Consider the following 72089-nt stretch of genomic DNA (forward strand, 5'->3'; position numbering starts at 1 on the left):
CTTCTTATTCCTATTACAGAAAGCACGGTCCATATATCTTACCTGTGAGTCCCCAACCACAAGGATGCGCTGACCTCTATTTGCAGGGGAAGTAGTACCTTTACCTTCACTGGCCACTGAAGTACACTCATCCTGAAGAACAGAGAAGCGATTTCCTACCTTTAAATTTTCTCTCTTAACTTTCTTTATTTTGATGCTCTTCCCATTACTGGGAACCACTTTCCACTTGCAGCAGGTGCTGGGTTGCACCTCACTGCTGGTAGCAGTTGCCACCTCCCCACCTACAGCTTCCTCGCAGCGAGGGACAGACTGCACCTCGCTACTGGTAGCCTCATTCCCCTCCACCATTCCAGCCACCTCACACTCACTCCCAAACCGAGGTGAAGCTTCAGCCGTCTAATTTCCTCCTGGAGAAGCAAGACTTCCTACTTTAACTCTCCAACCTCAATTTTTAAAACACTGCAAAAGTAAGGCATGCTTTGTAACCGTCCATACTAATCCCTAAAGCAGCTCAGGGCCTGTGACCTCACGTGACGACTGACCACTGACCATTGGTGTCTCAGTCTTCAAGGAAGAAATTACTAGCAATTAGCTTCTTGGAAGGGACTTGCAGGAATGAAGAGCGAGATGATCACACTTCATCTGAGTTTAAGAACCGGCTTCCAATCAAAAGCCACCAGGCCCGGTGGCCTGGTGGCTAAAGCTCCTGCTTCACACACGGAGGGCCCGGGTTCGATTCCCGGCGGGTGGAAACATTTCGACACGTTTCCTTACACCTGTTGTCCTGTTCACCTAGCAGCAAATAGGTACCTGGGTGTTAGTCGACTGGTGTGGGTCGCATCCTGGGGGACAAGATTAAGGACCCCAATGGAAATAAGTTAGACAGTTCTCGATGACGCACTGACTTTCTTGGGTTATCTGGGTGGCTAATCCTCCGGGGTTAAAAATCCGAACGAAATCTTATCTTATCTTATCTTAAATAACTATCCGCATAGATGAAAAAATGGAGTTGGTTAAAATTAAGCCGATGAAAGGTGCCTCCCCCCCTCTCACCCTCTTGTAATGTGTCCGGCGGACAAAATAGATGTGGACAAATGTCCCAATGAGAACAGGGAAAATTTGTCACTGATGCTCATTGCTCATTACTCTATAATTTGTTCATGATTGTAGCCAAAGTATAAACGTAAGTAACCATTCTACAGAATTCATTACCTTTGTAACTTGTGAGCTCATTACCTTTGTACCTAGTTCAGCTATCAAAACTTTGGGGGCCCAGTCCCTGGACCCATTACGTACCTCTGTAATCTGTAAATACCTTTGTAACTTGTCATGATTGTGACCAGACTTACCTGGAGTTCATTACCTTTGTAAATTGTGAGTTCATTACCTTTGTAAATTGTGAGTTCACTACCTTTGTAAATTGTGAGTTCATTACCTCTGTAACTTGCTCAGCTATCAAAACTTTGGAGTCCAGTCCCTGGACCAATTATGTACCTCTGTAATCTTTTGACTACCGCCCACAGGATGGGTATGGGGTGCATAATAAACATATTAAACTATTAAACTAACTGATGCTCAGGCGAGACCGAGACATCCACACTCCACGAAGTTTGTTTGTAGAGTATATCAGGGCCACTGACAGCTTATACAGTGTCGAGCGCGACTTCCCGATGTATGGGAAACATTTGTTGCCCAAAGCAGTTGTTGAAGGAATTTGCTTAGCTGGAATAGGTGTGTAAACATACAACCTTTCAGAGACACCTCCATGTAAACCTTACATGACATGGCAAAACACCTCTTTGTTAAAGACAAGATATCTGAAATCTTGAGATTGTGTCCACATTTTGCATTGACTAGATGAATGAACTGGTTTTATAGATTGCAACCCGGTTATACCAAATTTTCTGAGTGGTAATAAGATATCATTTTTTAAGGCTGTATTCCTTACTGTATTGTGCATATTATCTATATGAAGGTATCGTAATATATGAAGTGACTATTATTTTTCTAGTGATATAACAATGATCAATGGCGTCTGTTAAAGATAAGATAAGATACGATTTCGTTCGGATTTTTAACCCCGGAGGGTTAGCCACCCAGGATAACCCAAGAAAGTCAGTGCGTCATCGAGGACTGTCTAACTTATTTCCATTGGGGTCCTTAATCTTGTCCCCCAGGATGCGACCCACACCAGTCGACTTCTCAGTAGTAGTAACCAGTTACCAGTAACCTGTCCGTTGACTCAACGACCAACCGTCTTGAGTCACGGTCTCCATATTGTGCTGAGCTGACACTATTTCAAAACACCCACTACGGGGTACTGGCCAGCCGCCTAGGCAGTGTTACGAGTGGAAGCAAGGAGGCAAGGTAACGGCTGCAACAGGCTTGCAGGCAATAGGTTTGAGGGGAGTAGCTGCTGCTGGCTGGTGGTGCGCGAGGGTAGAGCTGGTGGCTGGAGACTCACCTTTGACCCTGCCGGCTACTCACAACAGTCTTCAAACGCCTTGAACAGGACAACAGGTGTAAGGAAACGTGTCGAAATGTTTCCACCCGCCGGGAATCGAACCCGAGCCCTCCGTGTGTGAAGCGGGAGCTTTAGCCACCAGGCCACCGACGCCAAAGACGCTCTATAATTAGTTTATTTAAGTACAGGTACACATAAGTATAATAATAATAATAATAATAATAATAATAATAATAATAATAATAATAATAAAATAATAATAAAACAATAATAATAACAAAATAATAATAATAATTGTGGAAAATACTGTATATATTTTCCAGAAATACAGTAGTTATATGTAAACAGATGGCCATACTGTATTTAATAATATTTATGTCATAGAAAACGGAAAACCTGCGTCTGTGCAGAAGACAGTCGCCATTTTTGTTTTTGAATTGAATAACAGACATTTGTAATGGGAAGAATTTTTCGTGCTCTAGAGGTTAAATTTGGGCTGACACCTGTCAAATAGGAGCCTAAATTGTTGGATGTGCATTCCTGCATAACTTGAGTATCAGGCGACAGGACAGGACAATAATAATATCTTTATTTAGTACAAGTATATGTACATGGTATTCATATAGTTTATTTGGACATAATACATAGTTGTACATTGAATTATAGCAGTTGGGTGAACATGCCAAAAGCCCCTTGTATGCAGAGCATTATGGGCAGGCTTAAAATTAACTTAAAATTAACAAGCAATGAAAGGTTAAGTGTTAAAAATTACCGTAAACAATTTACAGGTATACATAGTGCAAATTACCTAGGATAACCCCCTACCATCAAAAAAATTGACAGACTTATTTTCATTGGGGTTCTTTTAACCTCTATTTTTTATTTTTGATGTGATTATGTTGGTAGGATTACTGACAATATTTAAAGTAAAAGGACACAAGTGCAACTAATGTGACATTTTATTGTGGCAACGTTTCACTCTCCAGGAGCTTTGTCAAGCCGATCCGTATCGGCTTGACAAAGCTTCTGGAGAGCGAAACGTTGTCACAATAAAATATCACATTAGTTGCACTTGTGTCCTTTTACTTTACATTTTTTTTTGATGTACCGGTGCCAGGCTGAGCCGAGAGTGCACAATAAAGTAGCCACTCAGGCGGCACCATTAACTGCACCTCCATTAACAACAATGTTTTAGTGGTAATATAATACCTAAATATTTTATAGATTGTAAGTCCATATTGTTGTTAATTACTTTTATATATTTATTATCTACTTCATATTTTTCCTGTTATCACCAACTTGTCACATACAATTATTAATTAGACTGAAATAATACAAGAAAATGGATATACAAAACATGTGGTAAAATAAAACACATATATAAAGTACTGAAATACAGTCAACTCAACTGACTATATAACCAATGAACCAAACACTGAAGTTTGTCAATGATTTCTTAATATAATGTATAAATTCTGCCAGTTTGTGGGGGTAGAACATTATTTGTGGACATTAAGTCGATCAGTAGTGTTGGCTTAAGTAACCTGACGACTGCAAGGATCATTAATAACTTATCTTCATTTATTACAAGTACATACACAAGGTATACAGTCCTAGCTGACATCAATGACATACTACTATATAAAAGCTTGTTATTTCGGGTAAATTAAGTTAATTTTGTCCCAGGATGCGACCCACAGCAGTCGACTAACATCCAGGTACCCATTATTACTATTGGGTGAACAGGGACAGCAGGTGTCTTATGGAAACAAGTCATTAATGTTTTCCATCCATTCCGGAAATGACTCGAACTCCGGACCTGTGTGTGTGAGGTGAGTGCGCTAGCGAGCGAGCCACGGGACACCTGCAAGCTACACTCAACAATACTGCAACATACACTCAACAATACTGCAACATACACTCAACAATACTGCAACATACACTCAACAATACTGCAACATACACTCAACAATACTACAACATACACTCAACAATACAACATACACTCAACAATACTGCAACATACACTCAACAATACTGCAACATGCACTCAACAATACTGCAACATACACTCAACAATACTGCAACATACACTCAACAATACTGCAACATGCACTCAACAATACAACATACACTCAACAATACTGTAACATACACTCAACAATACTGTAACATACACTCAACAATACTGCAACATGCACTCAACAATACTGCAACATACACTCAACAATACTGTAACATACACTCAACAATACAACATACACTCAACAATACTGCAACATACACTCAACAATACTGCAACATACACTCAACAATACTGCAACATACACTCAACAGTACTGCAACATACACTCAACAATACTGCAACATACACTCAACAATACTACAACTTACACTCAACAATACTGCAACATACACTCAACAATACTACAACTTACACTCAACAATACTGCAACATACACTCAACAATACTGCAACATGCACTCAACAATACTGCAACATACACTCAACAATACTGTAACATACACTCAACAATACTACAACATACACTCAACAATACTACAACTTACACTCAACAATACTGTAACATACACTCAACAATACTACAACATACACTCAACAATACTGTAACATACACTCAACAATACTGTAACATACACTCAACAATACTGTAACATACACTCAACAATACTGTAACATACACTCAACAATACTACAACTTACACTCAACAATACTGTAACATACACTCAACAATACTACAATGTAGTGATACTGGTCCTGTGGGGAGCAGCAGCAGGATAATACTGCACCACCTCTAGGGGCCCTTAACAACAACAACAGTTTGGTGTGTGTCATGGGCACCAACACATGGTGTGTGATTCTCTCCTACTTTATCCATTTATCAGCGATGCAGATTACATGGTGAGTTTAAATATGTGGCCTGTAGTTATAACTTTTCTCTTGACATATGCAAGACATCACCATCCCTGTAGAAGCCATTATTAGATGTACTAGTCATTATATTTTGTTGTTGCAGAAGTACTATGAAGATTCTATGTTCAATAAAGCCTAGAGATAAGGCCTGTGTTTCTATCACAACAATTTATTGAACATAGAATCCTGGGCTACCTGGTGGTGATCCTGCGCTAGACTACATCACAACATGGAGCGTTTACTGAAACCTGAGAGGCTAGACTGTGACCCCAACTTATCAACGGCTGCTCAGGAATGGAAGCACTGGTTTAAGACTTTCGAAAACTTCTTGGGAGCCCTTCCTAAAGAAGATCTAGATAAACTAAGTCTGCTCATCAATTTTGTGTCACCTAAGATATATGAGGCTATTTCTGAGTGTAATACCTACGAAGATGCTATCAAAACCCTCAAGTCTCAGTATATTAAACCTACAAATGAAATCTTTGCACGCTATCGCCTTGCAACTCGCCGCCAGCAGATTGATGAGTCCTTAGAGGAATACTTTCAAGCACTGAAAATTTTAGGTAAGGACTGTCACTTCCAAGCAGTGACAGCTGCTCAGTATTGTGAAGAGTCCATCAGGGATGCTTTTATCAGTGGCCTGCAATCACCAATAATAAGGCAGCGTTTATTGGAGAATAAAACTCTCGATTTAGCCGCTGCCTTTGACCAGGCAAGAGCTCTAGATTCAGCCCAGAAGAATTCTGAAGTATACAGTACCACTCAGCCTTCTCGAGTGGTAAGTGCTGCAATTCCTGACCAAGACTCTTGCAATGAAGTTACTGGGGAACCTGCCTCAGTGACAGCAGCAGCAGGTACGGTGTGTTTCTTTTGTGGTTTTTCAAGACATCCACGTCCAAAGTGTCCTGAAGCAATGTGCCATAAATGCCACAAGAAAGGTCACTTTGCTAAAGTATGTCGTGCTAATGCATCAACAAGAGCTAGTGCCTCCACACATTCCAGTGATCATGCGACTCTAGCAACAGTGACTTCTGCGGCTACTCCAAATTCACTGTCAAAGGCAGTTGTGAAAGTATTCATCAAAGGAACAGAAGTAGATGGTCTTATTGATAGTGGCAGCTCAGAGAGTTTCATCAACCTTGACTTAGTTAAACGGCTCTCCTTGACTCTACATCACTCATCAGGTACCGTTTCCATGGCATCAACATCTCTCTCTATTCAGACCTTAGGGTTTTGTAAGGTAAATCTCAGAGTTAATGGAAAGGATTATCAAGATGTACATTTAGCTATTCTGCCACAACTGTGCTCTGATGTTATCCTTGGTCAGGACTTTCAGAAGCTGCATGGTAGTGTCACCTTAACATATGGAGGTGAACTGCCTCCTCTTGTTGTCTGTGGACTTAGCACTTTAAGGGTAGACCCACCAAAGCTGTTTGCAAATCTTACCGCGGATTGCCATCCTATATCAGCTAAGTCACGCCGCTATTCTTATGAGGATCGGATGTTCATTGAGAAAGAAACTCAGAGGCTGCTGAAGGAGGGTATTATAGAACCGAGTGATTCCCCTTGGCGTGCACAGGTTGTTGTTGTTAAAGATGGTTATAGGAAACGGAGACTGGCTATCGATTACTCTGAGACAATCAACAAATTTACACTTCTTGATGGGTACCCTCTACCTCGAATTGACGATACAGTGAACAAAATTGCTCAGTACTACGTGTTTAGCACAATTGATCTGCAGAGTGCCTATCATCAAGTCCCTATAAGGAATGAAGATAAACCATACACAGCGTTTCAGGCTAGTGATGGCCTGTATCAGTTTACCAGAGTCCCTTTTGGAGTCACCAATGGGGTAGCCTGCTTCCAACGAATTATGGATTCACTCATTCAGGAAGAGCAACTCATGGGAACCTACGCGTATTTAGATAATGTTACCATTTGTGGCAAGACCCAGGAGGAACATGATGCAAACCTTGATAAGTTTTTGGAAGCCGCCAAGAAGAAAAATATCAGTTACAATGAGGAAAAGTGCACTTTTTCAACTAAAAGGCTTAGCATCCTTGGTTATGTAGTGGAAGGAGGTTCAATATTCCCAGACCCTGAACGACTACGACCTCTACGGGAACTTCCAATGCCTCAAGACAAAAAGTCACTCCGAAGAACTCTTGGTCTCTTTGCTTATTACTCACAATGGATCTACAATTATTCAAGTAAAGTCCGCCCATTGAGTGCTACCACATTTCCTGTGACAAAGGAAGCAGAAGCCGCTTTCCATACTCTCAAACAGGACATTGAAAACTCAGTAGTTCAAGCCATTGATGAGTCCCTACCATTCGAAGTGGAAACGGATGCATCTGACATTGCCATTGCTGCAGTCTTATCTCAGGCAGGACGACCAGTAGCCTTCTTTTCGAGAACTTTTCAAGGATCAGAGAAATGTTATGCTGCTGTAGAAAAGGAAGCCCAGGCCATCATAGAAGCAGTTCGCCACTGGAGGCATTATTTAACTGGTAGACATTTCACCATAAGGACTGACCAACGGTCCGTGATGTATATGTTCGACAAGAGGCACAAAAGTAGGATAAAGAATGACAAGATATTACGCTGGAGGATGGAACTATCGTGTTATGACTTTGATATTCTGTACCGACCGGGTCAAGAGAACATCTCACCTGATGCATTCTCTAGGTCCCACTGTGGAGCAGCATGTCATGATTTGCAATCACTCTCAGCTCTCCACAAGGCTTTGTGTCACCCAGGAGTTACACGCCTGTACCATTTTGTCAAATCAAAGAACATGCCCTACTCAGTGGAAGATGTGCGACAAGTGATCAGAGCATGCAGAGTATGTGCAGAGTGCAAGCCAAACTTTCATCAGCCAGAGAAGACTCATCTCATAAAATCCACCCAGCCTTTCGAAAGATTGAATATAGATTTCAAAGGACCTCTACCAAGCACAAATCAGAATAGGTATTTCCTTAACATAGTAGATGAATATTCAAGGTTTCCCTTTGTATTCCCCTGTGCAAATATGGCTGCTTCAACTGTTATTAGTTGTCTTTCACAGTTGTTCTCTATTTTTGGTATGCCAGCTTATATCCATTCAGACAGGGGATCCTCGTTCATGAGTAACGAACTTCAGGAGTTTTTGGCTAGCAAAGGTATTGCCTGCAGCAGAACAACAAGCTACAACCCTCAAGGCAATGGTCAAGTGGAGCGGTTCCATGGTACTATATGGAAGGCAGTTACAATGACATTAAAGTCGTGCAATCTACCTGTTCAACACTGGCAAACTGTCCTACCTGATGCTCTTCACTCTATTAGATCACTGCTGTGCACAGCTACTAATGCAACCCCTCATGAAAGACTCCTCAACTATTCACGTCGTTCCTCTACGGGAGCCTCCGTGCCCACTTGGTTATGTCATCCTGGACCCGTTCTCCTGAAGAGTCACCGTAGGATGAACAAGACGGATCCTTTAGTGGAAGAGGTAGAGCTCCTGCAAGCTAATCCACATTACGCCCACATTCGCTACCAAAATGGTGAAGAGACTACAGTATCTACAAGACATTTAGCCCCAGTTGAAATCCCTATTAGTGTGGAATCTCAAGATACACCAATAGATGTGAAAGATGCTTCGTTTTCTCCTGGAAAGCCCCTTGAGACTACCCCTATGGAAATAGAGGATTCTGCTCCAGCAGTTAATCAAACCCCGCTGGAAAATATCGAACCTGGTGAAGAGGCTCAAGGGCTACGAAGGTCGGGACGTGTACGTCGCCCACCTAACAGTTTGGGAGATTACTGTCTCTGATATTTTAGAAGGGGGAGATTGTAGTGATACTGGTCCTGTGGGGAGCAGCAGCAGGATAATACTGCACCACCTCTAGGGGCCCTTAACAACAACAACAGTTTGGTGTGTGTCATGGGCACCAACACATGGTGTGTGATTCTCTCCTACTTTATCCATTTATCAGCGATGCAGATTACATGGTGAGTTTAAATATGTGGCCTGTAGTTATAACTTTTCTCTTGACATATGCAAGACATCACCATCCCTGTAGAAGCCATTATTAGATGTACTAGTCATTATATTTTGTTGTTGCAGAAGTACTATGAAGATTCTATGTTCAATAAAGCCTAGAGATAAGGCCTGTGTTTCTATCACAACATACAACTTACACTCAACAATACTACAACATACACTCAACAATACAACATACACTCAACAATACAACATACACTCAACAATACTACAACATACACTCAACAATACAACATACACTCAACAATACAACATACACTCAACAATACTACAACATACACTCAACAATACAACATACACTCAACAATACAACATACACTCAACAATACAACATACACTCAACAATACAACATACACTCAACAATACTACAACATACACTCAACAATACAACATACACTCAACAATACTACAACTTACACTCAACAATACTACAACATACACTCAACAATACAACATACACTCAACAATACAACATACACTCAACAATACTACAACATACACTCAACAATACTACAACATACACTCAACAATACTACAACATACACTCAACAATACTACAACATACACTCAACAATACAACATACACTCAACAATACAACATACACTCAACAATACAACATACACTCAACAATACAACATACACTCAACAATACTACAACATACACTCAACAATACAACATACACTCAACAATACTACAACTTACACTCAACAATACTACAACATACACTCAACAATACAACATACACTCAACAATACAACATACACTCAACAATACTACAACATACACTCAACAATACAACATACACTCAACAATACAACATACACTCAACAATACAACATACACTCAACAATACAACATACACTCAACAATACTACAACATACACTCAACAATACAACATACACTCAACAATACAACATACACTCAACAATACAACATACACTCAACAATACAACATACACTCAACAATACAACATACACTCAACAATACTACAACATACACTCAACAATACAACATACACTCAACAATACAACATACACTCAACAATACAACATACACTAAACAATACAACATACACTCAACAATACTACAACATACACTCAACAATACAACATACACTCAACAATACAACATACACTCAACAATACAACATACACTCAACAATACTACAACATACACTCAACAATACAACATACACTCAACAATACAACATACACTCAACAATACAACATACACTCAACAATACTACAACATACACTCAACAATACAACATACACTCAACAATACAACATACACTCAACAATACAACATACACTCAACAATACAACATACACTCAACAATACAACATACACTCAACAATACAACATACACTCAACAATACAACATACACTCAACAATACAACATACACTCAACAATACAACATACACTCAACAATACAACATACACCTCCAGATGAAACAGTGCTTATTGTGGATTTTTATTTTAATTTCACATAACTGACCACAAAATAAACAAGTATAATACATCCAGTTTTGGTACAACATGAATTTGGTATCGACACATCGATACCAAATTAACGTAAGTAACCATTCTTACTGGATTCATTACCTTTGTAACTTGTGAGTTCATTACTTTTGTAACTTGTGAGTTCATTACCTCTGTAACTTGCTCAGCTATCAAAACTTTGGAGTCCAGTCCCTGGACCAATTATGTACCTCTGTAATCTTTTGACTACCGCCCACAGGATGGGTATGTGGTGACTACCGCCCACAGGATGGGTATGTGGTGACTACCGCCCACAGGATGGGTATGTGGTGACTACCGCCCACAGGATGGGTATGTGGTGACTACCGCCCACAGGATGGGTATGTGGTGACTACCGCCCACAGGATGGGTATGTGGTGACTACCGCCCACAGGATGGGTATGTGGTGACTACCGCCCACAGGATGGGTATGTGGTGACTACCGCCCACGGGATGGGTATGTGCTGACTACCGCCCACAGGATGGGTATGTGGTGACTACCGCCCACAGGATGGGTATGTGGTGACTACCGCCCACAGGATGGGTATGTGGTGACTACCGCCCACAGGATGGGTATGTGGTGACTACCGCCCACAGGATGGGTATGTGGTGACTACCGCCCACAGGATGGGTATGGGGTGACTACCGCCCACAGGATGGGTATGTGGTGACTACCGCCCACGGGATGGGTATGTGGTGACTACCGCCCACGGGATGGGTATGTGGTGACTACCGCCCACGGGATGGGTATGTGGTGACTACCGCCCACGGGATGGGTATGTGGTGACTACCGCCCACGGGATGGGTATGTGGTGACTACCGCCCACGGGATGGGTATGTGGTGACTACCGCCCACGGGATGGGTATGTGGTGACTACCGCCCACGGGATGGGTATGGGGTGCATAATAAACATTAAACTAACTAACTAACACTCCTGCGCAAGTTTCTTATATGCTTATTTTATATTTTAAAATAACCGTGACAATTACGAAAATATTTATTAATGGTTATAATCATAACCATGATTTTTAAAGATGTGAACTGGTAAGCCAGCGGAAGTCCTCGGCCAGATGACCAAAAGCTGTAGGTGTGGGTCATCATATAACCAAGACCCGAGTCAGGAAACACCTGTCCTGTGTCCTGACAAGCATTATACCTACGAAAATATTAATAGTAGTACTAGATTATTTTTACCGGAAAATAATCTTTATTAACACTAAATGAACTTAGAGTGCGTGATTGTTACATTTAGATTTTAGTTATTTCAGAAATTCACCAGATAATTTCGAGCATGAGATTATTATTTGTCGAAGAAAGTCAAAGCGATGAAGTCACACACTTTCTTGTACTGGTTGAGAAGTTGCTTGTATCTAGCGGTACCTTGTTCCAGACTCTTGCCAACGTTGCTCACACCTCGCCGTACTCTCACTAAATATTCAGGAAACTTCTCAGCCTCACTATGTTCTTCCACAGTGTTGTTTTCCGCGGTCCTGCGTCTCCTATTCAACACCTTACAAGCCTCGTGTCCCTGCAGTTGTCTCCGGACGATATGGTGTATTTCAAGGTTCTTGTGAAGAGTTTTCTCCCCTCCCAGAGCTTCCACCGTCCTCCGGAGTCTTTCCAGGTCGCTTAGGTCCTGCCTCTCTTCTGCTGTTAGTTGGTCAGATTTGACAAGCTCATTATATGTCTGGGACATATCTGGAATTACCATACCCTGGGACCCTTCTTGGATGTTTCCAACAGTAAAATTTTGAGTAGTCGTGTTGAGGACGCCTCGATTTCCTCTTGTTTGATTGGTGACCTCCAAGTAATTTATTTCGGTTGGTGCAGAAAGTGAGAGCAAGGTCAGTCTTCCATCATGTTGATCTTCTCCTTGTGTGGTTCCGTTACGTTCCTGTCCAGTGTAATTTAATCCCAACTTTGTCACATCCCTTTCTTCATCGATAATTTCACCAGTTACATAGTGAGCGTCCCTCTCTGTACTAGCAAAATCTTCTTCTCCAGCCTGACCATTTTCCCACTGTTCTCCAGTGAACAAAAACTCAGGGTAACTTTTCAGCATGTGTTCTAATTCTTCATTCGTGATGAAATCAGTCTTGTAGTAGTGGGCTGTGTCACTAGATAGAAAAGCTGGCGTACCTGTTGTTTCCTGCCTGGAGTTCTCGACTGGTAGGAAAGTGGTACTTTCTTCACCTCTTGCCTTATCCTCGTAGTCATATCTTTCTGTATATTCTTCCTGATCCTCATCTGCATATCCAGAAGTTCCCAGATCCTGCAGGTGCCGGAGCTGTGTGTCGCTCAGCATGATGACTGTCTCGCCTCTAGCTATGCTCTCATCACTATGGTAGTACGATGGTTGCTTCTCCTCACCCTCCGTGGTAGAAGTTTCAACCAATCCTTCACTGCCTATATCAGCGTCCGTCGTTGTGATCGTCCTAGATATATGTAGATCTTCACTGGCAAGTAACCTCTGAGGACCTTGGGTCCCACTAGAGTGCATGGGGGTCAAGTCGCTGGACTCATTTCCAAAATGGTACATGTGCGCCATTCTGTTGTCATTGTCCATTGTGTTGTCGCGTTTATCATCGCTTCCGTCGCTGTGATCTTCATTGTCGTTATCGTCTTCATCATTACTGTTGTAGTTTGTAATATTATGTTCTTCCTTCTCGTCGTTGATGTCCCAGTAACTTTTTATGTAGCCATCATACTCGCTGTTGTCGTAATCATCTTCATCATACTCGTCATAGTTATCGAAAAGAGTCTCTTCGTAGTTATAATCGTCCTCAGTATCATCATCATCATCATCATCACCACTATACTTGGCGTCACTGCTGCCTCCACTCTTCTCTTCAGCGTCATCACCATCGCCATCGTCATCATTTTCAGTATCATCACCCTCGTTGTCTTCCATTTCAGTGTCATCACCCTCGTTGTCTTCCATTTCAGTGTCATCACCCTCGTTGTCTTCCATTTCAGTGTCATCACCCTCGTTGTCTTCCATTTCAGTGTCATCACCCTCGTTGTCTTCCATTTCAGTGTCATCACCCTCATCTTCATACTCATATTTCGCTTCACGGTCAGATTCATTATCCTTTAAGCTGTTATAATCTGCGTAATCATCTGTATCATCGTTGTCACTATTATATACGTTCCTGCTTGTGTCATCTCCTCTTCCAGCAACACCAAAGAACGTTGGTTCATCCGTCAGGGCACCACTGACTGGTGAACTAGGATCCTTCAGCATTTCAGGCACCTCGGACCAGCGCTGAACAATTTCAGAAGGCGTGGCGGGGGTCACTGTAAGCTCCTCGTCGGAATATATCAAAACAGTGTAGGTTTGGTTTGAGAGTGTGGGCGGTGTATAGGTCTCTGCAGGGAGTGTGATGAGTGTGTGTTGGGTGTCATTCTCTGTAGGGAGTGTGGTAGGCGTGTGCTGTGTGTCGTTCGTTGTAGGGAGTGTGGTAGGCGTGTACTGTGTGTCGTTCACTGTAGGGAGTGTAGTAGGAGTGTCCTGTATATAGTTCGTTGAAGATAATGATGTAGTGGTAGATGTGTATTGTGTGTTGCTCTCTGTGGGAAGTGTGGTGGGGGTGGTCGCTGGGTCATTAACGCCAGCAAAAATGCCCCCAGGTAGCTTGGCACAGGATACCACACCCACGAGGCTCAAGACCAACCTGTGGGAGAGATAAACAAATGGGTAAATATCGCTGTTGTGTGTATTGCTCAGTGACTGAGGCTGAGTCTCAGTACCTGTGTCCCTATTTATCAAAATCGTCACAAAAATCAGAAGCAGGCATTATTACATCCGTAGTGATTTGTTAATTAGAATAGAAAACATCAAAAGCAAGGATGACTACTCACTAGTACACTGCTAAGAGAAAAGGCAAACACATGTTGACTATTGTTTTAAAAGTATCTACACAATCTTAAGAACATAAGAACATAAAGAAGGAACACTGCGACAGGCCTACTGACCCATGCGGAGCAGGTCCATGTCCCAACCCCCGGATTAGACCAATGACCCCCCCGGATTAGCCCAATGACCCACCCAGTCTGATCATCTCCACTCAAGGATGGAGCACGGCACCAGACCCAGCAGCACAAGCTAGTCAGGTCCAACTCACACCCACCCACACCCACTCATGTATTTATCTAACCTATTTTTAAAACTACACAACGTTTTAGCCTCAATAACTGTACTCGGGAGTTTGTTCCACTCATCCACAACTCTCTTACCAAACCAGTACTTTCCTATATCCTTTCTGAATCTGAATTTTTCCAACTTGAAACCATTGCTGCGAGTCCTGTCTTGGCTGGAAATTTTCAGCACACTATTTACATCCCCTTTATTTATTCCTGTTTTCCATTTATGCACCTCGATCATATCCCCCCTAATTCTATGCCTTTCGAGAGAGTGCAGATTCAAAGCCCTCAGTCTATCCTCATAGGGAAGATTTCTGATACATAGGATCATCTTTGTCATCCTCCTTTGTACGTTTTCCAGAGCATTTATATCCATTCTGTAATACGGTGACCAGAGCTGAGCAGCATAGTCTAAATGAGGCCTAACCAAGGATATATAGAGTTGAAGAACAACCTGAGGACTTCTATTATTTATACTTGTAGATATGAAGCCAAGAATTCTGTTAGCTTTATTGCAAACACTAATGCACTGTTGTCTTGGTTTTAGATTACTGCTAACCAGAACTTCTAAATCCTTTTCGCAATCTGTAGTATTAAGATCTACATTATTTAGTTTATATGTGGCATGGTTATTTACCTGTCCAACATTTAGAACTTTGCATTTGTCAATATTAAACTGCATCTGCCACTTCTCCGACCATTGCATCAGTCTATTCAAATCATCCTGGAGTGCTCTAGTGTCCTCATTAGAATGAATTGGACGGCCTATTTTGGTGTCATCAGCAAATTTGCTTATGTCGCTATTTATTCCCTCATCTATGTCGTTTATGTAAATTGTGAACAACAACGGGCCCAACACTGACCCCTGAGGTACACCACTTGTGACGTGCCCCCATTCTGATTTCTCCCCATTTATGCAAGCTCTCTGCTGTCTATTTGTCAGCCATGCCTCTACCCAGGAAAAAATTTCTCCTATTCCGTGTGCCTTAAGTTTCCTCAATAGCCTCTGGTGTGGAACTCTATCGAAAGCCTTACTGAAGTCCATATACACAATATCATATTCATTACCATGATCTACCTCCTCAAACACTTTAGTGAAAAAAAGTTAGTAAATTCGTAAGACAGGAACGCCCCTTTGTAAAACCTTGTTGAGATTCATTAATCAATCTGTGCCTGTCAAGATGGCTACGAATTGCTTCGGCAATTATTGATTCCATAAATTTTCCCACTATGGAGGTAAGGCTTATTGGTCTATAGTTCGAAGCCAAGGACCTGTCACCTGCTTTGTAAATAGGTATTACATTTGCCATTTTCCACTTATCAGGCACTATGCCAGTTTGTAGTGATATGTTAAAAAGATTAGCCAAAGGTATGCTAAGTTCCTCTTTACATTCCTTTAACACCCTTGCAAACAGTTCATCAGGGCCTGAGGATTTGTTAGGTTTTAGTTTCTCTATTTGTCTGATGACCATGTCACTAGTTACTGCAATCGTGCATAGTTTATTATCATCCTGTTCTACATAATCTATTATTTCAGGAATATCGCTAGTATTTTCCTGGGTGAAAAGTGGGAGAAAGTAGGTATTTAGAATTTCACACATATCCTTATCACTGTCAGTGATCTGACCAGAGTTACTCTTAAGTGGGCCAATCTTGTCCCTAATCTTACTTCTGTATACCTGAAAGAACCCTTTTGGGTTAGTCTTTGAATCCCTTGCGACCTTAGCCTCATAATCCCTTTTTGCTTTTCTTATTCCTTTCTTTATTTCTCTCTTTAATTGAATACATTGATTTCTTAACTGCCCATCCCCTCTTTTAATACGCCTATATATGCCCCTCTTTTGACCAATGAGATGTTTTAATCTATTGTTCATCCATTTGGGATCATTTTTGTTAGATCTAATTTCCCTACTCGGAACAAAAGTTGTCTGGGCAGCTAGAACTATGCTCTGAAAAACGTCATATTGGCAACCAAGATCACCTACCTGACCCATAGTCAGGACAATTTAGCCCACCCAGGTAATTTTTCAGTCCCATGAAGTCGGCCAAGCGAAAATCTGGGACAGAGATTTGATTGCAATTATCTGGGTATTTCCATGATATATTGAAACTAAGTGATTTGTGATCACTTTCCCCAAGCTCATCATTAACCTCAAGATTATTAATTAGTAAATCTTTGTTGGCAAGAACCAAGTCAAGCAGATTGTTTCCTCTAGTTGGTTCTGTCACAACCTGTTCTAAAAAGCAATCCTGAACCGTATCAAGAAAGTCACTAGACTCAAGATTTCCAATCAATTTGTCTAAAGTTAAAATCTCCCATTATCACAACATTTTCATATCTAGATGCCTTATGAATTTCGTCCCATAACAGCTTACTGCCCTCCCTATCAAGGTTTGGGGGCCTATAAATCACACCCAAAATTAATTTGTTATGTCCCTCGAGAAACTGTAGCCAAACAGATTCTGTGTTCGATGTTTCTAATCTTATATCATGTCTAAGAAAACAATTTAAATTTTCTCTGACATACATTGCCACACCACCACCCTTCCTGCTGACCCTATCAGATTAGATTTTGCCACCGAAGTGGCTAGTTTATTGTGCACCCCATATCCATCCTGTGGACGGTAGCGTGAGAGCATATGGATACACAAAAGGCCTAGGAACTAGGCCCCAAAGGGTTAACAGGAATACATATGGATTTATATCTACATATCTATAGTTCACTTATCTGTTACAAGCAAATTTAGGAAATTTGCTTAGTATATCTGGTATCTTATTTTCATTAATAAGATATCTTGACATGTCACATAGGTTATTATACTGTCTGTCTCTGTATTCCTCAATAAGTGGACAATTAAGCACATAGTGTTCAAGAGAGTGACCATATGCCTGATCACATAATTTACATTTAGTTTGACCATCATCTGTGTGTCTCCCAAACTGCCAGAAGTACTTGTAACCAAGCCTAAGCCTGGCCACTACAACATCAGTCAGTCTGTTCACATTGCAAGTTGCTCCATAAACATACTTATCTACGTTCATGTTATCATAGTGGGTTATAGATCTACTCAGGCTTCTAACTGCATTCCTATAACAATCATTTTCATTATTTACTTCTCTCCTAATATTATTCCTAATGCTAGACACAGTTATACCAAAGTTATATTCTACATTCTCCTTCTCGATACTCTTCTTGGCTAACATATCAACTTTATCATGAAGGAGTAATCCAATGTGTGATGGGATCCATAGCAATTGTACATTAATTCCTTTGTCCCTAATTTTTGAGTATCTATACCTGGCTTCCCCAATGAGCATGTTGTTGGAGTCATTATATGAGTCAAGAGCCTTCAATGATGACATAGAATCAGTAATGATGATAGAGTCAAGCTCAGTGTCATAGGTTAGCTTTAGCGCCATTAGGATTGCAAACAATTCAGTTTGCAGTGTAGACGCCCAGTTGTTAATTCTTATGCCTAACTCAACAAATTTATTATCGTTCTTAACTAGGGAGGTGGCAACAAGAGCAGATGCAGCCCTGCCAGAAGACTCCTGTTTAGATCCATCAGTGTATATAACTTGTGATAACTTGTTACTACCAGCTAGGTGAGAAATTTCTTCTTGAGCAGTTGCTCTAACAAGAGATTTAAGGAAGGGATTACTAGCAATGAGCTTCTTGGGAGGGACTTGTAGGTATGTGATATTAAATGAACACATCTTCCATGGAGGGGTGAAATGCTCTTGTTGCCTACAGTGATACAGTTCATGCAGGTTATAAAACTTAATGCAATTGCACGTTTTCACAATCCATTTAGATCTGTGTGTATTTACCTCTAGACACTTGGTAAGATTCACTGTGACAGTGTCTGGTTCGTTTCTCAACATTCTAATACCGAGTACAGTGTTAATTTCAACAATCCTATCACTGATACTAGAAATACCAAGCTCCTTCCTCATGTTAAGAACTTTTGTAGATCTGGGACAGCCAAGAATAATCCTGAGAGCTTCATTTTGCATTAACTCCAAGGGTCGGAGAGAACTTTCTCTAGCTAATATCAACATGGGAGCAGCATAATCAATTAAGGACCTAACATAGGCTATGTACATCATTCTCACGATTCTCACATTTGCACCATAGTTGGGATTGTAGCCAGCAACAGCTTTGAGAGCATTTAGCCTAGCTTTACATTTCTTGTTTAGTTGTGGTATAGTGGATTTGTTAAAGGGTACATCTACACCAAGATATCTGTAAGTTTTAACGTAGCTAATGATTTCACCCTGCAAATAGATGGGTGGGGGATGTCGTTTGCTTGTTAATATCTTAGTTTTAGAGGAAGATATTATGAGGCCTAGTCGATTACAAATTGCTTGAACTTCATTAAGAATGGTATTCATCTTCTTATGCCCTGTTGTATGGATCATGATATCATCAGCATAGCTTATAGCTATATGTTTAGGTGAGGCAGGTAGAGCATTTAGGAGAGCATTAATCAGAATATTAAATAGCATGGGACTAAGAACTCCTCCCTGCGGTGTACCTAAAGACATTTCTTTAGAATCACTTCTGAAGCCTTGGTAAAGGACAGAGGATACTCTATTTGACAGGTATCCTATTATCCAGCAGAGTAAGCTACCACCAATATTCATTTTGGCTAGTTCATGTAGTATAACGGTTCTGTTCGCAATATCAAATGCAGATTTTAGATCAAGAAAAGTGGTAAAACTAGTAGAGGTGTGTGCAGTGAGAAAGGTGGAAATACAGTTCTGCACACTTTTACCTTTCATGAACCCATAGAGGTAGGGGGAAAGTTGATGTCTGATTCTGTAGTACAGTCTGTTAAGCATCATTCTTTCAAAAGTTTTACAAAGACAACTAGTTAAGGAGATCGGCCTAAATGTATCAGGCTGTTGGGGCTTAGGGATAGGCACAATGAGACTATTGGTCCAGGAAGTAGGAAGAACGCCCTCAATGTAACTGAGATTATACAGTGCCAACAAAGGGTTATCAGGCACGTGCCTTAGAGTTCTGAGAATATCATAGGTTATACCATCCTCTCCAGGAGCAGTTGATCGACCTTTGGTTAATGCATTATCTAATTCATACTCGGTAAAGAGGCAATCACTCTCATCAATATTTTGGCTCATAAAATTAATCAGTTTCAACATTTCTTCAGAAGTACTCTCTAAATTTTTTCTAATATGAGATGGAAGGCTTTCATGCCTGGATGTTTTGGACCAGTCATTTATGAGGTCATTTGCTTTTTCAAGAGGAAAGGGATGAGCAACATTGCCAGTCTTTTTCCTGGTTATTTTATTTATACCTTTCCAAGCCAAACTCAAAGGGGTGGACCTATTTAATCCACTAACAAACTGTTCCCATTCCTGTTGCCTAAGTTCTTCCTTTCTATTCCTTGCATTTGTTAGTGCAGCTTGGAACGTTCTGAGCAGGTCTGGGGTTCTACATTCACGGTATGCTTTACCAATCCTCCTAGCTGCATGTGTTAGATTGCGCAGCTGTGGATCATTATAGTATTTACATTGGTTTTTATTGTTATTTATAGTGGAGGGTTTTTGTTTCCTATTCCTGCCCACTTGATCTGTGAGAACACTCTCAATAGTGGTAATTAAATCATCATTAAATTTTTGTGTGCCAATGGGCTCGTAATTCTTATACCATTGATCCAAGTGGTTAATAAAGTTGTCTCTGTGTTCTGGTTTGAGAATAAGTTTCCTCCTTCTGTATTTAGCTCCTTGATTGCTGGAGATGTGATCAAGATTGACAGTTGTTAGTCTTGGGAAGTGATCAGATAGAAGATCATCAACTATGACAGAGTCATGCATCGTATATGATGTATTAAATCCAAGACACAGATCTAGTATGCCACCATATATGTGAGTAGGCTCAGTAGTGCCCACAATTCGAACATTATCATGCTCATTTAGCAATCTCACTAGTTTAGTTCCATTGGTGTTTGTTATAGACCCACCAATATTCTTATGTCTGGCATTAAAATCTCCAAGAATGATGGTAGGTTCACTATTGATGCGATCTGGTAAAGCATCAGGTCGAAGCTGGTTCGCTGGGGCATAGAGATTAAAAATGTTTATGGAAAAATCGCCTGCATATACTTTGACACCATGATACTGCATGTTAACTCGACTCTGCAAGGAAAGGAGTGAATGTGGCAAGCTCTTTCTGACATACATCACACAACAGTTGGTTGACCTTAGGTTATAAGCTGCATATCCAGGCAAGTTTGGTGGAGGTGCTCCATCTTTCAATCTACATTCCTGCAAACAGATGACATCAATATTCTTGGTTGCACTAATATGATGTAAGTCAGGCAACCGCTTCCTGATGGAAGCAATGTTCCATGAAAAGATTTGTAATGTATCCATTGTATTCAATTCAATTCAATTCAAAGTTTATTCTCTATAAGGATTACAATGCTGAGTTTACAGAAATTTGGTTATTGTTTGGTTTACATGTAGTAAAATTGTAATTACAGAGTGTACCACTAGAACGCTTAGCATGGCTAGGCATTTCGGGCATACTTAGTTTTATTCTTAATTGTAAAATATTACAAATTATGAGGTAAGTTGGTATTATGGCTAAGTGACTAAATACTAGTTTATGAGTTTAGCAATGTGAATGCTTTTGTTTTGGCACAGTATATAGTTTCAGTATTGGAGTATCACAGGATTCATTATTTTAAGACTGAGATTAATATTTCTGTTTATGGTCAAATGAGTGAGCGAGTGTAAGTGTGAACCACCAGGTGGTATTCGTGTAGTTAGTTGACGGGGTGTATCAGGGAGATAAGATGTTTTCTAATGGTAGTTTTGAAGGTGATGAATGTGTCTGCAGTTCTAGAGTTCTCAGGTAGGGTATTCCAGATTTTAGGGCCTTTGACATACATTGAATTTTTGTAAAGGTTTAGTCGGACACGGGGAATGTCGTAGAGATGTTTGTGTCTGGTGTTATGCCTGTGGGTTCTGTCACAACTATCAAGAAAGCGTTTTAGGTCAAGGTTGATATTAGAGTTTAAGGCCTTGTAGATATAGATTGCACAGTAGTAAGTGTGGATGTACTGAACTGGGAGTAAGTTTAGATCTTTGAAGAGTGGGGGGGTGTGCTGCCAGGAATGGGATTTAGTGATTATTCTTACTGCAGCTTTTTGTTGGGTTATTATTGGCTTTAGGTGTGTTGCTGCAGCTGATCCCCAAGCACAAATAGCATAGGTGAGGTATGGATAAATAAGTGAGTGGTATAGTGTGAGAAGGGCATTTTGCGGCACGTAGTATCGTATCTTGGAGAGGATCCCAACCGTTTTGGATACTTTTTTGGCTATATGCTGGATATGGGTGCTGAAATTCAGGTTGTTGTCAAGGTATAAGCCTAGGAATTTTCCCCCATTATTTCTGGTAATTAGAGTGTTGTCAATCTTAATGTTAATTGTAGTGAGTTATTACAATCTCTTGCTCATAAGATGGTAAAACTATTATGCTTTGACTACAGTGTGCAGATACTTAAGAGCAAATAGCATAGTTTGTACGTCTTTATCTTCAGGACCTTTATTTTTAAGCATTTTTCGGCATTTTGGCAGCCAGTGAAAAGGCAAGTTTTGAAGGCAAGAGTTATGGGCTTCTTTCTCACAAATTGCTGGAAGCTGAACGGAGATTGCTGCACTTTTGACATCATCACCATGCTCAAGAGCATCATCCTGATTACATATATTTATTAAACTTGTCAGGATCTGTTCAAGATGCTCAATTTTTTTCTGGAAAGTTGTTATAATATGAGGAAGGTCAGGCGAATCCAATGCCTCTCCGGAGGATGGCACTTCTGGGTTAGTGCTTTCTTTAACACCTATCACCTTAACAGGTACCATGGTTACATTAGTGTTCTCTGTTTCATCATTCATTGCAGGTAGGTCCTGTGCATCTGACTCATCTCCAATTTCCAGGGAGGTTACCTGTGTGGTGTCCGTCTGACTGTTGTAGTTGTGTGTATTGGGAGAAATGACAAACTCATCCCCATATTCAGGTGTAGCCATAGGTATCTGTAGTGGCAGACCAGTAGTTCCATATGTGCTAGCAGGGATGGCTAGCTCCTCCACAGCTGGTGTGTGTGATGGCATTCTGGTATCACCAGAATCCTTTGCAGTGAGGTGGGGTTCTTGCACACTTTGCAGAGGTTCAGTCTCAGGACTGTTATCAGGTTTACATCGAAGGTTGTTTGGGTTCTGACTGCAGTCCTTGTGGGAAACTGTAACCCCAACTTCTTTACAGTTAATACACTTAAATTTTCGGCTGTCAGGGCATACTGTGCATTCTCTAGTGGAATGTTTCCCAGCACACTTACCACACCAAGAATGTAGTATTCCACAGTCTACTGCAACATGGCCATAGTGCTGGCATTTGTAACACCTACGTTTAGGGGGTAGGTACACTTCGATGTTTAGGAAACGTAAACCATGCACCCAGATATTCCGGGGAAGGGGCACAGGACCTACCCAACTGGCAATAATTTGGGATTTTCCTTTAAGTCTTTTAGGCTTGATGATATGCTCACTTAGAGTCAGATGGGATGGGTCCATGCAGAGAGGGTATCCAAAGATTATGATACTGACCCATTTTTTAAAGTGGTGAGTGTCTGATGGAGGTCGGAGCAGCTTATATCCCCATAAGGTGTACTAAGTAGATCATTGATCAGCTCTTTATTCTGTTCCACAAACACAAAGTTGTGTGTGTTTTTCCTAAATTGGATCCTTGAGTTAGGATGCTTGTTTACAGCTTCCATTAGCCATGCACACTTTGCAGGCAGCGGGGTGTTGTCAGGGAAGTTCAGCTTAACACATTCTTCCTTTGAAGAAAGACTTCTTGCAGCCTCTGTGCACCAAGGACGTTTAGTATCACATTGTGTACGAGTCAAGTGAGTCTGACTACGTCGACGCTCTAGCCCTTTCTCACTTTTTCTCTTTTGTTTACTTTTAAAGGTCTGGAAGCTATCATCATTTCCATCACCTGCAGAAATAGGTTCCTCTATGACAGTTGCCATGTTTGCCAGTGATGATATCTGGTGTAAGACTCACAACACAAGAATTCCTCGCTTATCTTTCCCTTATAGCTTATGCAAGAGCAAATATTCACTACAAAGTCAAAGTCCAAAATAGATCACAAGACACAAGTGCTCAAGTTCAATGAACACCTCCAACCATACTCAACCCAGACCACCACCACTCAATACGACACACACCCCACCAAAAACACACTCAGAGACCTCTTGTATGTGTGTTAATAATATGGTACATATAATGATATAATGGATGGTACAGGCGAGGTCTTACACCATATCACAAATTACAAAGATGAACAGAGAGAGAGAGAGAGAGAGAGAGAGAGAGAGAGAGAGAGAGAGAGAGAGAGAGAGAGAGAGAGAGAGAGAGAGAGAGAGAGAGAGAGAGAGAGAGACAAAGTAGGTAATATTGAGAATAAAATTAGAATTCTGACATACATCACATTAAACATTAGGTTCAAATTCAATGATAACTTTCACTTGAGTTAGTTCAGGCTACTGCCACCTAATGTACCTCACTGAAGTAATAATATAGCAGACATCACAATGAATGCTGAAGACAACCTCTTACCCCAACCATAGATTGTAAACAGTATTACAAAAAAAAAAAAAAAAAAAAAAAAACTAGGTAATGTTACAATGACAATGAGATAAATCACTCTGATCGACTTGCTTGGTCCATCCTGGGTAACTCACACGTTACTATGTTATACATGTATGCAAGCATAAGTGTGCAGCTGTAGATAGATGAACCAGTACCTAAACAATCTCACTTATACACTCGTTACTATGTATGACAAGTGTTACCAAGTGTACACTTTATCACTTAGAATACACTTTTGTTGATGTAAATATGGGTGAGAGTGGTACACCGCTGGTCGTAATAAACACACTCAACTTCTCAAGGTCACACACTAGGCCCAGCTTCTGGAGTTACCAGCGTTTTAATGTGTTTATTATGTGTCAGTGCGTGTCTGCAGTCATTAAATTGGTGTATCAGAAGTTAAACACTACAATCCAGTTGATCAAATAGTCTAAAACAATTTACACAATGTATAACTAGAAGTATAATGATTGCAAATTGTTACTATTACAATTTTAACTAGGCGCTAGACCCACTAGATGGGATGGCAAGGAACATAGATGTTAACAGGCTGACTCTTGCTTAACACAGTTTAAAGGTAACCGAATTACTCAAGTAAGAAAGTATTCATGAAACTGAACATTATGCAGGAGTAAGCTTGTTCACAGTAAAAATACAAAGCATAAGTTACACACTCACACCACAGATGTGGTGGCCTCCACTCCAAACCAACAGATACAGATACTAATGCCGGAAAAAAATCCCCCCCCCCAGTACCAACAATACCACCAGTCCGATAACATTCTTCTTTGCAAATATACAGGGTCTAAAGCCAGCAACAAACAACAAAATACCTTTCATCCGTGGACTGCTTGCAGAGGCAAAGGCAATGTTAGCGGCTTTCACTGAGACCCACATAAAGGATCACTTGGACAACGAAATATGGATCCCAGGTTACAACCTATACAGATGTGACAGAGTGAACAGGCAAAAGGGGGGGGGGTTGGCCTGTACATTGCAGAGTCACTTGTTTGCACAGAACTGCTTAATGCCTCAAATGATGTAGTGGAAGTTTTAGCAGTAAAGGTCGAGAACCAAAACCTAGTCATTGTGGTAGTCTACAAGCCTCCGGATGCAACATCCCAGCAATTCCAGGAACAGCTGTTAAAAATTGACCACTGTCTGGAAAATCTTCCAGCTCCTGCACCCAACATCTTGCTCCTGGGGGATTTCAACTTAAGGCACCTAAAATGGAGGAATATAGCAAATAATATTGTTGCAGAAATAACACCAGGAGGCAGCTCTGATGAAAACTCACACTCGCACGAGCTTTTAAATCTCTGCACAAAATTCAATTTAAACCAGCAAATAATAGAGCCTACTAGACTGGAGAATACACTAGACCTCATCTTCACTAACAATGATGATCTGATAAGAAATGTCACCATATCAAAAACAATATACTCAGATCACAACATAATTGAGGTTCAGACATGTATGCGTGGAGCCCCAGACCGACAAAATGAGACTAGTCACGAGGGAGCATTCACCAAATTCAACTTCAATAACAAAAACATAAAGTGGGACCAAGTAAACCAAGTCCTAACCGATATAAGCTGGGAAGATACACTAAGCAACACAGACCCCAACTTATGTCTAGAACAGATTAACTCGGTGGCACTCGATGTATGCACAAGGCTTATTCCTCTAAGAAAAAGGAGGAGTAGATGTAAAATAGAAAGAGACAGGCGCTCCCTTTACAGGCGACGGAAAAGAATAACAGAGCGGCTAAAAGAGGTCAATATATCTGAAATGCGTAGGGAGACACTGGTCAGAGAAATAGCAAGCATCGAACTTAAGCTAAAAGAATCCTTTAGGAGTCAAGAATCGCGGGATGAACTAAAAGCCATAAATGAAATCGAAAGAAACCCAAAGTATTTCTTCTCCTATGCCAAATCAAAATCGAGAACAACGTCCAGTATTGGGCCCCTACTTAAACAAGATGGGTCCTACACAGATGACAGCAAGGAAATGAGTGAGCTACTCAAGTCCCAATATGACTCAGTTTTTAGCAAGCCGCTAACCAGACTGAGAGTCGAATATCAAAATGAATTTTTTATGAGAGAGCCACAAAATTTGATTAACACAAGCCTATCCGATGTTATCCTGACGCCAAATGACTTCGAACAGGCGATAAATGACATGCCCATGCACTCTGCCCCAGGGCCAGACTCATGGAACTCTGTGTTCATCAAGAACTGCAAGAAGCCCCTATCACGAGCCTTTTCCATCCTATGGAGAGGGAGCATGGACACGGGGGTCGTCCCTCAGTTACTAAAAACAACAGACATAGCCCCACTCCACAAAGGGGGCAGTAAAGCAATAGCAAAGAACTACAGACCAATAGCACTAACATCCCATATCATAAAAATCTTTGAAAGGGTCCTAAGAAGCAAGATCGCCACCCATCTAGAAACCCATCAGTTACACAACCCAGGGCAACATGGGTTTAGAACAGGTCGCTCCTGTCTGTCTCAACTATTGGATCACTACAACAAGGTCCTAAATGCACTAGAAGACAAAAAGAATGCAGATGTAATATATACAGACTTTGCAAAAGCCTTCGACAAGTGTGACCATGGCGTAATAGCGCACAAAATGCGTGCTAAAGGAATAACAGGAAAAGTCGGTCGATGGATCTATAATTTCCTCACTAACAGAACACAGAGAGTAGTCGTCAACAGAGTAAAGTCCGAGGCAGCTACGGTGAAAAGCTCTGTTCCACAAGGCACAGTACTAGCTCCCATCTTGTTCCTCATCCTCATATCCGACATAGACAAGGATGTCAGCCACAGCACCGTGTCTTCCTTTGCAGATGACACCCGAATCTGCATGACAGTGTCTTCCATTGCAGACACTGCAAGGCTCCAGGCGGACATCAACCAAATCTTTCAGTGGGCTGCGGAAAACAATATGAAGTTCAACGATGAGAAATTTCAATTACTCAGATATGGTAAACATGAGGAAATTAAATCTTCATCAGAGTACAAAACAAATTCTGGCCACAAAATAGAGCGAAACACCAACGTCAAAGACCTGGGAGTGATTATGTTGGAGGATCTCACCTTCAAGGACCATAACATTGTATCAATCGCATCTGCTAGAAAAATGACAGGATGGATAATGAGAATCTTCAAAACTAGGGAGGCCAAGCCCATGATGACACTCTTCAGGTCACTTGTTCTATCTAGGCTGGAATATTGCTGCACTCTAACAGCACCTTTCAAGGCAGGTGAAATTGCCGACCTAGAAAATGTACAGAGAACTTTCACGGCGCACATAACGGAGATAAAACACCTCAATTACTGGGAGCGCTTGAGGTTTCTAAACCTGTATTCCCTGGAATGCAGGAGGGAGAGATACATGATTATATACACCTGGAAAATCCTAGAGGGACTAGTACCGAACTTGCACACGAAAATCACTCACTACGAAAGCAAAAGACTTGGCAGACGATGCACCATCCCCCCAATGAAAAGCAGGGGTGTCACTAGCACGTTAAGAGACCATACAATAAGTGTCAGGGGCCCGAGACTGTTCAACTGCCTCCCAGCACACATAAGGGGGATTACCAACAGACCCCTGGCAGTCTTCAAGCTGGCACTGGACAAGCACCTAAAGTCAGTTCCTGATCAGCCGGGCTGTGGCTCGTACGTTGGTTTGCGTGCAGCCAGCAGCAACAGCCTGGTTGATCAGGGGCTGATCCACCAGGAGGCCTGGTCACAGACCGGGCCGCGGGGGCGTTGACCCCTGAAACTCTCTCCAGGTAAACTCCAGGTAAACAGATGAACACTGCAATTTGAAATATTACTGGGAATTTAGCAGTAAAGTTTCAGTCTGAACGAGAAAATGTATTAGAAAACACAACAATGACACTAGGACAAGCAACTTAATTATGTAACCGTATTTAATAGTTCAGTTACACTGAGCAGAGCATGTATTACACTGATTTATCAAATGTAAGGAGTCACTACACTGAAGTACACTCTGAGCCTTTTAAAGTCTTAATACAGGCTTACAAATGACAATTAACTGTTGGGGAAAGCAGCACTTAACACTTCTAGCACACGTATGACAGATGAATGTTCACTGTGTACAAGCCAATCACCACAAGCTTACTATGTTTATAAGTGAACCTCTGGCATGTCCCACTCAAAATGTCAGCACTGCAATGCTCGTCAAATTGTTCTCAAGCCACTACAGGAAACACTGGTATGCCAGCAGCACTGCAGAACGTATACAGACATGCTGGGCCCTAGGACAGCTATAACTGCAGGCTGCCTTAGCTTGTTCTGGCTAGCTTTTAGTGCTGCCCTCAAGCTTGCCTGACTGTGCTCGCCAAGCCCACGCCAACCACCCGGACACATGCTTGCAGCAGGCAGGCAGGCACACAGGAGACACTCGCAAGATGAGCGGAGTGCGGCACAGAGGACACGGGCACTCAAGCACCCATGTGGTCTGGCAAAAAACCGCCTCTAGACCACAAGCAAATAGAGGCGAACGGCTGAGTTCCAAATCGAGGAAGGAGAAGGGACAAGGAAAGGATATTCACCTCGCTAGACACAGGCAATATGGGTGTAGTGGCCTGCAGGTCGCAGTGCAATTTTCAAGGTCATTCACTGGGCCCACAGTCGTCTCGAGAGTTACCAACCCTGTACTACTTGTTAATTACTCCAAATCTGCAGCACTTAACACATCTAGCACACGTGTCTTGGAATGACAGACAAATTTTCACTACATAAGAACTAGTTCTCACAACACCGAAGGTACGGCCGGAACACTGTAGAACGTTCACAAAGGCATTCTGGGATTCAGAACAGATGTAGCCTTGGCCTTCACTGGCTGGCTTGGAGCGCTGTTTGGCCTGGATCAGCTAAACTCGCCCTTATCCCATATGTAGATAATGGCGACGAGTTAAGGGATACCGGTGAATAGGAAAGTCGAGGAAGGGACATTCACCTTACTAGACACACGCAGTATGGGTGTAAGTGGCATGCGGGTCTTATAGTGCCATTTTCAAGGTCACCCAGCAGGCCAGACATTCCTCACTCATTTTAAGCCTACGTAGGTACTGATGGTAGCACAATGTCCTAAGTCAGCGTAATCCACTCATGCAAATAGTTACAACAAATCTGCAGCACTTGCGGAACTCAGAGAGTCGAGTACCAGCGGGGCAGCAAAATACACCTCTACACTGCACGTCATTGATAGAGGCGAACGGCTGAGTTTAAAGGAGGAGAGTTGGGGATACAGGAGAACAGCAGGGGTAACTGAGCACGCACATTCGCCTTTCTTCACATAGTCAATATGGGCGAAAGTCTCAGGCAGGTGATGCAGTGCCTCGCTCAAGGTCACAGGCTGAGGCAGACTTCTCAAGAGTTACCAGACACTGCAATACTCGTACAGATTGTTACTCACTCCCAAACTTGCAGAACTTCTAGCACACGTGTCTTGGAGTGAAAGACGAATTTTCAGTGTGTGCACACCTGGGTTACCAACTCACGTAGGAGTGCACACTCGTCATTATTCCTCAGGTTGGTAAAGCGATGAGTTGTGAGCATTTTGAGAGGCACGAGTAGCAGTGGACTAGCAAAATTCGCCTCTACACTGTATGTTGATAGAGGCGAAAGGCTGAGGTCAAATGAAAGGCAGAGGGGAAGCAGAGGCCTGTGAGGGCCTTTGCAAAAAGGAAAACTATTTCCAGTGTTTGACTAGGTATATCCTTAGTCACAGCTCGCACATAAGAGTTCTCACAACACTGAAGCTGTCTTCCAACAGTACGAGTTTTAATGATGACTTATCAGTCGGGAGAAATGGGTAGGCCTGTGAATTAGTAGGTCCAGATCCCCAGCACACGTCTACTCCCCTCAACCACTCAGCCGAGACTGTGACCCTATCAGTGTGGAATAGTTTATAACCCTGTATGTTGCATTCAGAAGGCATTTCTCTATCCTTTAGATTGAACCAGGTCTCTGTTATACCAATAATATCTATATTACCTACACTTGCAAGTAATCTTAGCTCATCTATCTTATTTCTTAGACTCCTACTATTTGTATAGTAAACCTTAAGGGAGCTAGTCACTCGTTGCCCTCTACTATCCCTCTTTGTTTGTTGATCAATTGATTTGCCATTACTAGCAACTTTATTTTGAATATTGTCTTTTAAACATATTCCTGAGTTATCCCGGTAATAACTGCTGTTTTTAACCCTAATGGTGCAGCCTAATTGTTTCCCACAAACACCCATACCTCTATAATCTATCAGTTTAAATTTCTAGACAAGTCATCAATTACCCTCTCAACTGAATTGGCTAATGCAACCACTCCATCCCCAGAGAGATGAACCCCATCCCTTGCATACATATCACGTTTGCCAAAGAATAGGTCCCAATTATCAATGAATGGGATTGCAAGTTCCTTGCAGTACCTGTCTAGCCAGCAATTTATACCAATTGCCCTAGACATCCATTCATTGCCCACTCCCTTTCTAGGCAAGATGCTACATATGACTGGGATCCCTCCCTTAGACCTAACTACTTCTATGGCTGACCTGTACTTATCCAGCAGCTCCTCTTTCCTGCCCTTCCCAATGTCATTACCCCCAGAACTAAGACAGATAATGTGTCATGTAGGGGGGTATGGGATGCTACTGGGTAATTGGGGAATATGTGAGTAATCGGAAGGAGTAGGCAGGAGAGTCTGAGTCGAGTGATTAGCGGCGAGCGGTAGGTAATGTGAGGTCACTGGTGACTACAACTTCACCTCTCATTACTCTACCCACCACACTACTCACCCTCTCACTGCTTGAAACAAAATAATGAATGAGTAAATAATGGGGACAGTGAATATTACTATTCTACTCAAACACAGTTTTTTATTAAGTCCTTGTACAATAATATATTTGGGAACAGGAGAACATTATTGTGGTTTAGATAAATGGGGTTGTACATATAAGCAGTGAGACAGGGAACAATATGGTTCAGAGGACAATTCATTACAGGAACTAAGCCACAGGTCGCAAGACCTACACAGCACGAGTACTGCGCCAAGCCAGTACTCTGCCCAATGCCTCCAACAGTCTCCTCCAGAGACTTCAGCAGCCTTCTCCCGAGCCCTGCACCCCAGCAGCAGCTCCGCTCAAAGTCTCTCTGCTCAGAGCTCTGCGCCCAGGCCAGAGCTCCACACGAATCTCCTCTGCTCAGCTGTTCCTTGGGCTTATATGGTGGTCCAAGCACCCTCCACAACCACGTGTACGACCTGACGCCTGGATCTGACACCAGTGACGAACAAAGGAGCTGATACATAAGCCAAAAAGGCGTGTCTCTGACAGATATTTGCCAAGGCAAGGTGACCATATAATTGGTTAAATTAGGTCTACCCAGAGACCTCACAAGCCCAGCTGAACTACATCACAAATGGGCTTGTTCCCATTACCTGCCATAATATTACCCAACCCAGGGCAACATGGGTTTAGAACAGGTCGCTCCTGTCTGTCTCAACTACTGGATCACTACGACAAGGTCCTAAATGCACTAGAAGACAAAAAGAATGCAGATGTAATATATACAGACTTTGCAAAAGCCTTCGACAAGTGTGACCATGGCGTAATAGCGCACAAAATGCGCGCTAAAGGAATAACAGGAAAAGTCGGTCGATGGATCTATAATTTCCTCACTAACAGAACACAGAGAGTAGTCGTCAACAGAGTAAAGTCCGAGGCAGCTACGGTGAAAAGCTCTGTCCCACAAGGCACAGTACTAGCTCCCATCTTGTTCCTCATCCTCATATCCGACATAGACAAGGATGTCAGCCACAGCACCGTGTCTTCCTTTGCAGATGACACCCGAATCTGCATGACAGTGTCTTCCATTGCAGACACTGCAAGGCTCCAGGCGGACATCAACCAAATCTTTCAGTGGGCTGCAGAAAACAATATGAAGTTCAACGATGAGAAATTTCAATTACTCAGATATGGTAAACATGAGGAAATTAAATCTTCATCAGAGTACAAAACAAATTCTGGCCACAAAATAGAGCGAAACACCAACGTCAAAGACCTAGGAGTGATTATGTCGGAGGATCTCACCTTCAAGGACCATAACATTGTATCAATCGCATCTGCTAGAAAAATGACAGGATGGATAATGAGAACCTTCAAAACTAGGGAGGCCAAGCCCATGAGGACACTCTTCAGGTCACTTGTTCTATCTAGGCTGGAATATTGCTGCACTCTAACAGCACCTTTCAAGGCAGGTGAAATTGCCGACCTAGAAAATGTACAGAGAACTTTCACGGCGCGCATAACGGAGATAAAACACCTCAATTACTGGGAGCGCTTGAGGTTTCTAAACCTGTATTCCCTGGAACGCAGGAGGGAGAGATACATGATTATATACACCTGGAAAATCCTAGAGGGACTAGTACCAAACTTGCACACGAAAATCACTCACTACGAAAGCAAAAGACTTGGCAGACGATGCACCATCCCCCCAATGAAAAGCAGGGGTGTCACTAGCACGTTAAGAGACCATACAATAAGTGTCAGGGGCCCGAGACTGTTCAACTGCCTCCCAGCACACATAAGGGGGATTACCAACAGACCCCTGGCAGTCTTCAAGCTGGCACTGGACAAGCACCTAAAGACAGTTCCTGATCAGCCGGGCTGTGGCTCGTACGTTGGTTTGCGTGCAGCCAGCAGCAACAGCCTGGTTGATCAGGCGCTGATCCACCAGGAGGCCTGGTCACAGACCGGGCCGCGGGGGCGTTGACCCCCGAAACTCTCTCCAGGTAAACTCCAAACCCCAACCTGCTGACTATGTCACCAACACCAGCTCCAGGAAGGAACACTCTCTGTCTGACCTTTCTGTCTCTGTTACAAAATGCACGGTCCATATATCTGGGAGTCTATCCAAAATTTGATCCAAGTCTTAACTATTTTCTTTGTTGGTGTTTTAAAATGACGTTCCGAAAATTAGTCTCTGAATACAATATCAAAATACAAAGGCCACGATGTCCTTTTCCGATTTTAAATCCATTTTACAACAAATGATAACAAATATGGAATTGCATATTATAGCTGGAGTAAGAGTTTTTATACGATTTTAAGGTTTTTTAATTTATATAACCTCAACATATGCAACTCCAGTGACGCGATTTTTCGGTGTCTCGTAGCTCGATTGCTAGCACACTCAGCTCACACACTGAGGTCCGTGGATCGATCCCCGGTATAAGTGGAAACATTAGGACGTGTTTTTTTAAGACACCTGCTGTCCATGTTCACCTAGCAGTAAAATAGGTACCTGGATGTTAGTCGACTGGTGTGGGTCGCATCCTTACCTGGAGTTTACCTGGAAAGAGAGGGTTTCGGGGGTCAACGCCCCCGCGGCCCGGTCTGAGACCAGGCCTCATGGTGGATCAGGGTCTGATCAACCAGGGTGTTACTGCTGGCCGCACGCAAGGTGACGTACGAGCCACAGACCAGTTGGTCAGGTACTGACTTTAGGTGCCTGTCCAGTGCCTTCTTGAAGACAGCCAGGGGTCTATTGGTAATCCCCTTATGTATGCTGGGAGGCAATTGAACAGTCTTGGGCCCCGGACACTTATTGTGTTGTCTCAGTGTATTCGTGGAGCCCCTGCTTTTCATTGGGGGAATGTTGCCTCTCCTGCTGAGTCTTTTGCTTTCGTAGGGAGTGATTTTCGTGTGCAGGTTTAGTACCAATCCCTCCAGGACTTTCCAAGTGTATATTATGTATCTCTCTCGCCTGTGTTCGAGGGAATACAGATCAATGACCTTCAACCGTTCCCACAAAGTTTAACCTAATTTGCCCGAAATGCTTTCTATAGAGGTGCAGACATGCATGCACAGGTCACCTGACCAGCAAAAGGTGACCAGTTACGATGGTGCCTTCACCATATTCAACATCGACAACAAAAACATACAGTGGGATCAAGTCAACCATGTCCTAAATGAAACAAGTTGGAAGGATATCCTAAACAACACATATCCGAACCTTTGCCTAGAAGGAATTAATTAACTGTGTCACTTGAGGTATGCTCAGGGTGCATTCCTTTAAGAAAAAGGAAGAGAAGATGTAAACTAGAAAGAGAGAGACGCTTCCTATACAGGCAAAGGAAAAGAATCACAGAGCTGTTGAAAGGGGCCAGTTCTTCCTGAGTTTCTTGTCTCCTGTATGATTCCTGTATGTTCTAGATTCGCCGGTATAATCGTACGGCCCGGCCTTGGCTCTCTTTCGCGGGAGTGTCTCAGACCAATGTCTGCCATGGGAGGAGGTACAAGTACCTCCTCGTCTTCTGGGACCAGCTGTCCCCAGGCCCAGCCCCATTCCCCACCCCCATGGGGCTTGGAGGGAGAAGCTAGGCACCTTGGGCTGCCACAAACCCCGCCCACACTGGGCTCGAAGGGTGTGGCAGCTGCATAGCAGCAGACGATGTCAGGAGGTGCAAAGGCAGCAAGAACTACATGATCCTTTTAGAGCCACACCCCAGCTTTGAGTCGAAGCCCAAGTGCTGGGCAAGCTCAAGAATGTCTCTTGCTGTGAGTGTTGCTACTCCTACTTCACTTGTCCATTGCACTCCTCTGTCTTGATTCCTTAAGCTTAAGGAATCATACAGGAGACATGAAACTCAGGAAGAACTTAAACCCATCAATGAAATTGAAAAAAAAAATCTGTTCTTATACCAACGTGATGGGACTTACACACATGACAGCAAAGATATAAGTGAGATACTAAAGTCCTAATATGACTCAGTATTTAGTGAGCCATTAACCAGACTAAGAGTCGAAAATCTAAATTAATTTTTTTATTACCGAGACTCAAAATCTGGTCAATCCAAAAATCTCCGATATTATCCTAACACCACGAGACTTAAATCAATTAATGACATGCCCATGTACTCTGCCCCAGGCCTAGACTTATGGAACAACGTGTTCATCAAGAACTGCAAGAAGCCCCTTTCACGTGGCTTCAGCATTCTATGGAGAGGGAGCATCCCACACACACTAAATATAACAGACATAGTCACCCTCCACAATGATGGCAGTAAATCAATTGTAAAGAACTACAGACCGATAGCACTAACATCCCATATCATAAAAATCTTTGAGAGGGTTCTAAGAAGTAAAATCGTCATCCACCTAGATACCCATCACTTACACAACCCAGGGCAACACGGGTTTAGAGCAGGTCGCTCCTGCCTCTCCCAGCTACTGGACCACTATGACAAGATCTTATAATAAAAATAATATATTAATATCTTTATTTACTACAAGTACATGTACAAGGCATACAGTCCTAGCTGACATCAAAGACTCCTTCATTGTCGTCTGCACAGACGACACGGAAGCATCAAAACTTATGGACGACTCTTCAATCAGGACCCTACAAACACAACAATTCACTCTATCCCCGTCTCCATTCTTGAAGTCGAAACGTTCTGTCTTTGTGAAAAGACTGGACAATATGGTCACCTCTCTCTCTACTGAAGCACTGAAGACATCTATTGAGGAACAAAACACCTGGGCCTCGGTAGACAGCATCTACAAGATCCCTAACGCCTCATCTATGCTAAAGATTACATTTTCAGACATCTCCATGGCTGCCCAAGCTCTCTCTGACGGTCTGGCCATCTCATATTACCACATTCACCCTAGTCATATAGAACAAGAACGTTTCTCATACATCTCCCACTGCTGGACCTGCTACTCCTATAAACACACCACCAAGGACTGCCCCATCAAGGATAAGAAGTTTTGTTCAAAATGTGGGAATGATGGACACGATTTCAGATCCTGCACCATTACTACAGCACCAACTTGTCTTAACTGCAAGGGTAATCATCATACCCTTGCAGCTAAGTGCCCACTCAGGAAAGATATCATATTGAAGAAAACTAAAGTTCTGAAGAACACCTCCAATTCACCGACATACGCTGCAATAACCAAACCACAAACCGACACCACCAAGACTCTACACGCTAATCTACAGGCACCATCGCCCAGCAACTCCCTCTCTCCACTCCCAGACGGAGATTCCTCCAAGGTGCTGTACTGCATGGTGTATGCACACCTTGCAAACGCAGCAAACCCCGTCACTTTCAACACCACTATTAACGAACTATTCCGTCTGAACAACATGCCTGCCTTCAATTTTCCGGACTCCACACATTCAGCAGACATCCTCAAGATCCTTCCCAACGTCCTGAAATTTACTGCACCTGCAGACCTGTCTCCTGCCCAAGCAACTGCTCCTGTAACTTCTATAACCACTTCCACCGCTGACAACGTTGATCATGTTGCCTCAACCACCGTCTCCCACCTCCCCCAGCCTGCTGTTACACAACCATTACACCTTACAGCTGCTCCTGTCGACCCTCAGTCACCTGCTACCACCATTGTAGATTCTCCCAATGAATCCACTCCAGAAGAGGAAGATAACGACGACTCCAGTAAACCCTCATGGGAAAACCTTACCTTTTACACTTCAAATACTGACACCATGACCTGTACTGAACTCTACAAAAGCCTCGGTGCTGGAACAGTCAAGTATGCATGTGAATCACCGCTTCACTTCACACTCACCCAAGTTCTTGAGTTCATCAAGCCTCTACGTTTCACCTTCAGTAACAAGGCTAAACTATACCACCTATCTAGGAGCAGCTTCAAAAAATTCGTAAATGGCTCCATTGCTAACCTGCCTCCTCAGTTACTCCTATAATTCCCACGTGTTCTACCCTCTGATGTGACCTAGCCTGCTGCCAGCTACTCAAGATTCAAGACTTCAACTACCACAAGTTCGATGCAACAGTCCCTGCTATTCCTGTTCTCAAGTCTGCCCCACGATCGCCTTAGCTGCTGGGTTAAGCCCTGGCTCTGTTTCTCTAAGAACACTCCTCTCCAGAGCTATTCTTCATCTGTCCCATCTTCCCCGCTCATCCCATTGGGATCTTACCTGAACTTGTTCGCTTTGCTTACTTCAACTCCATATTGTTTCAGACTACGGAACAATGCTCTTCTCCAGACTGAGGGACTGACCACCTCAAAACTTTAAGGGTGATGGACTGATTACATCGTCTTCAAGTCTCTTCTGCTTCTATCAACTTTTCTGTACTCGACTGAAGAAGCCTACTGTGTAGGCGAAACGTTTTGATATAAAGATACCTAACTGTTGCATATGTGTCTTACCTAACAACCTGTCGGTATTGTATACCATTTTGATGTTCATTGCTGTCTTGGTTTAAGGTTGCTGCTCACCATAACCCCCAAGTCCTTTTCGCAATCTGTGTGGGTAAGTTCTACATCATTTAACTTATAAGTACTAGGGTTATGGGCACTCCCAAGCTTCAGAACCTTGCATTTATCTACATTGAACTGCATCTGCCACTTTTCTGACCAAGAGTAGAGTTTGTTTAAATCCTCCTGAAGTTCCATAACATCTACGTTTGAGTCAATTATCCTACCTATCTTTGTGTCATCGGCGAATTTGCTCATATCACTAGTAATTCCCTCATCAAGGTCATTGATATATATTATGTAATAAAATTGGTAGAATTACCGACAATATGTAAAGTAAAAGGACACATGTGCAACTAATGTGACATTTTATTGTGGCAACGTTTCGCTCTCCAGGAGCTTTATCAAGCCATTACAAACAATACAATACTAGTGAGGTACCATTTCGATGTTCACTAGTGGTAGTGTGGAAAAAGACACTTATGTACAGTTCAGGACATTTATTAAAGGAAACGTTTCGCCACGAGTGGCTTCTTCAGTCCTAATACAGAGAAAACTAAGAAAACATACATATATATAGTGGCGGGAGTCAGGTGAGGTGACGCGTGGGTAGTGGTGGAAGTAGTAGTAGTAGTAGTAGTAGTAGTAGTAGTAGTAGTAGTAGTAGTATTAGTAGTAGTAGTAGTAGTAGTAGTAGTATTAGTAGTAGTAGTAGTAGTAGTATTAGTATTAGTAGTAGTAGTAGTAGTAGTAGTAATAGTAGTAGTAGTAGTAGTAGTAATAGTAGTAGTACTAGTAGTAGTAGTACTAGTAGTAGTAGTAGTAGTAATAGTAGTAGTAGTAGTAGTAGTAGTAATAGTAGTAGTAGTAGTAGTAATAGTAGTAGTAGTAGTAGTAGTAGTAATAGTAGTAGTAGTAGTAATAGTAGTAGTAGTAGTAGTAATAGTAGTAGTAGTAGTAGTAGTAGTAATAGTAGTAGTAGTAGTAGTAGTAATAGTAGTAGTAGTAGTAGTAGTAGTAATAGTAGTAGTAGTAATAGTAGTAGTAGTAGTAATAGTAGTAGTAGTAGTAGTAGTAGTAATAGTAGTAGTACTAGTAGTAGTAGTAGTAATAGTAGTAGTACTAGTAGTAGTAGTAGTAATAGTAGTAGTACTAGTAGTAGTAGTACTAGTAGTAGTAGTAATAGTAGTAGTACTAGTAGTAGTAGTAGTAGTAGTAGTAGTAGTAATGGAACTAAGGAGGTGAGGCAAGAGAGGGACCTGCTGGCATCAAGTAACACCAGTTCCCAGCATGGGTAATATCCTCTTGCTTATTAATTTTGAAACACTGTAACTACCGGATTTTTGCTTTATAGTGTTACTGACAGAAATTAGTGCAGCTTCAATGCATTTTCTCCGTCTTAAGTCGTCTTCTTTAATAACTAGTTTAGCTTCATTGAATTTCATGAGGTGTCCAACATCATGCGTTTTTGCGGTCATCATTTCTGCAAGCATTTTTGTGTTCTGCTATCCTAATGTCCCGAGTTCTGGCTGTTTCCCCTACATATACTTTGTCACACCCCCCACATGGTATAGTGTAGATTCCTGCACTTGTGCCAGAATCATGCTTGGGTTTATGTATCAGGTTTCTAATAGTAGTTGAAGAGCTGGTAGATATTTTAGCCAGTTTTCTGTCAAACATTTTTGAAACATTAGTGGCAACATTGCTGACCGGTAAAACGATGTAACTTGGAGGCTTTTCTTCAATTTGATAGGTGTTGGACATTAGGATAGCAGAACACAAAAATGCTTGCAGAAATGATGACCGCAAAAACGCATGTGTTCAACATAGAGACGATAGGTAAGACACATAGGCAACAGTTAGGCAACTTTATTCCGAAACGTTTCGCCTACACAGTAGGCTTCTTCAGTCGAATACAGAAAGTAGGCAGGAACAGTAGAGATGTGAAGACGATGTAATCAGTCCATCACCCTTGAAGTTGTAGAATTTTGAGGTTGTCAGTCCCTCAGCCTGGAGAAGTTCAGTTCCATAGTCAAGAAATATCTGAAGATCAAGTGACAGTGCGGAGACTTATATACTGTCGGAAGGAGAGGTGCAGAGTAGTAGTAGTAGTGAGAATGTAGCCACATCGTCTTCACATCTCTACTGTTCCTGCCTACTTTCTGTATTCGACTGAAGAAGCCTACTGTGTAGGCGAAACGTTTCGGAATAAAGTTGCCTAACTGTTGCCTATGTGTCTTACCTACCAACCTGTCGGTATTGTATACCATTTTGATGTTCAAAGAGACGATGTTGGACAACTCATGAAATTCAATGAAGCTAAACTAGTTATTAAAGAAGACGACTTAAGACGGAGAAAATGCATTGAAGCTGCACTAATTTCTGTCAGTAACACTATAAAGCAAAAATCCGGTAGTTACAGTATTTCAAAATTACTAAGCAAGAGGATATTACCCATCCTGGGAACTGGTGTTACTTGATGCCAGCAGGTCCCTCTCTTGCCTCACCTCCTTAGTTCCATTACTACTACTACTATTACTACTACTATTACTACTACTATTACTACTACTACTACTACTACTATTACTACTACTATTACTACTACTACTACTACTACTACTATTACTACTACTACTACTACTATTACTACTACTACTACTACTACTACTATTACTACTACTACTACTACTACTATTACTACTACTACTACTATTACTACTACTACTACTACTACTATTACTACTACTACTACTACTACTACTATTACTACTACTACTACTACTACTACTACTACTACTTCCACCACTACCCAGGCGTCACCTCACCTGACTCCTGCCACTATATATATACATGTTTTCTTAGTTTTCTCTGTATTAGGACTGAAGAAGCCACTCGTGGCGAAACGTTTCCTTTAATAAATGTCCTGAACTGTACATAAGTGTCTTTTTCCACATCCTGTCGGTATCACCATACCATTTCCTCACTAGTGGTAGTAGTAGTGACAAAAGTTGTAGTAGTAATACAATATGGTAGAGCAATTAATTCGTACATGAGTAAAAGGATATAAAAGCTATTACTTGGGTAACATAAAAATAGGTTGGACAAATATAGACTGGAAAGAGGCAGCTTGTTTCAGTGTTCACTCTCTGTAATGTGCTTTGTGTAGTATAACAGGAGAGACTATGTGATGGCAGGGTTTACTGTTTTCAGGAGGATTTTCCTTCTTTTTTCATCAAAGACTGCAAGAAAAGAGCTCTTCAGATTATTAATTCTCCACTCACCAACGCCACTCCCAACAAAGTTATAATTGTAATAAAGTTGGTAGAATTACCGACAATATGTAAAGTAAAAGGACACAAGTGCAACTAATGTGACATTTTATTGTGGCAACGTTTCGCTCTCCAGGAGCTTTATCAAGCCATTACAAACAATACATGGACACAGAGGGTATATAAAGGCTCAGAGTGAGGTGTAATACTAGTGAGGTACCATTTAGATGTTCACTAGTGGTAGTAGTAGTAGTAGTAGTAGTAGTGACAAAAGTAATACAATATTGTAATACAAAAGTAATACAATTTGTATTACTACCACTAGTGAACATCGAAATGGTACCTCACTAGTATTGCACCTCACTCTGAGCCTTTATATACCCTCTGTGTCCATGTATTGTTTGTAATGGCTCTTCTCCAGACTGAGGGACTGACCACCTCAAAACTTTAAGGGTGATGGACTGATTACATCGTCTTCAAGTCTCTTCTGCTTCTATCAACTTTTCTGTACTCGATTGAAGAAGCCTACTGTGTAGGCGAAACGTTTCGAAATAAAGATACCTAACTGTTGCATAAGTGTCTTACCTAACAACCTGTCGGTATTTTATACCATTTTAATGTTCAATGTATTGTTTGTAATGGCTTGATGAAGCTCGTGGAGAGCGAAACGTTGCCACAATAAAATGTCACATTAGTTGCAGATATATATTATAAACAACAACGGGCCCAAGACTGATCCCTGTGGAACGCCACTTGTTACAGATCCCCACTCGGATTTAACCCCATTTATGGACACTGCTTCCTGTCTGTGAGCCATGACTCGATCCATGAGAGCACTTTTCCCCCAATGCCATGAGCTGCCACTTTCTTTAACAGTCTTTGGTGCGGAACTCTATCAAAAGCCTTACTAAAATCTAAGTAAATAATATCAGATTCTTTATCGTGGTCAACAGTCTCAAAAGCTTTACTGAAGAAAGTTAATAAATTAGTTAGACAAGACCGGCCTCTTGTGAATCCATGCTGAGTATCATTAATCAAGCTATGCTTATCGAGATGGCTTCTTATAATCTGAGCTATAACTGACTAGTAATTTGCCTACAATTGAGGTCAGGCTTATTGGGCGGTAATTTGACGGTAACGACTTGTCCCCTGTTTTAAAAATAGGAATTACATTAGCCATCTTCCACATATCAGACACTACACCTGTTTGAAGAGATAAATTAAAAATATTAGTTAATGGTTCACAGAGTTCCATTTTGCATTCCTTAACAACCCTTGAAAAAACCTCATCAGGACCCGGCTACTTATTTTGCTTCAGTCGGTCTATCTGCTTCACAACCATTTCACTAGTGACTGTGATGTTACATAATTTATCTTCTTCTAGCCCACTATAAAAATTAATTACTGGAATATTGTTAGTGTCTTCCTGTGTAAAAACCGAAAGAAAATAATTATTTAAAATCGAGCACATTTCATTCTCTTTGTCAGTAAGATGCCCAGTTATTTTTAAGGGGACCTATCTTATCTCTAACTTTTGTTCTATAGACCTGGAAAAAACTTTTTGGGTTAGTTTTCGAATCCTTAGCAACCTTAATTTCATAGTCCCTTTTAGCTTTTCTTATCCCCTTTTTAATGTCCCTCTTAATGTCAATATACTGATTCATAAGATGACCCTCACCTCTTTTGATACGCCTATGAATTCCCTTCTTATGCCCTAGTAGATATTTCAGTCTATTATTCATCCATTTTGGGTCATTTCTATTTGATCTAATTTCCTTATACGGGATAAACGTTCTTTGAGCAGCATGTATAGTGTTCAGAAAACTGTCATGTTGATAGCTCTCTTCGTTACCCCAGTCAACAGATGATAAGTGTTCTCTAAGCCCATCGTAATCTGCTAAGCGAAAATCTGGGACTGTTACTGAGTTATCCCTACTATCATACTTCCATTCAATGCTAAATGTAATTGATTTGTGGTCGCTAGCACCCAGTTCCTCTGAAATTTCTAAATTATTAACAAGAGATTCATTGTTTGCCAGAACTAAGTCAAGCAGGTTATTTCCCCTTGTAGGTTCTGTCACAAACTGCTTCAAAAAACAATCCTGAACTACTTCTAAGAAGTCGTATGATTCTAAATTCCCAGTCAAGAAATTCCAATCAATATGACTAAAGTTAGTCTCCTAGAATTACTACATTATCGTGTCTTGTGGCCCTAACAATTTCCTCCCATAGTAGTCTCCCTTGGTCCCTATCTAAGTTTGGGGGACGGTATATTACACCTAAAATCAATTTTTCATGCCCCTCTGAAAATTCTATCCAAACAGACTCTGTATGTGTTACTTCAGACTTAATACCCGTTTTTATGCCTGGTCACAGACCGGGCCGCGGGGGCGTTGACCCCCGGAACTCTCTCCAGGTAATCTCCAGGTAAACAGTTCAAGCGATCTCGGACATACAATGCCACCCCACCCCCCTTCCCGACACTTCTATCTACTTGGAACAATTTAAAACCTTGAATGTGACATTCCGCAGGCATGTCCCGATTTTTCATATTGAACCACGTCTCAGTTAAGGTTTTCAAAACCATTCATCACAAGGCAAATACATCAATGTTACCTGCACTAGCAACTAGTCTCAACTTGTCCATCTTATTCCTAGCACTACGACTATTTGTGTAATATACATTTAAGGACTCTCCTTTCTCTTTACCCTTCTTGCTCCTTTCTGTTATTTTGCTAAACCTATTACTGTCCCGACTTTTTGAATTAAACCACGTCTCAGTTAAGGCAAATACATCAATGTTACCTGCATTAGCAACTAATCTCAACTCTTCCATCTTATTCCTAGCACTACGGCTATTAGCATAATAAACATTGAAAAACTCTCCTTTCTCTTTACCCTTCCTGCTCATTTCTGCTTTTCTACTAAACCTATTACTGTCCTTATCACCCAATGTCACTGACTTTTCAATATCTACCTCGTTCTGCTTATTACTAGTTCCCCTAGAACTCATAATATTACTACACTGGGACTTCACTGTTTTCCTGCCAAAACCCATACCACTAATTATTCCTAGTTTAAAGTCCTAACAGCTGCCTCCACTGCAGTTGCCAGTGCTCCCACCCCAGACCTAGATAAGTGAACCCCATCCCTGGCATACATGTCATTTCTGCCATAGAAGAGGTCCCAGTTGTCAATGAATGTTACCGCATTTTCCTTACAGTATTTGTTCAGCCAGCAATTGACACCAATTGCCATGGACAACCATACATTTCCAAATCCTCTCCTTGGCAAAATACCACATATGACAGGGTTCCCACTCTTCCTCCTAATTATTTCTATTGCTGACCTATACCTGCTAATCAGATCTTCACTCCTACGTCTGCCAACATCGTTGCCTCCAGCACTGAGACAGATAATAGGATTGCTCCCATTACCTCTCATGATGTCATCCAGATGGCTAACAATATCCTCCATCCCAGCCCCAGGAAAGCAAACCCTCTGTCTCTTACTCCTGTCCTTCAAGCAGAATGCCCTATCCATATACCTAACTTGGCTATCCCCAACAACAACAAAATTCTTACCTTCCTTGGTGTCGTTCGTCGTGACGTTCCCAGTAGTCGACTCACATTCGTCGGGTAGCACTGAGAATGTATTAGATGTTTCCACAACAGTTTCCACGGCAGTCTCCTTCTTCTTCATCGTTTCTACCTTTCCATTCGTCTTCTTGATCGTCAACTTCGCTCCCTGCTGTCCAGCCACTGACCAGTTTCCTTTCTTGACCTGAGGACTCAAAACAGGAGGACTACTACGAATCTTCTTGTTTTCCTCGGTCAGTCGCCGAATCTCCATCTTCGCCATCCTCAATTCTTCCTTAAGCTGTTGGTAAAGTTGCTCGATGGAGGGCATCTTGCTTCAGTTCGAAGAGAGCGCGCAAACAGGTTTTCACAGAGCTAAGTACACGTCACCACTGACAGAGTTAAGTACACGTCACCACTGACAGAGTTAAGTACACGTCACCACTGACAGAGTTAAGTACACGTCACCACTGACAGAGTTAAGTACACGTCACCACTGACAGAGTTAAGCACACGTCACCACTCCTACACGCCGCTACAGTGAAGAAAATCCAAAACCAAATCCGTGGGAAAGTAGTCCGTGACTATGCTTTTACTCCATGGGATGCCCATGGGATGCCCATGGGACGCCCATGGACCCTGGCGCATGTCATCAGACCTCAGCACAGGTCTCATATTTTTGAAATCGGAAAAGGACTTTGTTGACATCCAGTGTACTTAAGGTTCGGGGAGCCTTTAATTCTAATTTCATCACAATTTTTTTAATAAACTTGAATTAAAATAGCTACGCCAGCAGGGAACAACACAGTGTTTGTGTATTACCTTTAAAGGTTAAACTAATTTCGAAAATTAATGTTGCTTATGAAAAATTAAGGGAAGTAATGAAAACCGAAATTTTAAGAGAAAAGTTTTTAACAATAATGAAGAGAAAATCTCTTACTGAAAGGGCTTTTTTTTCTATTGATGTGAACGTATACAGTGAGATGTGTACTGTTCATGTGAATTGTAACATTAATAAACTAGGTGTTGTTGAAGAGGTCTTAGACCTAATAAACAGTGTTTTAAATATACACTATTTCTTTTTTTTACAGTTTTTAATATTTTTCAGTACTCACCATTTATAGATGGTCATGATGTGGACGGTGACTGTTGTGTTGCTCTCACACCAGCACACAACTGGCTGGGACTCTTGTGTTGCTCTCACACCAGCACACAACTGGCTGGGACTGTTGTGTTGCTCTCACACCAGCACACACCTGGCTGGGACTCTTGTGTTGCTCTCACACCAGCACACAACTGGCTGGGACTGCTGTGTTGCTCTCACACCAGCACACACCTGGCTGGGGCTGTTGTGTTGCTCTCACACCAGCACACACCTGGCTGGGACTGTTGTGTTGCTCTCACACCAGCACACACCTGGCTGGCACTGTTGTGTTGCTCTCACACCAGCACACACCTGGCTGGCACTGTTGTGTTGTTCTCACACAAGCACACACCTGTCTGGCACTGTTGTGTTGCTCTCACACCAGCACACAACTGGCTGGCACTGTTGTGTTGCTCTCACACCAGCACACACCTGGCTGGCACTGTTGTGTTGCTCTCACACCAGCACACACCTGGCCCTGAGCTATATATCCATCACATCTGCCTGTCTCATTTGCGTTATGAGTAAAAGTGAAATCAGACGCCATTCAATGGGATTACCTACGTTTGTTTAGGGAACAAAAAGAATTATTTTCCTTTGTGACGACTAACCTGACACGGGAAGCGGATGTTGGCTATGAATGGCGACGTCACAGGCGCTACCTGACTTCCGTTTACACAGTATACACAGTATCAAATATTTACATTGTATACCAAACTGTTTAAGTTTCGAGTGGATGGATCCTGGCTTCTTCCTGTTTCACACTTGATACAGATCATTTTTTTAAAGTAATTAAAAGTAATAATTCCAAGAGTCAAGGAACCGTAATAAGACATATACCCACCTAGAGATATATACCCACCTAGAGATATATACCCACCTAGAGATATATAACCACCTAGAGATATATACCCACCTAGAGATATATACCCACCTAGAGACATATACCCACCTAGAGATATATACCCACCTAGAGATATATACCCACCTAGAGATATATACCCACCTAGAGATATATACCCACCTAGAGATATATACCCACCTAGAGATATATACCCACCTAGAGATGCATATCCACCTAGAGACATATATCCACCTAGAGATATATACCCACCTAGAGATACATACCCACCTAGAGATACATACCCACCTAGAGATACATACCCACCTAGAGATACATACCCTCCTAGAGATACATACCCTCCTAGAGATATATACCCACCTAGAGATATGTACCCATCTAGAGATATGTACCCACCCAGAGATATATACCCACCCAGAGATATATACCCACCCAGAGATATATACCAACCTAAAGATATATACCCACCGAGAGATATATACCAACCTAGATATATACCCACCTAGAGATATATACCCATCTAGAGACACATACCCACCTAGAGATATATACCCACCTAGAGATATATACACATCTAGAGACATATACCCACCCAGAGATATATACCAACCTAGATATATACCCACCTAGAGATATATACCCACCTAGAGATATATACTCACCAAGAGATATATACCCACCCAGAGATATATACCAACCTAAAGATATATACCCACCTAGAGACATATACCCACCCAGAGATATATACCAACCTAGAGAGATATATACCCACCTAGATATATATACCCACCTATAGATATATACCCACCTAGAGATATATAGCCACCTAGAGATGCATATCCACCTATATATATATACCCACCTAGAGATATATACCCACCTAAAGACATATACCCACCTAGAGATACATACCCACCTAGAGATACATACCCACCTAAAGATGCATATCCACCTAGAGACATATACCCACCTAGAGACATATACCCACCTAGAGATACATACCCACCTAGAGATACATACCCACCTAGAGATACATACCCACCTAGAGATACATACCCACCTAGAGATATATACCCACCTAGAGATATATACTCACCCAGAGATATAAACCAACCTAAAGATATATACCCACCTAGAGACATATACCAACCAAGAGATATATACCAACCTAAAGATATATACCCACCTAGAGACATATGCCCACCTAGAGACATATACCCACCTAGAGATATATACCAACCTAGAGATATATACCAACCTAGAGAAATATACCCACCCAGAGATATATACCCACCTAGAGATATATACCTACCCAGAGATATATACCAACCTAGAGATATATACCAACCTAGAGACATATACCCACCTAGAGACATATTCCCACCCAGAGATATATACCCACCCAGAGAAATATACCAACATAAAAATATTTACCAACCTAGATATGTATACCCACCCAGAGATATATACCAACCTAGAGATATATACCAACCTAGATATATATACCAACCTAGAGATATATACCAATATAAAGATATATACCCACCCAGAGATATATACCAACCTAGAGATATATACCAACCTAAAGATATATACCCACCAGAGATATATACCCACCCAGAGATATATACCAACCTAGAGATATATACCAACCTAGAGATATATACCCACCCTGAGATATATACCAAGGTAGAGATATATACCAACCTAGAGATATATACCAACCTAGAGACATATACCCACCCAGAGATATATACCCACCTAGGGATATGTACCCACCCAGAGATATATACCAACCTAGAGACATATACCCACCCAGAGATATATACCCACCTAGAGATATATACCCACCCAGAGATATATTCCCACCCAGAGATATATACCAACCTAAAGATAAATACCAACTTAGAGATGTATACCAACCTAGATATATATACCAACCTAGAGACATATACCCTCCTAGAGATACATACCAACCTAGAGACATATTCCCACCTAGAGATATATACCAGCCTAGAGATATATTCCCACCCAGAGATATATACCAACCTAGAGATATATACCAACCTAAAGATATATACTCCCCAGAGATATATACCAACCTAGAGATATATACCAACCTAAAAATATATACCCACCCAGAGATATATACCCACCCAGAGATATATACCCACCTAGATATATATACCGACCTATAGATATATACACCCCTAGAGATATATACCCACCGAGATATATATACCAACCTAGAGACATACACACCTACAGATTTATACCCACCTACAGATATATACCCACCTAGAGACATATACCCATCTAGAGACATATATCCACCTAGAGATATATACCCACCTAGAGACATATACCCACCTAAAGATAGAGATATATAACCACCTAGAGACATATGCCCACCTAGAGACACCCACCTAGAGATATACCAACCTAGAGATATATACCAACCTAGAGACATATACCCACCCAGAGATATATACCCACCTAGAGATATATACCCACCCAGAGATATATACCAACCTAGAGACATATACCCACCCAGAGATATATACTCACCCAGAGATATATACCCACCCAGAGATATATACCAATCTAAAGATATATACCAACCTAGAGATATATACCAACCTAGCGATATATACCCACCCAGAGATATATACCAACCTAGAGATATATACCAACCTAAATATATATACCCACCCAGAGATATATACAAACCTAGAGATATATACCAAACTAAAGATATATACCCTCCCAGTGATATACCCACCCAGAGATATATACCAACCTAAAGATATATACCCACCCAGAGATATATACCCACCCAGAGATATATACCCACCCAGAGATATATACCAACCTAGAGATATATACCCACCCAGAGATATATTCCAACCTAGAGACATATACCCACCCAGAGATATATACCCTCCTAGAGATATATACCCACCCAGAGATATATACCAACCTAGAGATACGTACCCACCTAGAGACATATACCCACCCAGAGATATATACCCACCTAGAGATATATACCCACCCAGAGATATCTACCCACCCAGAGATATATACCAACCTAATGATATATACCAACCTAGAGATATATACCAACCTAGAGATATATACCAAACTAGAGATGTATACCAAACTAGAGACATATACCCACCAAGATATATATACCAACCTAGAGATATATACCAATTTAGAGATGTATACCAACCTAGAGACATATACCCACCTAGAGACATATACCAACCTAGAGATATATACCAACCTAAAGATATATACCCACCCAGAGATATATACCAACCTAGAGATATATACCAGCCTAAAGATATATACCCACCCAGAGATATATACCAACCTAGAGATATGTACCAACCTAGAGATATATAACCACCCTGTGATATATACCAACCTAGAGATATATACCCACCTAGAGACATATATCCACCTAGAGACATATACCCACCTAGAGACATATACCCACCTAGAGACATATACCAACCTGAAGATATATACCCACCTAGAGACATATACCCACCTAGAAACATATACCCACCAAGAGACATATACCCACCTAGAGACATATACCCACTGTGGGATGCAAAGAGTACGTAACCTTTATTCGGCGCATGTACACACCCTCATTTACAGGCTATCTCCCCCAACCAGCGAACCAGGTTGCTAAGAGTTGATGATGGGGCCCCGTCGTTCAACTAGTGACCAGGTTCTAGCCAATAAGAAGATGGTTTTGGCAATCGCAGAGGTTATGTGGGTACCGCTCTTCTGTCTGCCCTTGTCATTCCCATTCTAGAGCTGGTTGAAGCACGGTCTGCTATCTTGTGGCTTCTATTTCTGCTTTGCTTACCGTGGAGTGCACTATACTTATCACTGTACATAGTGTACATATTGCTGTTCTAAATTGGTATAGGATAATATAAGTCTAAACTTTTTCTACTGTGTTTATTTGCGACCATTACACCCGGGGTAACAGGCCATTTGGAATCCTGGGTTGTAATACCCACCTAGAGACATGTACCCACCTAGAGACATGTACCCACCTAGAGATATATACCCAGGTGAATATACAATATGCTTCAACATATTTTTGAACGTAGGCCTATATATATATATACGACGTGTTTTGCTGGGTCGTCAGTCATCCTAGTAAAAGAAACCAACGTAAAACAAAGAATGAATTATAATTATTTAAAATACAAGACTGACCTTCACCTGCTGCTGCACCATCAGTTATTATGTGTTATTATTATAAGTTATTGTTTTACAATAACAGTCAAGTTGACATGATTAATTAACATATTTCAGTCTTTCTTATACCTGTACGATAGATGTTTCAGGTCTGGCAGCCTACTGTATGATAGATGTTTGAAGTCTGGCAGCCTACTGTATGATAGATGTTTGAGGTCTGGCAGCCTACTGTATGATAGATGTTTGAAGTCTGGCAGCCTACCGTATGATAGATGTTTGAGGTCTGGCAGCCTACTGTATGATAGATGTTTGAAGTCTGGCAGCCTATCGTATGATAGATGTTTGAGGTCTGGCAGCCTACCGTATGATAGATGTTTGAGGTCTGGCAGCCTACTGTATGATAGATGTTTGAAGTCTGGCAGCCTATCATATGATACATGTTTGAGGTCTGGCAGCCTACCGTATGATAGATGTTTGAGGTGTGGCAGCCTACTGTATGATAGATGTTTGAAGTCTGGCAGCCTACTGTATGATAGATGTTTGAGGTCTGGCAGCCTACCGTATGATAGATGTTTGAGGTCTGGCAGCCTACCGAATGATAGATGTTTCAGGTCTGGCAGCCTACTGTATGATAGATGTTTCAGGTCTGGCAGCCTACTGTATAATACATGTTTGAAGTCTGGCAGCCTACTGTATGATAGATGTTTGAAGTCTGGCAGCCTACTGTATGATAGATGTTTGAGGTCTGGCAGCCTACTGTGTAATACATGTTTGAGGTCTGGCAGCCTACTGTTTGATACATGTTTGAGGTCTGGCAGCCTACTGTATGATAGATGTTTGAGGTCTGGCAGACTACTGTATGATACATGTTTGAGGTCTGGCAGCCTACTGTATGATAGATGTCTGAGGTCTGGCAGCCTAATGTGTGATAGACATTTGAGGTCGGGCAGCCTACTGCATGATAGATGTTTGAGGTCTGGCAGCCTACTGTAAGGTAGATATTTGAAGTCTTGCAGCCTACTGTATATGTTTGAGGCTTGGAAGCCTACTGTATGATAGATGTTTGAGGCTTGGAAGGCTACTGTATGATAGGTGTTTGAGGTCTGGCAGCCTACTGTATGAAAGATGTTTGAGGTCTGGCAGGCTACTGTATGATAGATGTTTGAGTTCTATCAGCCTACTGTATGATACATGTTTCAGGTCTGGCAGCCTACTGTATGATACATGCTTGAGGTCTGGCGGCCTACTGTATGATAGATGTTTGAGGTGTGGCAGCCTTCTGTATGATAAGTGTTTGAGGTCTGGCAGCCTACTGTATGATACATGTTTCAGGTCTGGCAGCCTACTGTATGATAGATGTTTCAGGTCTGGCAGCCTACTGTGTGATAGATGTTTGAGGTCTGGCAGCCTACTGTATGATAGATGTTTGAGGTCTGGCAGCCTACTGTATGATAGATGTTTGAGGTCTGGCAGCCTACTGTATGATATATGTTTGAGGTCTGGCAGCCTACTGTATGATATATGTTTGAGGTCTGGCAGCCTACTGTATGATACATATTTGAGGTCTGGCAGCCTACTGTATGATAGATGTTTGAGGCTTGGAAGCTGTTACAAAACTCGTCTTCTTAACCTTCTCCAATGGTATGGTAGAGTGTTATGGTTGCATTCCTGTTAACATGTGGCCTGTTTACGGTTTTGTAACAGTAACTTTTAATAGGAATTGAGGATTACGAAACAAATGAGTAAATCTTGAAATATTTACTAGTAGAGTTTTAGCTTAATGTATAATATAAAGTTAGGATTAACATAAAATAAGGAGTTTAACGCTTACATATCTGTTGGTACGTACCAGTACATTGATATGAATAAATGAACCTCTTGAGGTTGAACTTTGTACTAAGTTCACCAATAATATGCAACTATAATGGTTATTAAGACAACCACAAAGTAACTTATAATGGCTATAAAGAATTATCTGAACTATCAATTCAGAGTATACCAGAACTCTTAAGTGACGGACTTAAGTCTCATTCAAATCCAGCATGACTTAGAATAACATAGACCACTGATTAACCCACAAAGCCAACAAGGCTTCTTCAGTCAACTGAAAGATTAATTCACCCGAGAATAAATAACTCGAAAGTAACAAGCTTAATTAAGGAAATCAATCATGAAAGAAAAACGACCACCAGAGAGAACTTGACATGTCTCTATGAGAGGTCAATGAATAACTGAGTGAGGTATGCTCCCTTGGCTATGCAAGCCCGGACTAGTAGTGGGAGTGCTAGTCAGAGTGAGTGTGAAGGACCTGCTCTCAGCGAGTGCTGTAAAGCTACTCAGAGCATGGGTGGTGAACCTACTCTGATCACGTATGGTGAACCTACTGACGGTACCACTGAGTGGTAAGCCGACGTCAGGTTGGTCACGTGACTGAGGGAGACCTCAGTACCTGAGCTGCTAACCGGCACTTAAACCTAGTGGTTTCCCACTACATGGAAATAAGAATATTAAAGCCTAACAAAACATAATATAATACAATATTAGCATATATATAATGAAAGAACACATTCACTGTATGATAAATGTTTGAGGCTTGGAAGCCTCCTGCATGATAGGTGTTTGAGACTTGTAAGCCTACTGTATGATAGATGTTTGAAGCTTGGAATCCTACTGTATGATAGATGTTTGAAGCTTGGAATCCTACTGTATGATAGGTGTTTGAGCCTTGGAAGCCTCCTGTATGATACGTGTTTGAGGTTTCGAAGCCTACTGTATGATTGATGTTTGAGGCTTGGAAGCCTACTGTATGATAGGTGTTGGAGGCTTGAAAGCCTACTGTATGATAGGTTTTGGAGGCTTGGAAGCCTACTTTATGATAGGTGTTAGAGGCTTGGAAGCCTACTTTATGATAGGTGTTGGAGGCTTGGAAGCCTACTTTATGATAGGTGTTGGAGGCTTGGAAGCCTACTTTATGATAGGTGTTGGAGGCTTGGAAGCCTACTTTATGATAGGTGTTGGAGGCTTGGAAGCCTACTTTATGATAGGTGTTGGAGGCTTGGAAGCCTACTTAATAATAGGTGTTGGATGCTTGGAAGCCTACTTTATGATAGGTGTTGGAGGCTTGGAAGCCTACTTTATGATAGGTGTTGGAGGCTTGGAAGCCTACTTTATGATAGGTGTTGGAGGCTTGGAAGCCTACTTTATGAAAGGTGTTGGAGGCTTGGAAGCCTACTGTGTAATAAGTGTCTGAGATGCTCTGAAATATGACTGGTAGCTTGGAAATATTCGGCTTTCTTTAGGATTTTGAACATAACGATAAGATGCAAATTGTGTAGTGTATCCTAGGTTGTACATTTTAGGATGAACGGTCCTACGATATACCGTCTTAGGATGCACGGTCCTACGATATACCGTCTTAGGTTGCACGGTCCTACGATATACCGTCGTAGGATGCACGGTCCTACGATATACCGTCTTAGGATGCACGGTCCTACGATATACCGTCTTAGGATGCACGGTCCTACGATATACCGTCTTAGGATGCACGGTCCTACGATATACCGTCTTAGGATGCACGGTCCTATGATATACCGTCTTAGGATGCACGGTCCTACGATATACCGTCTTAGGATGCACGGTCCTACTATATACCATCTTAGGATGCACGGTCCTACGATATACCGTCTTAGGATGCACGGTCCTACTATATACCGTCTTAGGATGCACGGTCCTACGATATACCGTCTTAGGATGCACGGTCCTATGATATACCGTCTTAGCATGCACGGTCCTATGATATACCGTCTTAGGATGCACGGTCCTACTATATACCGTCTTAGGATGCACGGTCCTACGATATACCGTCTTAGGATGCACGGTCCTATGATATACCGTCATAGGATGCACAGTCCTACGATATACCGTCTTAGGATGCACGGTCCTACTATATACCGTCGTAGGATGCACGGTCCTACGATATACCGTCTTAGGATGCACGGTCCTACGATATACCGTCTTAGGATGCACGGTCCTACGATATACCGTCTTAGGATGCACGGTCCTACTATATACCGTCGTAGGATGCACGGTCCTACGATATACCGTCTTAGGATGCACGGTCCTACGATATACCGTCTTAGGATGCACGGTCCTATGATATACCGTCTTAGGATGCACGGTCCTATGATATACCGTCTTAGGATGCACGGTCCTACGATATACCGTCTTAGGATGCACGGTCCTATCATATACCGTCTTAGGATGCACGGTCCTATGATATACTGTCTTAGGATGCACGGTCCTATGATATACCGTCTTAGGATGCACGGTCCTACGATATACCGTCTTAGGATGCACGGTCCTACGATATAACGTCTTAGGATGCACGGTCCTACGATATACCGTCTTAGGATGCACGGTCCTACGATATACCATCTTAGGATGCACGGTCCTACGATATACCGTCTTAGGATGCACGGTCCTATGATATACCGTCTTAGCATGCACGGTCCTATGATATACCGTCTTAGGATGCACGGTCCTACTATATACCGTCTAAGGATGCACGGTCCTACGATATACCGTCTTAGGATGCACGGTCCTATGATATACCGTCTTAGGATGCACGGTCCTACGATATACCGTCTTAGGATGCACGGTCCTACTATATACCGTCGTAGGATGCACGGTCCTACGATATACCATCTTAGGATGCACGGTCCTACAATATACCGTCTTAGGATGCACGGTCCTACGATATACCATCTTAGGATGCACGGTCCTACTATATACCGTCTTAGGATGCACAGTCCTACGATATACCGTCTTAGGATGCACGGTCCTACGATATACCGTCTTAGGATGCACTGTCCTATGATATACCGTCTTAGGATGCACGGTCCTATGATATACCGTCTTAGGATGCACGGTCCTACGATATACTGTCTTAGGATGCACGGTCCTACGATATACCGTCTTAGGATGCACGGTCCTACGATATACCGTCTTAGGATGCACGGTCCTACGATATACCGTCTTAGGATGCACGGTTCTACGATATACCGTCTTAGGATGCAAGGTCCTATGATATACCGTCTTAGGATGCACGGTCCTATGATATACCGTCTTAGGATGCACGGTCCTACTATATACCGTCTTAGGATGCACGGTCCTACGATATACCGTCTTAGGATGCACGGTCCTATGATATACCGTCTTAGGATGCACGGTCCTACGATATACCGTCTTAGGATGCACGGTCCTACTATATACCGTCGTAGGATGCACGGTCCTACGATATACCATCTTAGGATGCACGGTCCTACGATATACCGTCTTAGGATGCACGGTCCTACGATATACCGTCTTAGGATGCACGGTCCTACTATATACCGTCTTAGGATGCACGGTCCTACGATATACCGTCTTAGGATGCACGGTCCTACGATATACCATCTTAGGATGCACGGTCCTATGATATACCATCTTAGGATGCACGGTCCTATGATATACCGTCTTAGGATGCACGGTCCTACGATATACCGTCTTAGGATGCACAGTCCTATCATATACCGTCTTAGGATGCACGGTCCTATGATATACCATCTTAGGATGCACGGTCCTATGATATACCGTCTTAGGATGCACGGTCCTATGATATACCATCTTAGGATGCACGGTCCTATGATATACCGTCCTAGGATGCACGGTCCTATGATATACCGTCTTAGGATGCATGGTACTATGATATACCGTCTTAGGATGCACGGTCCTATGATATACCGTCTTAAGATGCACGGTCCTTTGATATACCGTCTTAGGATGCACGGTCCTATGATATACCGTCTTAGAATGCACGATCCTATGATATACCGTCTTAGGATGCACGGTCCTATGATATACCGTCTTAGGATGCACGGTCCTATGATATACCGTCTTAGGATGCACGGTCCTATGATATACCGTCTTAGGATGCACGGAACCTACGATATACCGTCTTAGGATGCACGGTCCTACGATATACCATCTTAGGATGCACGATCCTATGATATACCGTCTTAGGATGCACGGTCCTACGATATACCGTCTTAGGATGCACGGTCCTATGATATACCGTCTTAGGATGCACGGTCCTATGATATACCGTCTTAGGATGCACGGTCCTATGAAATACCGTCTTAGGATGCACGGTCCTACGATATACCGTCATAGGATGCACGGTCCTACGATATACCGTCTTAGGATGCACGGTCCTACAATATACCGTCTTAGGATGCACGGTCCTATGATATACCGTCTTAGGATGCACAGTCCTACTATGTACCGTCTTAGGATGCACGGTCCTACGATATACCGTCTTAGGATGCACGGCCCTATGATATACCGTCTTAGGATGCACGGTCCTACAATATACCGTCTTAGGATGCACGGTCCTACGATATACCGTCTTTGGATGCACGGTCTTACGATATACCGTCTTAGGATACACGGTCCTACGATATACCGTCTTAGGATGCACGGTCCTATGATATACCGTCTTAGGATGCACGGTCCTATGATATACTGTCTTAGGATGCACGGTCCTATGATACACTGTCTTAGGATGCACGGTCCTATGATATACCGTCTTAGGATGCACGGTCCTATGATATACCGTCTTAGGATGCACGGTCCTATGATATACCGTCTTAGGATACACGGTCCTATGATATACCGTCTTAGGATGCACGGTCCTATGATATACCGTCTTAGGATGCACGGTCCTATGATATACCGTCTTAGGATGCACGGTCCTACGATATACCGCCTTAGGATGCACGGTCCTACGATATAAAGTCTTAGGATGCACGGTCCTATGATATACCGTCTTAGGATGCACGGTCCTACGATATACCGTCTTAGGATGCACGGTCCTATGATATACCGTTTTAGGATGCACGGTCCTACGATATACCGTCTTAGGATGCACGGTCCTACGATATACCGTCTTAGGATGCACGGTCCTACGATATACCGTCTTAGGATGCACGGTCCTACGATATACCGTCTTAGGATGCACGGTCCTACGATATACCGTCCTAGGATGCACGGTCCTACGATATACCGTCTTAGGATGCACGGTCCTACGATATACCGTCTTAGGATGCACGGTCCTATGATATACCGTCTTAGGATGCACGGTCCTACGATATACCGTCTTAGGATGCACGGTCCTATGATATACCGTCTTAGGATGCACGGTCCTACGAAATACCGTCTTAGAATGCACGGTCCTACGATATACCGTCTTAGGATGCACGGTCCTACGATATACCGTCTTAGGATGCACGGTCCTACGATATACCGTCTTAGGATGCACGGTCCTACGATATTCCGTCTTAGGATGCACGGTCCTACGATATACCGTCTTAGGATGCACGGTCCTATGATATACCGTCTTAGGATGCACGGTCCTACTATATACCGTCTTAGGATGCACGGTCCTACGATATGCCGTCTTAGGATGCACGGTCCTACGATATACCGTCATAAGTTGCACGGTCCTACGATATACCGTCTTAGGATGCACGGTCCTACTATATACCGTCTTAGGATGCACGGTCCTACGATATACCGTCTTAGGATGCACGGTCCTATGATATACCGTCTTAGGATGCACGGTCCTACGATATACCGTCTTAGGATGCACGGTCCTACGATATACCGTCTTTGGATGCATGGTCCTATGATATACCGTCTTAGGATGCACGGTCCTACGATATACCGTCTTAGGATGCACGGTCCTATGATATACCGTCTTAGGATGCACGGTCCTATGATATACCGTCTTAGAATGCACGGTCCTATGATATACCGTCTTAGGATGCACGGTCCTATGATATACCGTCTTAGGATGCACGGTCCTATGATATACCGTCTTAGGATGCACGGTCCTATGATATACCATCTTAGGATGCACGGTCCTACGATATACCGTCTTAGGATGCACGGTCCTATGATATACCGTCTTAGGATGCACGGTCCTATGATATACCGTCTTAGGATGCACGGTCCTATGACATACCGTCTTAGGATGCACGGTCCTATGATATACCATCTTAGGATGCATGGTCCTATGATATACCGTCTTAGGATGCACGGTACTATGATATACCATCTTAGGATGCACGGTCCTATGATATACCGTCTTAGGATGCACTGTCCTATGATATACCGTCTTAGGATGCACAGTCCTATGATATACCGTCTTAGGATGCACGGTCCTATGATATACCGTCTTAGGATGCACGGTCCTATGATATACCGTCTTAGGATGCACGGTCCTATGATATACCGTCTTAGGATGCACGGTACTATGATATACCATCTTAGGATGCACGGTCCTATGATATACCGTCTTAGGATGCACGGTCCTATGATATACCGTCTTAGGATGCACGGTCCTACGATATACCATCTTAGGATGCACGGTCCTATGATATACCGTCTTAGGATGCACGGTCCTACAATATACCGTCTTAGGATGCACGGTCCTATGATATACCGTCTTAGGATGAACAGTCCTACGATATACCGTCTTAGGATGCACGGTCCTACGATATACCGTCTTAGGATGCACGGCCCTATGATATACCGTCTTAGGATGCACGGTCCTACGATATACCATCTTAGGATGCACGGTCCTACAATATACCGTCTTAGGATGCACGGTCCTATGATATACCGTCTTAGGATGAACAGTCCTACGATATACCGTCTTAGGATGCACGGTCCTACGATATACCGTCTTAGGATGCACGGTCCTACGATATACCGTCTTAGGATGCACGGTCCTACGATATACTGTCTTAGGATGCACGGTCCTACGATATACCGTCTTAGGATGCACGGTCCTATGATATACCGTCTTAGGATGCACGGTCCTACGATATACCGTCTTAGGATGCACGGTCCTATGATATACCGTCTTAGGATGCACGGTCCTACGAAATACCGTCTTAGAATGCACGGTCCTACGATATACCGTCTTAGGATGCACGGTCCTATGATATACCGTCTTAGGATGCACGGTCCTACGATATACCGTCTTAGGATGCACGGTCCTATGATATACCGTCTTAGGATGCACGGTCCTACAATATACCGTCTTAGGATGCACGGTCCTATGATATACCGTCTTAGGATGAACAATCCTACGATATACCGTCTTAGGATGCACGGTCCTACGATATACCGTCTTAGGATGCACGGCCCTATGATATACCGTCTTAGGATGCACGGTCCTACGATATACCGTCTTAGGATGCACGGTCCTACGATATACCGTCTTTGGATGCACGGTCTTACGATATACCGTCTTAGGATGCACGGTCCTACGATATACCGTCTTAGGATGCACGGTCCTATGATATACCGTCTTAGGATGCACGGTCCTATGATATACTGTCTTAGGATGCACGGTCCTATGATACACTGTCTTAGGATGCACGGTCCTATGATATACCGTCTTAGGATGCACGGTCCTATGATATACCGTCTTAGGATGCACGGTCCTATGATATACCGTCTTAGGATACACGGTCCTATGATATACCGTCTTAGGATGCACGGTCCTATGATATACCGTCTTAGGATGCACGGTCCTATGATATACCGTCTTAGGATGCACGGTCCTACGATATACCATCTTAGGATGCACGGTCCTATGATATACCGTCTTAGGATGCACGGTCCTATGATATACCGTCTTAGGATGCACGGTCCTACGATATACCGCCTTAGGATGCACGGTCCTACGATATACCGTCTTAGGATGCACGGTCCTATGATATACCGTCTTAGGATGCACGGTCCTACGATATACCATCTTAGGATGCACGGTCCTATGATATACTGTTTTAGGATGCACGGTCCTACGATATACCGTCTTAGGATGCACGGTCCTACGATATACCGTCTTAGGATGCACGGTCCTATGATATACCGTCTTAGGATGCACGGTCCTATGATATACCGTTTTAGGATGCACGGTCCTATGATACACTGTCTTAGGATGCACGGTCCTATGATATACCGTCTTAGGATGCACGGTCCTATGATATACCGTCTTAGGATGCACGGTCCTATGATATACTGTCTTAGGATACACGGTCCTATGATATACCGTCTTAGGATGCACGGTCCTATGATATACCGTCTTAGGATGCACGGTCCTATGATATACCGTCTTAGGATGCACGGTCCTACGATATACCGTCTTAGGATGCACGGTCCTATGATATACCGTCTTAGGATGCACGGTCCTATGATATACCGTCTTAGGATGCACGGTCCTACGATATACCGCCTTAGGATGCACGGTCCTACGATATACCGTCTTAGGATGCACGGTCCTATGATATACCGTCTTAGGATGCACGGTCCTACGATATACCATCTTAGGATGCACGGTCCTATGATATACCGTTTTAGGATGCACGGTCCTACGATATACCGTCTTAGGATGCACGGTCCTACGATATACCGTCTTAGGATGCACGGTCCTACGATATACCGTCTTAGGATGCACGGTCCTACGATATACCGTCTTAGGATGCACGGTCCTATGATATACCGTCTTAGGATGCACGGTCCTACGATATACCGTCTTAGGATGCACGGTCCTACGATATACCGTCTTAGGATGCACGGTCCTATGATATACCGTCTTAGGATCCACGGTCCTACGATATACCGTCTTAGGATGCACGGTCCTATGATATACCGTCTTAGGATGCACGGTCCTACGAAATACCGTCTTAGAATGCACGGTCCTACGATATACCGTCTTAGGATGCACGGTCCTACGATATACCGTCATAGGATGCACGGTCCTACGATATACCGTCTTAGGATGCACGGTCCTATGATATACCGTCTTAGGATGCACGGTCCTATGATATACCGTCTTAGGATGCACGCTCCTATGATATACCGTCTTAGGATGCACGGTCCTATGATATACCGTCTTAGGATGCACGGTCCTATGATATACCGTCTTAGGATGCACGGTCCTATGATATACCGTCTTAGGATGCACGGTCCTATGATATACCGTCTTAGGATGCATGGTCCTATGATATACCGTCTTAGGATGCACGGTCCTACGATATACGGTCTTAGGATGCACGGTCCTATGATATACCGTCTTAGGATGCACGGTCCTATGATATACCGTCTTAGGATGCACGGTCCTATGATATACCGTCTTAGGATGCACGGTCCTATGATATACCATCTTAGGATGCACGGTCCTATGATATACCATCTTAGGATGCACGGTCCTATGATATACCGTCGTAGGATGCACGGTCCTATGATATACCATCTTAGGATGCACGGTCCTATGATATACTGTCTTAGGATGCACGGTCCTATGATATACCATCTTAGGATGCTTGGTCCTATGATATACCGTCTTAGGATGCACGGTCCTACGATATACCGTCTTAGGATGCACGGTCCTACTATATACCGTCTCAGGATGCACGGTCCTATGATATACCATCTTAGGATGCACGGTCCTATGATATACCGTCTTAGGATGCACGGTCCTACGATATACCGTCTTAGAATGCACGGTCCTACTATATACCGTCTTAGGATGCACGGTCCTACTATATACCGTCTTAGGATGCACGGTCCTATGATATACCGTCTTAGGATGCACGGTCCTACTATATACCGTCTTAGGATGCAATGTCCTACGATATACCGTCTTAGGATGCACGGTCCTACTATATACCGTCTTAGGATGCACGGTCCTATGATATACCGTCTTAGGATGCACGGTCCTACTATATACCGTCTTAGGATGCACGGTCCTACTATATACCGTCTTAGGATGCACGGTCCTACTATATACCGTCTTAGGATGCACGGTCCTACTATATACCGTCTTAGGAAGCACGGTCCTATGATATACCGTCTTAGGATGCATGGTCCTACTATATACCGTCTTAGGATGCACGGTCCTACGATATACCGTCTTAGGATGCACGGTCCTACTATATACCGTCTTAGGATGCACGGTCCTATGATATACCGTCTTAGGATGCACGGTCCTATGATATACCGTCTTAGGATGCACGGTCCTATGATATACCGTCTTAGGATGCACGGTCCTATGATATACCGTCTTAGGATGCACGGTCCTATGATATACCGTCTTAGGATGCACGGTCCTATGATATACCGTCTTAGGATGCACGGTCCTATGATATACCGTCTTAGGATGCACGGTCCTACGATATACCGTCATAGGATGCACGGTCCTACGATATACCGTCTTAGGATGCACGGTCCTACAATATACCGTCTTAGGATGCACGGTCCTATGATATACCGTCTTAGGATGCACAGTCCTACTATGTACCGTCTTAGGATGCACGGTCCTACGATATACCGTCTTAGGATGCACGGCCCTATGATATACCGTCTTAGGATGCACGGTCCTACGATATACCGTCTTAGGATGCACGGTCCTACGATATACCGTCTTAGGATACCGTCTTAGGATACACGGTCCTACGATATACCGTCTTAGGATGCACGGTCCTATGATATACCGTCTTAGGATGCACGGTCTTATGATATACCGTCTTAGGATGCACGGTCCTATGATATACTGTCTTAGGATGCACGGTCCTATGATATACCGTCTTAGGATGCACGGTCCTACGATATACCGTCTTAGGATGCACGGTCCTGAGATACCGTCTTAGGATGCACGGTCGTCTTAGGATGCACGGTCCTACTGATATATGCACGGTCCTACTGATATACCGTCTTAGGATGCACGGTCCTATGATATACCGTCTTAGGATGCACGGTCCTACGATCTACCGTCTTAGGATGCACGGTCCTACGATATACCGTCTTAGGATGCACGGTCCTACGATATACCGTCTTAGGATGCACGGTCCTACGATATACCGTCTTAGGATGCACGGTCCTATGATATACCGTCTTAGGATGCACGGTCCTATGATATACCGTCTTAGGATGCACGGTCCTATGATATACCGTCTTAGGATGCACGGTCCTATGATATACCGTCTTAGGATGCACGGTCCTATGATATACCGTCTTAGGATGCACGGTCCTACGATATACCGTCTTAGGATGCACGGTCCTATGATATACCGTCTTAGGATGCACGGTCCTATGATATACCGTCTTAGGATGCACGGTCCTACGATATACCGTCTTAGGATGCACGGTCCTACGATATACCGTCTTAGGATGCACGGTCCTACGATATACCGTCTTAGGATGCACGGTCCTACGATATACCGTCTTAGGATGCACGGTCCTACGATATACCGTCTTAGGATGCACGGTCCTACGATATACCGTCTTAGGATGCACGGTCCTACGATATACCGTCTTAGGATGCACGGTCCTACGATATACCGTCTTAGGATGCACGGTCCTACGATATACCGTCTTAGGATGCACGGTCCTACGATATACCGTCTTAGGATGCACGGTCCTACGATATACCGTCTTAGGATGCACGGTCCTACGATATACCGTCTTAGGATGCACGGTCCTACGATATACCGTCTTAGGATGCACGGTCCTACGATATACCGTCTTAGGATGCACGGTCCTATGATATACCGTCTTAGGATGCACGGTCCTACGATATACCGTCTTAGGATGCACGGTCCTATGATATACCGTCTTAGGATGCACGGTCCTACGATATACCGTCTTAGGATGCACGGTCCTACGATATACCGTCTTAGGATGCACGGTCCTACGATATACCGTCTTAGGATGCACGGTCCTACGATATACCGTCTTAGGATGCACGGTCCTACGATATACCGTCTTAGGATGCACGGTCCTACGATATACCGTCTTAGGATGCACGGTCCTACGATATACCGTCTTAGGATGCACGGTCCTATGATATACCGTCTTAGGATGCACGGTCCTATGATATACCGTCTTAGGATGCACGGTCCTACGATATACCGTCTTAGGATGCACGGTCCTACGATATACCGTCTTAGGATGCACGGTCCTACGATATACCGTCTTAGGATGCACGGTCCTATGATATACCGTCTTAGGATGCACGGTCCTATGATATACCGTCTTAGGATGCACGGTCCTATGATATACCGTCTTAGGATGCACGGTCCTATGATATACCGTCTTAGGATGCACGGTCCTACGATATACCGTCTTAGGATGCACGGTCCTACGATATACCGTCTTAGGATGCACGGTCCTACGATATACCGTCTTAGGATGCACGGTCCTATGATATACCGTCTTAGGATGCACGGGATATACCGTCTTAGGATGCACGGTCCTATGATATACCGTCTTAGAATGCACGGTCCTATGATATACCGTCTTAGGATGCACGGTCCTATGATATACCGTCTTAGGATGCACGGTCCTATGATATACCGTCTTAGGATGCACGGTCCTATGATATACCATCTTAGGATGCACGGTCCTACGATATACCGTCTTAGGATGCACGGTCCTATGATATACCGTCTTAGGATGCACGGTCCTATGATATACCGTCTTAGGATGCACGGTCCTATGACATACCGTCTTAGGATGCACGGTCCTATGATATACCATCTTAGGATGCATGGTCCTATGATATACCGTCTTAGGATGCACGGTACTATGATATACCATCTTAGGATGCACGGTCCTATGATATACCGTCTTAGGATGCACTGTCCTATGATATACCGTCTTAGGATGCACAGTCCTATGATATACCGTCTTAGGATGCACGGTCCTATGATATACCGTCTTAGGATGCACGGTCCTATGATATACCGTCTTAGGATGCACGGTCCTATGATATACCGTCTTAGGATGCACGGTCCTATGATATACCGTCTTAGGATGCACGGTCCTATGATATACCGTCTTAGGATGCACGGTCCTATGATATACCGTCTTAGGATGCACGGTCCTACGATATACCGTCTTAGGATGCACGGTCCTATGATATACCGTCTTAGGATGCACGGTCCTACGATATACCGTCTTAGGATGCACGGTCCTATGATATACCGTCTTAGGATGCACGGTCCTACTATATACCGTCTTAGGATGCACGGTCCTACGATATATGATATACCATCTTAGGATGCACGGTCCTATGATAGGATGCACCGTCTTAGGATGCACTGTCCTATGATATACCGTCTTAGGATGCACTGTCCTATGATATACCGTCTTAGGATGCACGGTCCTATGATATACCGTCTTAGGATGCACGGTCCTATGATATACCGTCTTAGGATGCACGGTCCTATGATATACCGTCTTAGGATGCACGGTACTATGATATACCATCTTAGGATGCACGGTCCTATGATATACCGTCTTAGGATGCACGGTCCTACGATATACCGTCTTAGGATGCACGGTCCTACTATATACCGTCTTAGGATGCACGGTTGGATTCCTACAATATACCGTCTTAGGATTGCGAAGGTCCTGCATGCCGTCTTAAGTGAACCAGTCCATGCGATATACCTGTCTTAGGATGCCACGGTCCTACGATATACCGTCTTAGGATCTGCGGTCCTTGCGACATGCCGTCTTAGGATGCTTACGGTCACCACGCGATACCACCTGTCTTAGGATGCTACCGGTCACTACCGATATGCGTATTGGATACCGGTCCTTGGGTATGCAAATATTAGAATGCACGGTCCTGCGATGATCTATATCTTAGGATGCACGGTCCTATGATATACCGTCTTAGGATGCACGGTCCTACGATATACCGTCTTAGGATGCACGGTCCTACGGATATACCGTCGCCCAGGATGCGCCGGTCACCATGATATACCGTCTTAGGATGCACGGTCCTATGATATACCGTCATAGGATGCACGGTCACCACCAATGCTGCCGTATTAAGTACCTTTGATCCTATTGGATATACCGTCTTAGGATGAACCAATCACGATATACCGTCCTTCAGGATGCACGGTCCTACGATGCCGTATTAGGATGCTTGGCCTATGATACACTGGCATCCCTTAGGATGCGGTCCGATATACCATCTTAGGATGCTGCACGGATCCCTCCACGATATACCCGTCTTTGGATCTGCGGACCTTACCGATGTATACCGTCAGGGATGCTGCAGGTCCACTGATGTACCGTCTTAGGATGCCACGGTCCCTTGCGGCCAGTATGCGGTCTTAGGATGCCACGGTCCTATGATACCTGTCTTAGGATGCACGGTCCTATGATACCACTGTATTCGGATACCAATCCTTATCAGGATGCCGGTCTTAGGATGCCACGGTCTATGATTATACCAAATCTTAGGATGCACGGTATACGATATACCGTCTTAGGATACCACGGGGTCCGCCACGATATACCCGTCTTAGGCCGTCTTAGGATGCACGGTCCTATGATATACCGTCTTAGGATGCACGGTCCTACGATATACCGTCTTAGGATGCACGGTCCTATGATATACCGTCTTAGGATGCACGGGATATACCGTCTTAGGATGCACGGTCCTACGATATACCGTCTTAGGATGCACGGTCCTATACCGTCTTAGGATGAACAGTCCTACGATATACCGTCTTAGGATGCACGGTCCTACGATATACCGTCTTAGGATGCACGGTCCTACGATATACCGTCTTAGGATGCACGGTCCTACGATATACCGTCTTAGGATGCACGGTCCTATGATATACCGTCTTAGGATGCACGGTCCTATGATATACCGTCTTAGGATGCACGGTCCTACGATATACCGTCTTAGGATGCACGGTCCTATGATATACCGTCTTAGGATGCACGGTCCTACGATATACCGTCTTAGAATGCACGGTCCTACGATATACCGTCTTAGGATGCACGGTCCTATGATATACCGTCTTAGGATGCACGGTCCTACGATATACCGTCTTAGGATGCACGGTCCTATGATATACCGTCTTAGGATGCACGGTCCTATGATATACCGTCTTAGGATGCACGGTCCTATGATATACCGTCTTAGGATGCACGGTCCTACGATATACCGTCTTAGGATGCACGGTCCTACGATATACCGTCTTAGGATGCACGGTCCTATGATATACCGTCTTAGGATGCACGGTCCTACGATATACCGTCTTAGGATGCACGGTCCTACGATATACCGTCTTAGGATGCACGGTCCTACGATATACCGTCTTAGGATGCACGGTCCTACGATATACCGTCTTAGGATGCACGGTCCTATGATATACCGTCTTAGGATGCACGGTCCTATGATATACTGTCTTAGGATGCACGGTCCTATGATATACCGTCTTAGGATGCACGGTCCTATGATATACCGTCTTAGGATGCACGGTCCTATGATATGATATACCGTCTTAGGATGCACGGTCCTATGATATACCGTCTTAGGATGCACGGTCCTATGATATACCGTCTTAGGATGCACGGTCCTATGATATACCGTCTTAGGATGCACGGTCCTATGATATACCGTCTTAGGATGCACGGTCCTATGATATACCGTCTTAGGATGCACGGTCCTATGATATACCGTCTTAGGATGCACGGTCCTATGATATACCGTCTTAGGATGCACGGTCCTATGATATACCGTCTTAGGATGCACGGTCCTATGATATACCGTCTTAGGATGCACGGTCCTATGATATACCGTCTTAGGATGCACGGTCCTATGATATACCGTCTTAGGATGCACGGTCCTATGATATACCGTCTTAGGATGCACGGTCCTATGATATACCGTCTTAGGATGCACGGTCCTATGATATACCGTCTTAGGATGCACGGTCCTATGATATACCGTCTTAGGATGCACGGTCCTACGATATACCGTCTTAGGATGCACGGTCCTATGATATACCGTCTTAGGATGCACGGTCCTATGATATACCGTCTTAGGATGCACGGTCCTATGATATACCGTCTTAGGATGCACGGTCCTACGATATACCGTCTTAGGATGCACGGTCCTATGATATACCGTCTTAGGATGCACGGTCCTACGATATACCGTCTTAGGATGCACGGTCCTATGATATACCGTCTTAGGATGCACGGTCCTACGATATACCGTCTTAGGATGCACGGTCCTACGATATACCGTCTTAGGATGCACGGTCCTAGGATATACCGTCTTAGGATGCACGATATACCATCTTAGGATGCACGGTCCTACGATATACCGTCTTAGGATGCACGGTCCTATGATATACCGTCTTAGGATGCACGGTCCTACGATATACCGTCTTAGGATGCACGGTCCTACGATATACCGTCTTAGGATGATATACCGTCTTAGGATGCACGGTCCTACGATATACCGTCTTAGGATGCACGGTCCTACGATATACCGTCTTAGGATGCACCTATGATATACCGTCTTAGGATGCACGGTCCTACGATATACCGTCTTAGGATGCACGGTCCTATGATATACCGTCTTAGGATGCACGGTCCTATGATATACCGTCTTAGGATGCACGGTCCTATGATATACCGTCTTAGGATGCACGGTCCTATGATATACCGTCTTAGGATGCACGGTCCTATGATATACCGTCTTAGGATGCACGGTCCTATGATATACCGTCTTAGGATGCACGGTCCTATGATATACCGTCTTAGGATGCACGGTCCTATGATATACCGTCTTAGGATGCACGGTCCTATGATATACCGTCTTAGGATGCACGGTCCTATGATATACCGTCTTAGGATGCACGGTCCTATGATATACCGTCTTAGGATGCACGGTCCTACGATATACCGTCTTAGGATGCACGGTCCTATGATATACCGTCTTAGGATGCACGGTCCTATGATATACCGTCTTAGGATGCACGGTCCTATGATATACCGTCTTAGGATGCACGGTCCTACGATATACCGTCTTAGGATGCACGGTCCTATGATATACCGTCTTAGGATGCACGGTCCTATGATATACCGTCTTAGGATGCACGGTCCTATGATATACCGTCTTAGGATGCACGGTCCTACGATATACCGTCTTAGGATGCACGGTCCTACGATATACCGTCTTAGGATGCACGGTCCTATGATATACCGTCTTAGGATGCACGGTCCTACGATATACCGTCTTAGGATGCACGGTCCTACGATATACCGTCTTAGGATGCACGGTCCTACGATATACCGTCTTAGGATGCACGGTCCTACGATATACCGTCTTAGGATGCACGGTCCTACGATATACCGTCTTAGGATGCACGGTCCTATGATATACCGTCTTAGGATGCACGGTCCTATGATATACCGTCTTAGGATGCACGGGATATACCGTCTTAGGATGCACGGTCCTACGATATACCGTCTTAGGATGCACGGTCCTATGATATACCGTCTTAGGATGCACGGTCCTACGATATACCGTCTTAGGATGCACGGTCCTACGATATACCGTCTTAGGATGCACGGTCCTACGATATACCGTCTTAGGATGCACGGTCCTATGATATACCGTCTTAGGATGCACGGTCCTACGATATACCGTCTTAGGATGCACGGTCCTACGATATACCGTCTTAGGATGCACGGTCCTATGATATACCGTCTTAGGATGCACGGTCCTACGATATACCGTCTTAGGATGCACGGTCCTACGATATACCGTCTTAGGATGCACGGTCCTACGATATACCGTCTTAGGATGCACGGTCCTATGATATACCGTCTTAGGATGCACGGTCCTATGATATACCGTCTTAGGATGCACGGTCCTACGGTCCTGATATACCTTCTTAGGATGCAAGGTCCTATGATATACCGTCTTAGGATGCACGGTCCTATGATATACCGTCTTAGGATGCACGGTCCTATGATATACCGTCTTAGGATGCACGGTCCTATGATATACCGTCTTAGGATGCACGGTCCTATGATATACCGTCTTAGGATGCACGGTCCTATGATATACCGTCTTAGGATGCACGGTCCTATGATATACCGTCTTAGGATGCACGGTCCTATGATATACCGTCTTAGGATGCACGGTCCTATGATATACCGTCTTAGGATGCACGGTCCTATGATATACCGTCTTAGGATGCACGGTCCTATGATATACCGTCTTAGGATGCACGGTCCTACGATATACCGTCTTAGGATGCACGGGATATACCGTCTTAGGATGCACGGTCCTATGATATACCGTCTTAGGATGCACGGTCCTATGATATACCGTCTTAGGATGCACGGTCCTATGATATACCGTCTTAGGATGCACGGTCCTACGATATACCGTCTTAGGATGCACGGTCCTATGATATACCGTCTTAGGATGCACGGTCCTATGATATACCGTCTTAGGATGCACGGTCCTATGATATACCGTCTTAGGATGCACGGTCCTATGATATACCGTCTTAGGATGCACGGTCCTATGATATACCGTCTTAGGATGCACGGTCCTATGATATACCGTCTTAGGATGCACGGTCCTATGATATACCGTCTTAGGATGCACGGTCCTATGATATACCGTCTTAGGATGCACGGTCCTACGATATACCGTCTTAGGATGCACGGTCCTATGATATACCGTCTTAGGATGCACGGTCCTATGATATACCGTCTTAGGATGCACGGTCCTATGATATACCGTCTTAGGATGCACGGTCCTATGATATACCGTCTTAGGATGCACGGTCCTATGATATACCGTCTTAGGATGCACGGTCCTACGATATACCGTCTTAGGATGCACGGTCCTACGATATACCGTCTTAGGATGCACGGTCCTACGATATACCGTCTTAGGATGCACGGTCCTACGATATACCGTCTTAGGATGCACGGTCCTACGATATACCGTCTTAGGATGCACGGTCCTAT

General features: G+C 43.1%; 1 protein-coding gene across 1 annotated transcript; it reads right to left on the minus strand.

The window, feature by feature from the left end:
* Window positions 1-11739: 11739 nt before the first annotated feature.
* LOC128705329 (putative surface protein SACOL0050) lies at window positions 11740-46542 on the minus strand. Its single transcript, XM_053800536.2, has 2 exons — window positions 46050-46542; window positions 11740-14644 (listed from the first exon to the last, which is right to left on the minus strand). The coding sequence occupies exons 1-2, from the start codon at window positions 46064-46066 to the stop codon at window positions 12271-12273; spliced, it is 2391 nt and encodes a 796-aa protein (XP_053656511.2). The 5' UTR covers window positions 46067-46542; the 3' UTR covers window positions 11740-12270.
* Window positions 46543-72089: the final 25547 nt, after the last annotated feature.

This window comes from Cherax quadricarinatus, chromosome 15, assembly GCF_038502225.1.
Source record: "Cherax quadricarinatus isolate ZL_2023a chromosome 15, ASM3850222v1, whole genome shotgun sequence".
NCBI lineage: Eukaryota > Metazoa > Arthropoda > Malacostraca > Decapoda > Parastacidae > Cherax > Cherax quadricarinatus.